General features: G+C 37.4%; 1 protein-coding gene and 1 pseudogene across 2 annotated transcripts; one reads left to right on the top strand and one right to left on the bottom strand.

Moving 5' to 3' along the window:
• Positions 1 to 19,399: 19,399 nt before the first annotated feature.
• On the bottom strand, positions 19,400 to 19,877 carry LOC149022206 (uncharacterized; annotated as a pseudogene).
• A 2,102-nt stretch (positions 19,878 to 21,979) lies between these two features.
• Positions 21,980 to 66,207, top strand: FPA (RNA binding protein). Of its 2 annotated transcripts, XM_089150375.1 has the most exons (7): positions 21,980 to 22,202; positions 22,313 to 22,643; positions 39,976 to 40,221; positions 40,629 to 40,772; positions 40,978 to 41,972; positions 49,449 to 50,882; positions 65,363 to 66,207. In XM_089150375.1, exons 2-6 carry the CDS (start codon positions 22,335 to 22,337, stop codon positions 50,866 to 50,868), a joined length of 3,114 nt encoding a protein of 1,037 aa, XP_089006501.1. In that variant the 5' UTR covers positions 21,980 to 22,202; positions 22,313 to 22,334; the 3' UTR covers positions 50,869 to 50,882; positions 65,363 to 66,207. The 2 variants fall into 2 exon arrangements, with proteins under 2 accessions (XP_089006501.1, XP_089006502.1); XM_089150376.1 differs by lacking the exon at positions 65,363 to 66,207 and having other exon boundaries at positions 49,449 to 53,351.
• The last annotated feature ends 5,882 nt before the right edge of the window (positions 66,208 to 72,089 follow it).

Raw genomic sequence — 72,089 nt, 5'->3', positions numbered from 1 at the left:
ATTAATCTAATTAGAATCACCAATCCTTATATATAGATTAACAGTGGAAATGAACCAATAAATTATCAGCAGACCAGAATGTAAGCAGCAGAAGCAATAAATCAATCTATATTAACCGAAACACATGCTATCAATTTAACAGACTAACATGGTTAACAGACTAACATGGCTAACAGGTTAACACTTGCTGAAATTATATAAAAATCAGATTATATAACCAGCAGTAACATCATCCGAATTATAATCAGCAATAGCAAAAGCATACACAGATTATATAATCAGAAAAAATGATTCAATAATTTAACCTGAAATTACCTATGAGATCATCATATAAACCAATTAAGCATAAAACTCATAGATAATAGCAATTAGTCTCCACAGAATCACAAGAAAAAGAAAATCACCTAACCGAAACATAGGCTGTCTCAAGCTAACAGGGTAACCTCAGCTCTGATGCCAATTTGATGTTCCCAGGTCTTATTTCATGTTCGCATTAGGTGATTAACATATATGAATTATCAATTGAATCAATAAGAAGAAACGCAACCTGTAAACCCTAACCTAGCCTAACCATTCGGTCGTGTGAATTACCAAGAAAATTGGAAGCAAGAAGAAGAAGAGACACAGAGATGATTACGGAGTTTGGCAATATGCCTACTCTCCGGGATTCAAGATTGAATCCAACTGCACTAAACCAAGGATGTTACAGACAAGAAGAAGAAAGGAGAAGTTCACGAATACACCTGGTACAGGCAACAAAATGCCCCCAAGCTACCATCGAGTGATCGCCCTTTCCCACTGATCAAAAGCCCTCAACAATCGTCATCAAGATCCAAAGGAACTCAGAGTTGCAGGGTGCTCGAACATGGCTGCCATGGAAAACCTCCAAGAGTTCTTCAAGAACCGTAGAACAGAACAGATCCCAAATGTGAAAACAATTGCACACACGCCTGAACCAACCCAGCCATCCTCATATACAAAGGGTATGAACCGAGATGCACCCAACCGGTTCAAATCATAACTTAAAGATACAATTACCAGATTACCCCCAACACTTTCTTTAATCATCATTCCAAATTTTGGGTTTATCTAGAATGTTAGATAAGTATCTACTTGTGTCATTGATCTAGCAGCTAAAATATGGTCGACAGGGCTAAAGATGTCATAACCTAGACTATGCTTTGTGGATTTTCTGGGAAGCATAGCGATTTCTAAAAACCATTTGACATCTGGGCTTAAATTAATATCCTCAGTTTTGGCATTAAGGATATCAATCTAATCTTGTAGTAATTCAATCTTAGTGGAATCTCGCTTAGTTTCTAATTCTATAATTCTAACATTTTTCTCTCTCTGTTCTACAAGGATTACAAAATTATCTAAACACTAGTTACATCTTTCTTCTAAACAAGTTCTACATTGATATCTAACATCTAAGCCAGGGTATAATTTGCATCCTAAACATCTACTATGGAAACTTCCTGCTCTATGTTTCCATGTATGTTTATCTTTTTCACAACTTGATTTCATCATAGCAATGTTTACTAATTGATGAAACAAATCTGGCATATCTTCTTCACAAGGATTTTCTATATCTTCACATGGTATATCTATTGAGACAATACTATATAGTGATTCATTATCTGACATTTCTTTATCCACAGCAATTAAGCATTCATTGGTATTTTCTACCACTACAGCTCTTTTGCTGGTACTATTTACTAACTTAGGGCAATCTTTACTGTGGATTATATCTTCTTGCATGTCTATCTGGATTTAAGAAAGGCTTCTTTCTCTTGGATCTTCTCATATACCAATCTTTCTTTGGTTTATAAACTCGGGGTTGCCAGGTTTGACCAAAGCGCCTTTCTTCTTCATCTTCTTTCATATATCTATCATATCTCCTTCTTCTAGTAAGTCTTTTGTGTTGTCTTCTGGATCTTCGTCTATCAATCTTGTTCTCCATATACTTGGGAGGTGAAGACATCTTTTCAAAATCCAAAGTTATCTTGCTGAAACTGTTGTTGGATTTGTATGAAAGTACACTCTTCCATAAGCTTGTTCATGATATGTGTTATTCTTATTGACACATTATCAACGAGGGGATCATCAGGTACTGGCTCCCAAGAATCTTTAATCTTTTGACCTAAAGGTCCTGGTAATTTTTGAAATAACTTATCCATGATGGCTTGGCTAAAAATATTTCCACTTTGACTGGCATAATAGTAATATTCTCTCAAGAATCTCTTTATGTATCTGTAGTCGTAGAGACTTAACTGTTCAAGACTTGCTAAAGCTCTGAGTTGTAGCTTAGTTTGCATATTGTTTGGGTTTTGTCCAGTACACATCATATGTACAAAACTAGTAAAATTATAGGGATTTGTTCCCAAATCTAACATAGTTTTAAAATTAATGGGGTATTCGACCAAATGTAAGGTTAAATCTTCCAAGGAGCAAACCTCCAAAGTCAAAGCTAAAGAAGGTGGTACATCCACTAAAAAGATACTTGGCAAAAACCAAGAAAAAGTTGAAGAATAAGCTTTTCGTGCAACAAAGCTGTGAAGCCACCTCATTTCTTTCAAAGGTAGGAGAAGATGCCACGCATATATTAGTTTCACTCTATGAGGAAGATGACGTCACTAGATATTTTGAAGGATAAAGTTGCAATATCAAAACACAATAATATCTGATGTGATGTAATACTTATCTCTAAAAGATTCCCCTCTAACGTGTGTTTGACACATCCCCTTTATGATGGCAACATAAAGGTACTTAGATAAAGGCAGGAGCCTGTTAGCCACAGGATATGAATTTGTATTTCACCTTTATGTAGCTTTAATTTGCTTTTCATTTCCTTCGCATTTAGAACTACTTTGTTCGCCTATATAAGCGAACCTATGTACATGTAATGAGCAGAATGAGTGTAAGCAATAAAAGACTTCTGTTAGAAAATTCAGAGTTCTCTGATGATTTTTCTTTGCATCCTCTAAGCTCTGAAGACCAACGGCATAAGACAAGGAGAAGGCTACTGCCTCCTTCAATAAGTTTCTTTCGTTAATTCTTAGGGATGGGCTTGGAGTAAGATATTAACTATAAGTTTGTTGTTATTTTCTTTTCTTTCTCTTCTTCGGACTGGATAACCGTAAAGCATGACTAAAGTCGTGCCTCTGCTGTCGGTGACGGCCAGTATTATATAATAATATCTGATGAATAGTTTGAGAAGATAACTATAGAATATGCATATGCTAAAAGCCCCGTGAAATACAAAGCTAGCAGGACTAGAATGGGATGTAACCCAATTAGTTCAACAAAAAGATAATAAGGTTATTATTCCCCAAGAAAATACCCTTTATAAGGATATGAGTGGTGATACACTCCTTAGACTTCATAATTATACAATAGATAATAGTATGAATCAAGTTGAAGATGATGTTGAGTCTAGCCTTAGAGAATAGTATGAATCAATCCGAAGCTATTTCTTGAAACTAGACTTGTGATTGACTTGTAGGAGAAAACCCAACTCAATTCGGATCTGTCTGGCCTTCCAAATCCACTCCTGAAGTTGTTGTCATGCCTTGGTCGACTGACAGTCAACCAGCAGTAATGGAATTCGAAATTTTACAAAATCACTTCCCATTTTGCCCCTACCTTTTTGGAACTCGTGAATGAGGACCTAGGCTAATCATTTGCACTCCAGAGCACGAAGTTGGACACTCTCTTGGGCTTTTCTTGGTGTTTGGGAAGATCTTTGACTCCAATCATTTGTATTGCATATCAATCATCAACTCAAGGTATGATTCCTTCTATTCTTTTTCTAATTTATTCATTTTCTACCAAATTATGATCTTTAGACCATGATTGAAGTGCTGCAACCTTGCAAACACTTAACCATGAGTCTTCCCCAATCAATCCCATGATTATCACCCCATTCTTGCTATGCTATGATTCAATTAGGATAGCCTACATTTCATTACCTTGATTCCTTTCATTTCAACCTTGTCTTGATTCAAAACTAATATGTAAATGCATGTTAGGTCTAGATTACTATGAATTCATGATTCTAACTTGATTATTACCATTCACTTAATTGATTCCCATTATTCTTTACAATTCCAATCAATTCCAATTCAATTTATGATCATAATGCTTCGATTTGGGAATTTCTAATTGGACCGTTGGATCGTCATGAAATTTAGTATGTAGTATCCTCATACTGTTATAAACATGCCCTCCAAATTTCGTGTTGATCGGAGCACCGGAAGGTCAGTTTCTGACCAAGTTTGCAATTCTGCCCAGTGGTTAACAAGTCTTGGTCGACTGCTTGGTCGACTGACAGTCGACTGCTTGGTCGACTGACAGTCGACCAAGCCAGTCAACCAAGATATGAGAACACCCCTGTACTTGTCCGAATAGATTCGTTTGACCTCCGATTCGACTGTTTTCTTCTCTGATGTTACTTGTATGTTGTCTAGGGTACCAGCACTGATTTCTAGGACTATTCTTGGTGATCATTGATTTTATTTACGACTCAATTAAGGTAAGGAAGGTCGTTAACTTAAGTATGTTAATTATGTAAACATGCTTATACTTTGAGAACTCAATGGTTATATTCCTATGTGTATTTCTTTATCATACATGACTTCTCTATGCATTCTTATCAATAGTAGTATGTCACATGTCATTTGGAATACCATGTTTAATTATACTTTATGATCTTATATATGATTAATCATGCTATGATATGCATTTATTTATATGATGAATCATTGATTAAGTATGACATGATGAGATTGAATTTGTGATTGATTACGTATGACTTGGGATTGAGAAGTGTCCGACACTTCTGTCCTTGGACATCGGAGGGAGTAGTATGGGATATTCTCCGAAGGTGTCCATCGACACTTTCCCGGGTTATTGGATGACATACATAGGATTGTCTAGGTGTATGGTTAGGATATTTCCTTGTCATATCAAACCCGAATCGGAAGGGTATTGAGACCGAACGACCCGTGGTAGAGTATGGTTGATGGGCGCTCAAGACCGGTATCCACTCCGTGAGAGGACTTAAACCATACTGCGGATACCCAAAAGGGGCCATTTATTGGTAGGGTTGCAAATGGATAGACCTGGGCTCACGGGCGCTCAAGACCGGTAACCAACCCGTGAGAGGACGTGAGAGCTTCCCGTTTACCATTTGTGGATGACCAATAGGGTTGATGAGTCCGTAGTCCGAGTTGGTTGGTGCCATAGGATACGCTGACTCTAGTGTAAAGGATACGGAACCGAGTTGGTCGGTGCCATAGGAAAAGTATCCGGATCTGACATGATACGACTGAGTAGATGACTTGCATTGGGCTAGGCTTCGCCGTGACATGCGCCAATACTTATATCAATGGTGATGTGAGAGAGTGGTGACTAAATCCCCAACCATGGTTTGATGAGGACCTTACCCAATTACCACGGCAGACCCAAGATATCTATATGATTGAGGGGGAGTGACAGACGACCCAAAGAAGTATGGTGCTATGGCTTAAAGCATGTCTACCTTAGAGACTAGCATACTTAGGATTAGAATCATATATCATCATTGTCTCATATCATATTGCATCATACCATGATTTGTATCGGATGGACTGTGTATTATGAAACGACTTGCCTTGCTGAGTTCTTTTGAACTCATTCCTTTCGTATAATTTGTTAGATTATCCTGCAGGTACAGAAGATCCTGATGGTGCACACTACGACCCGAGCTATGATCCTGCATACTACCCTTCGGGTGATGGCTACGATGAGAGTCAGGATTATTGTGCCGAGGAGGATTATGGTTCGTACCAGGGTTAGCCCCACTTTAGTGAGGGAGCGGCCGCACTTGGTTCACTTCATCCATACTTATGAAGAAACAATTATTAGGATTGAAGAAACCTTTGTGTAGTGCCCCATTTCCTTGGATGACTGTAAACTCATGAGTATATTGTCTTTAGCTTTTATGGATTTACTCTTAATACAGATTTGTAATTCAGTATAATTAATCACATTTCCGCTATTTTGAAGGGGTGACTTCTGATCCCTTCTTCCCCTTGAAGATTACTTTTATGAGAATTTGATACCTGATATTTCCACACTCTGATTGATTCTTTTATTATTATTCATTTGATTCTGTTTTTTGTTTACTTTAAACCTTGATTATATTGTTCATGAGTATGTTATCGTATATGTGGGAGGCATGGCCGCTCGATCTGGATCTTTGAGCTGTGGATCACATCCCGGGTATGCCAGATGGGATACCGGCTGGTGGATGTGACAGTTATATGCTCACAATAGATTTGTTCGTGATACAAGCCTGATTCAAGCTGGTGTGATATCCAGAGGTTATCTATAACAACTTTATCTTCTGGCCCAACTTCAAGTAAGTTCTTGAATTGGAATCTTGGGTCAATGGTGAACAAGTAGTTCTGGCCGAATTGACATCTTTTCGGGACATGTTTCTCCTTCAAATTTGGAGAACTGATCTTGACAATTTTCTTATCTTTAGTGGTCTATCCCACTGTATCTTTGATTGCTTCTTCAAGCATCTTATCTTTCGCCTTAGATGACGAATCTTTTTCTTTAGCTGGATTAGCCATCTAAATCATGATCAAAACAAAGGTCAGGATCATGTAAAGAAATCTGTTCATCTATTGCAATATTCTAACAACATGTTATTCTAGACAAATAATCTGCAATAAAATTATCAGTTCCTTTAACATGCTCAAACTTAATATTGAAACCTTTATTAACTATATGTCTCGAAACACGAGCCATCTTCTCTGAGAAATCTTATTTTCATTTAAATTTTTGTAAAATTTAACTATGGTTTCACAGTCGGTGCGAATCATAAACTTTTTGTTTTGTAAAAAGAACTCGAATGCTTCAAGTCCTTTAATAACTGATTCAACTTCAAAATCTATAGCAGCAAGGGTCTTATTTTTATGTATCCCTGATGCATATCTACATGAGTCCTTAGACCACTTAGTTAAAGATTGCCCTAAATTAGTAAATAGTACCAGCAAAAGAGTTGTAGTGGTAGAAAATACCAATGAATGCTTAATTGCTGTGGATAAAGAAATGTCAGATAATGAGTCAGTATATAGCTTATCATGAACAAGCCCTTGAAGTTGTAGGAAGACAAGTCGGAGTCATTAATTTGCTTTCCGACAAAGTAGTACAAGATTTGGTAAGATCTAGAAATATGAATCTTTTGCACCTAGGCATAATTGTTATAGGAGTAAAGGGTTTAACCAGAAAAGGTTTAGGAACTAAAGTACTGGTTGCCATTACAGATTTTGGTTGGAGAGATCCACAGAATGCCATCATAGCTGTCACTGAGATAGATATGAACAACAATATAGGATTGCTTTATATTGCCCCTGATTTTATGAAAGAAATCAAGGATGTTCATAACATTAAGATTAAAGTCCTAACTAAAGGATATGAAAATTATAAAGGAAATAATCTTCTAGTTTGTGTAGGATTTATGGGAAAATCTTCCCATAATTCTACTATAAATTTTAGAGTCAAGATTGATGATGTAATTCAAGGAATAGCATCTAGATATATTCAATTGCAGAAACCAAATCCGGCTCCCTCTCTCTCATATGGTATCAGAGCAGTTTCTTTCTTTAGGAGACTGTGTAGTATTTTTTTCGTATTTGATAAATGAAACAGACCCTTAGATTTACCATGTCAAGTTTACTGTTTTTAAGAATAGTTTTGAACTTACTTCAAAAGTTATATGATGGTTGGGATCCATACCATTGTGAAGATGACAGTGAAGATATCAGTATTGATTATAATAATGATCATACTGCAGAGGTTTATGATTATTTGGAATAAGATGTTCCAAATTTATTCATGTTTCTTTCATATGATAGATAGATTGGTTGTGTATAAACATCTGTCAAAACCAGATTGTTTGCGAGAAATTTATAATCAATATTGTAGATATATTGTTTATGATAGTTCTTCAGATCTGCATGTTTTGCCTATGCATATTAACGATATTATTTATGAGAAAGCTATATCTTTTTATGAAGATATTTATTCAGATTTTAAGAAAGTTATAAATAGGTATGCTAAAAACTTTACTTACAGTTTACCTATTCCAGATGCCCATATGGCAAGGTTTTACCAAAGACATTCTGATCTCTTTGATGACTGATCTAAAGAAATTAGAATATCTTGGTCTCGAGATAATTAATCCAATGGGTGTGAAAATCACTTCTTTGGACAGATATTAGATTACATTTTATTTTTGCTCTATGCATTTTAGACATAAATTGCATAACAATAAGCATGAAGATATGCCTGACCAGATTAACTGTTTGACTGATCTTCTGATAAGTCTTTGAGAAACTTGAAGAAAGATTGGGAAAGGGTTGAAAAGATCCTTAGAATTTTAGCTAATAATATAGGTGAAAAGGACTTAGTTTTAAAAGATATTGAGCATAAATTGAGCTCTAAAGATAATAATTCTTTGATTATGAGAAATTTAAATTACATTAATCAGAAGATTGAAGATTATAAGAATAAGATACCAAGGGTTGATTATTCCAAATTACCTTCGAAAGAAGAAATTAAGGAATTAATTGCCCAGCTGAAAATTAAGGAACCCAAAGATATAGAAAAGCAAACTTTGGCTAACTTGGAAAGTTTAGAAAGTGAAGCCAAAAAGATAAGTCTTCAGAGACAAAAAGAATCAGAAGACTTTAAGCAAAGGATTAGAATCATTGATTCTAAAATAGATCAGCTTGAAACTTTGACTAAAAGATTGTTTGGATTATGAGTGGAGAAACTCCTATGCCAAATAGAGATTAATACTACTGCTATTGAAAGATTGCAAGATTATACTGGCCAGCTTACTGCAGATAATGTGGGAATCACTAAATATACTGCAGCAGGAATACCAGACAGGATAATTATTGTCCAAAATAATATTATCCTAGAATTATTGAAGATAATCTCTGAAAAAATCTCAAAGATCCCTATTGTAGATTCTAGTAGAAATAGCCAGTTGCCTGCAAATTTAAGAAGCCAGTTAGACTCCCTTAATGCTTCTCTTAGAAACTTAAAGGTAGATGGAGAAAAAACAGCATTAAAAGGAGATTTTATAGATTACCGACCTACTAAAGGTTATAAGATAGGACTTAAGAAATGAGTCTCACCAGACCATTTACTGGAAATTCAGATACACTCGAGAGATCAACTTCTAGAAATAGGGGTTATAAATCCTCTAGGAGAAGATCCTTTGTTGGAAATATTCTCCATAGGGTGATTAGATCTCCTAATGACCATAATGTGTCCTTAGAAGAAGTAATAGATGTGGACCAAAATATAGATAATTTTAGAAATAGAAGGTTAGACTTATTACGTCCACAAGAGTTATATGCTCACAATAGATTTGTTCGTGATACAAGCCTGATTCAAGTTTATCATGAACAAGCCCTTGAAGTTGTAGGAAGACAAGTCGGAGTCATCAATTTGCTTTCCAACAAAGTAGTACAAGATTTGGTAAGATCTAGAAAGATGAATCTTTTGCACCTAGGCGTAATAGTTATAGGAGTGAAGGGTTTAACCAGAAAAGGTTTAGGAACTAAAGTACTGGTTGCCATTACAGATGATGGTTGGAGAGATCCACAGAATGCCATCATAGCTGTCACTGAGATAGATATGAACAACAATATAGGATTGTTTTATATTGCCCCTGATTTTATGAAAGAAATCAAGGATGTTCATAACATTAAGATTAAAGTCCTAACTAAAGGATATGAAGATTATAAAGGAAATAATCTTCTAGTTTGTGTAAGATTTATGGGAAAATCTTCCCATAATTCTACTATAAATTTTAGAGTCAAGATTGATGATGTAATTCAAGGAATAGCATCTAGATATATTCAATTGCAAAAAACAGTAATGGTTGACCCTACAAAGCTAGCAGGACTAGAATGGGATGTAACCCAATTAGTTCACCAAAAAGATAATAAGGTTATTATTCCCCAGGAAAATACCCTTATAAGGATATTAGTGGTGATACACTCCTTAGACTTCATAATTATACAATAGATAATAGTATGAATCAAGTTGAAGATGATGTTGAGTCTAGCCTTAGAGAAGAACTTGACCAAAGAATCTGATGATATCAGAGATTAGACTAATCTCAGACAAATAAGAGAAAGAGCTCTATTAAGGCAAGATACCAAAATGATAAAAGATGTTGAAAAGCTGTTATATTCCAAATACGGAATTAGTTTTGAAGAATTGGTACCTGAGAAAAAGGAGACAACGGTATAAAGATGTAAAGTATCTCCTCAAGACTCAGAAAGACTAGATAGATTCCTTAAAGATTCTGTGGAAACAATAGAAGAAAGATCCTATAATGATAAATCATGATCTATAGATGATTCCGAAGATCATATAACTCGATAGAATCAGCCCAGAATCAGGATGAACCAACCAGATTTTGATGATTTCCCTTCATAAATAAATTTTGAAACCATAAGGATGAATACACAAGGAAAACCTTTTGACCCTAATCAGCCTTATGGACCAGCTAATTCAGATATGAGATGGGGAGATAGGCCTCGTCTAAAAGTTGAACAAGTAGATTATCAGTTAGAAGGCATGGAAACAGGTGCTAGGATTAGACCTAGAGGGAAACCAATGCCTATAGAACACCCTGTACAGTTAGGAGTTGCTACACAAAATGGCAGACTCTTAAATTTAGGATTCCATGATCCTCAAATGTGGGACTCTATCCTTGAAGTTAACAAGGAGTAATCAATGAGTTCTTCAAAGAACAAAGGATATGGACCGTAGATGATATGTACAGATACCTTGAAACATTTCTTGGAGAAACAGTTAAAGCTAATTGGGAAAGATTCAAGGTCAAATACACCAATAATTTTAAAGCTATGTTAGATTTGGGAACAAATCCCTATAACTTTACTAGTTTTGTACATATGATGTGTACTGGACAAGACCCAAACAGTATGCAAACTAAGCTACAACTCAAAGCTTTAGCAAGTCTTGAACATTTAAGTCTCTATGACTACAGATACATAAAGAGATTCTTGAGAGAATATTACTATTATGCCAGTGAAAGTGGTAATATTTTTAGCCAAGCCATCATGGATAAGTTATTTCAAAAATTACCAGGACCTTTAGGTCAAAAGATTAAAGATTCTTGGGAGCCAGTGCCTAATGACCCCCTCGTTGATAATGTGTCAATAAGAATAACACATATCATGAACAAACTTATGGAAGAGTGTACTTTCATACAAATCCAACAACAGTTTCAGCAAGATAACTTTGGATTTTGTAAAGATGTCTTCATCTCCCAAGTATATGGAGAACAAGATATTGATAAACGAAGATCCAGAAGACAACACAAAAGACTTACTGGAAGAAGGAGATATGATAGATATATGAAAGAAGATGAAGAAGAAAGGCGCTTTGGTCAAACCTGGCAACCCCGAGTTTATAAACCAAAGAAAGATTAATATATGAGAAGATCCAAGAGAAAGAAGCCTTTCTTAAATCCAGATAGACATGCAAGAAAATATAATCCACAGAGGAGTTATAAGAATAGATTAGCTTGTTATAATTGTGAGTCCTTAGACCACTTAATTAAAGATTGCCCTAAATTAGTAAATAGTACCAGCAAAAGAGCTGTAGTGGTAGAAAATACCAATGAATGCTTAATTGCTGTGGATAAAGAAATGTCAAATAATGAGTCAGTATATAGTATTGTCTCAATAGATATACCATGTGAAGATATAGAAAATCCTTGTGAAGATATGCCAGATTTGTTTAATCAATTAGTAAACATTGCTATGATGAAATCAAGTTGTGAAAAAGATAACCATACATGGAAACATAGAGCAGGAAGTTTCCATATTAGATGTTCAGGATGCAAATTATACCCTGGCTTAGATGTTAGATATCAATGTAGAACTTGTTTAGAAGAAAGATGTAACAAGTGTTTAGATAATTCTGTAATCCTTGTAGAACAAAGAGAGAAAAATGTTAGAATTACAGAATTATAAACTAAGCGAGATTCCACTAAGATTGAATTACTACAAGATCAGATTGATATCCTTAATGCCAAAACCGAGGATATTAATTTAAGCCTAGATGTCAAATGGTTTTCAGAAATCGCTATGCTTCCCAGAAAATCTACAAAGCATAGTCTAGGTTATGACATCTTTAGCCCTGTCGACCATATTTTAGCTGCTAGATCAATGACACAAGTAGATACTTATCTAACATTCTAGATAAACCCAAAATTTGGAATGATGATTAAAGAAAGATCTTCCTTTGCTAGTCAAGGAATCACTGTTATTGGAGGCATTATTGATGCAGATTTTGATGATCCAATAAAGATATTCTTCTTTAATCATTCAGAATTAGATAGACCTATTACTGTAGGAGAAAAGATTGCCCAGTTCATTATTCTTCCAAACTATGAACCTGGCCCAGATGTACAGAGAAGAGGAGGATTCGGATCAACAAATGTAGATATCCCTTCTACCTCAAACCTGGAAGTTGAAATAGCCAGAACTGACCAAGTTCAGTTATGTCAACTAAAACCCGATTTAAAAGAGCTTGAAGTTGCGTGCCAATTAAAAGTTAGAAATAAAGTATACAACCTCAAAGGAATCATAGACACCGGATGTTCAGTTTCTACCATTAACACCAAATGGTTTACTGATCCATCAGATTTAGTTGAAATACCCCCCATAATTACAAGAGGAATAGATAATATAGGATATTTAGTAACTAAAAAGCTGAAAAATCCTCTCATTAGCTTTCAGACTAATTGTGGCCAAAGCCAATGGTTACAACTAGGAATAGTTCTTGTTAGAGATTCGCCATGGGATCTACTCATTGGCCTCAGTTTTATTTTAGCAATGGATGGTGCATTAACCATTAATAAACATTGTGTTCAGCTCACTAGACAGAGTGTCATCATACCCACTCTACCTTCCCATCAGAATTCGCAGCTAAACGTGTTGAAGGATAGTAACTGCAATTGCAAGATCCCTGGATCCTGTAAAATCGCAAATATAGATTGTGATGAAGAAATTGAATCTTGCTATCAACTTGATTCGTAATACATAGATTTTAGAAGATTAAACATTTCAGCTGATAACCAGATAAAACAAATTATAGAAAAGCTTGAAAAAGTTAAGGTTATACAAGTTATAAATCCCTTAGAACACTGGGAAAAAGATAAGCCTTATATTAAGCTTGAGATAAAAAAAACCCAGATCTTAGGATTGTCACAGGTACTCTAAGTATAATACCAAAGATGATGAAGAATTTGATTTACATATAAACGAACTCTTAAAGCTTGGACTAATCAGAAATTCTGATGGTCCTCATAGATCTGCTGCTTTTATTGTTAATAAAGAATCTGAGAAGAAAAGAGGTAAAAGCATAATGGTGATAAATTATAAGTGTCTTAATGATAATACAGTTGATGATGCTTATAATATTCCTAGAAAAGATTTCCTAGTAGCTCACATTGATAAAGCTAATATTTTTCAGTAAATTTGATTTAAAATCAGGTTTCCATCAGATTTTGGTTCACAAAGATTCCATTCCTTGGACTGCCTTTGTCACAAGCAGGGAACATTATGAATGGCTAGTTATGCCATTTGGTCTAAAAAACGCCCCTTCTGTATTTCAAAGAAGAATGGATCAAATTTTTCTTACCTTATAGAAAAATTGTAGTTGTCTATATAGATGATATTCTAGTGTACTCTCAGAATGAAAAAGACCATTTTCAACATTTGTTAACAGTGTTTAGATTATTTAATGATCATGGTCTAGTTATTTCCAGGAAGAAAATGGAAATAGGGAAACATGAAATTAAATTCTTAAGCTTGAATTTAGGTAAAGAATTTGTGTCATTACAAGACCACATTGCTAGGAAAGCCTTAGAATTTCCAGATACACTCGAAGGAGTTACCCATATAAAATCCTTTATTGGACTGGTTAACCAAGCCAGAGATTTCATTAAAGATTTAGGAAAGATGTTTGGACCCCTTTATGCAAAAACATCGCAAAAAGGAGAAAGAAGATTTAATCAGCAAGATATTGCCTTAGTTAAAAAGATTAAAGAGCTCATCTCAAAAGTACAACCTATGAGATACCCTAAAGAAGATTGGTTTCATGTCGTTGAAACTGACGGTTCTCAAGTAGGATGGGGAGCAATCCTCAAGATTAGACCCAATGAGTATTCTACCAAGAATATTAAAGTACTATGTAGATATGCATTAGGGATACATAAAAATAAGACCCTTGCTGCTATAGATTTTGAAGTTGAATCAGTTATTAAAGGACTTGAAGCATTCGAGTTCTTTTTACAAAACAAAAAGTTTATGATTCGCACCGACTGTGAAGCCATAGTTAAATTTTACAAAAATTTAAATGAAAATAAGATTTCTCAGAGAAGATGGCTCGTGTTTCGAGACATAGTAGTTAATAAAGGTTTCAATATTAAGTTTGAGCGTGTTAAAGGAACTGATAATTTTATTGCAGATTATTTGTCCAAAATAACATGTTGTTAGAATATTGCAATAGATGAACAGATTTCTTTACATGATCCTGACCTTTGTTCTGATCATGATTTAGATGGCTAGTCCAGCTAAAGAAAAAGATTCGTCATCTAAGGCGAAAGATAAGATGCTTGAAGAAGCAATCAAAGATACAGTGGGACAAACCACTAAAAATAAGAAAATTGTCAAGATCAGTTCTCCAAATTTAAGGAGAAACATGTTCCGAAAAGATGTCAATTCGGCCAGAACTACTTGTTCACCATTGACCCAAGATTCCAATTCAAGAACTTACTTAAAGTTGGGCCAGAAGATAAAGTTGTTATAGATAACCTCTGGATATCACACCATCAGGTGGTCCAGACTCCCGCAGATAAAAACAAAAGAGATTACTTTGCCACGGCAATGAACAGTTTGTGTTACCAGATGAACATGTCACAATCAAAATCCCAGACAAGATATCGCTACTATGTGGTGATGAAAGGGAAAATGCCTGGTGTTTATACATCATGGTCTGATGTGGCTATATGTATTAAAGATTTCAAAAATCCTTTATACCAAGGATTTGTAGATTTGGGATAGGCGTTCGACTGTGCCCGAAGGACAATTGGAGTTAACTTTTACAAAGATCTGAAGATTGAAAGAGCAGACCAAAAAGATTTCAAGGGAGCACTCGTTGCTTGTGATGAATGCTCCGTCACAAAGATGGAAATGCAAGACTTGGTCAAAGGTCTAGATATTAGCAAAGCCCAGTGCTCAAGGTTGGTAAAAGAAGTTAATTCCTTGAGAATCAAAAACCAAAAGCTTGAACGAGAAAATTTTGACACAATGACATGTCTTCTCAAGGCAAAGGATCTACTCCAGATGAATGAGGGCCAAATTTATAAGGCCTTTGAGCAGAAAAACCGAAAAATCCAAGAACCGGTCCAGCAGCTTGTCCAAAGTGATCCAGCCCAACAATTTGCCCAGGCTGAGATACAAGGATACTCAAAGATGGAAGCATACGTCAAGTCAATTGACATGATGCTCGAGCAGATGAAAAAGATAATGGTCGAAGTTGGTGGACCCTCATCTACTACAGAACAATGAATGCCATACAATTTAATGTAAGGTTAAATCTTCCAAGGAGCAAACCTCCAAAGTCAAAGCTAAAGAAGGTGGTACATCCACTAAAAATATACTTGGCAAAAACCAAGAAAAAGTTGAAGAATAAGCTTTTCGTGCAACAAAGCTGTGAAGCCACCTCATTTCTTTCAAAGGTAGGAGAAGATGCTACGCATATATTAGTTTCACTCTTTGAGGAAGATAACGTCACCAGATATTTTGAAGGATAAAGTTGCAATATCAAGACACGATAATATCTGATGTGATGTAATACTTATCTCTAAAAGATTCCCCTCTAACGTGTGTTTGACACGTCCCCTTTATGATGGCAACATAAAGGTACTTAGATAAAGGCAGGAGCCTGTTAGCCACAGGATATGAATTTGTATTTCACCTTTATGTAGCTTTAATTTGCTTTTCATTTCCTTCGCATTTAGAACTACTTTGTTTGCCTATATAAGCGAACCTATGTACATGTAATGAGCAGAATGAGTGTAACCAATAAAAGACTTCTGTTAGAAAATTCAGAGTTCTCTGATGATTTTTCTTCGCGTCCTCTAAGCTCTGAAGACCAACGGCATAAGACAAGGAGAAGGCTACTGCCTCCTTCAGTAAGTTTCTTACTTTAATTCTTAGGGATGGGCCTGGAGTAAGATATTAAATATGAGTTTGTTGTTATTTTCTTTTCTTTCTCTTCTTCGGACTGGATAACCGTAAAGCATGCCTACAGTCGTTCCACTGCTGTCGGTGACGGTCAGTATTATATAATAATCTCTGATTAATAGTTTGAGAAGATAACTATAGAATCTGCATATGCTAAAAGCCTCGTGAAATAGTCGGTGAGGCAGAGCACTGTATATCTATGGTGATGATTCTCTAACGGAAAAAAAAAATGAAGTAGAGTTAAAGGTGCCTATCCCCAAAACTGCTGAGGAAAAATCATCTGTCAACGCCTGTGTAAAGGCCTAGAGTCCATACTGATGGAAGGGCAGTATGAGTAAGTCTCGTATTTCTGGTTTAAGGATATAAGGTGGCAGAGAATTCAGATGATTAAACAATCAGTAGTGAGGGTGAGACAAGTGGATTCTTTAGAATTCAGGCATACTCCTTGAAAAAGAAAAGAAAAGGATGGATCGTACCGGCGATCAGTAAAATCCGGCTCCCTCTCTCTCATATCTTTGGAATTCAGGCATACTCCTATATATATACTAGTTAGAACATTTACGTGCAAATGCACATGGATTTTCCGCATTTCTCCTAATTAGATAGAAACTATATGAGTAGCGAATATTGTTGGGCCATAATTGAACGAATTAATGCTAAGGACATAAGTTCTTTTTAAAAATCGAATGAAACATGATTTGATGGCTTTATTCGGCATTAAAAAAAATATATTATCAAACCTTAGGGTTTTGTTCTTCTTTGTATTGAATTTAGTATTTTGGTTATTTGAAATTGATATCAATATTTTGTCATATGAACCCAAATCATTTTAGAAAATTGTTCGCTACCATGATTTTGTCAACTGATTCTTTTTGAAAAACTATTTAATTAACTTAATTCTTTAGTTAGATATCCTAAATATTAAAAATACAAAATTTCGTAACTTGAACATTTAGATTCATCTTGAATATTAGTAAGTCCAATCCTTGAACATCACCTCCAAACCTATCATTACACTTCCCCATAGCCATAGTTAAGGGCTTCATCGACTTAAAAATACACAAATGACACTTATAAAATATTTATTTTGGAGCAAATCAATCAAAAAAAAATTTAGTTTTTTATAAATCAAAATTTAGTAGAATGCTAACAATATATTCAAAGCCTACCAAAAGATAAATATTATACTTTACAATTCATTTAAAGGTGCGTAGTTTTATAATATTTAACCATACAATAGAGATGTCAAGAGAACAAAAGCTTCCACTTTTTCTTGTGAACCATATAACCAAGAGTTATAAAAAAGTAGAAAAATAAAAGAATGGGAAGCTAGAGAAAGAGAAAACATGAATTTTGAAATTATATGGATTATGATGAACATAATTAATTTCACTACGAAAATTTGATTAAAAAGGGCTTGGTGGATTCAATCCACCATCTTTGGAACACACTTATATTCCAAATGCTCTACCAATTTGAGCTAAAGAACATCAAGTTAAACATGTGATTTACAAGTCTTTTATCTATCCAAAGCTATATTGCTAGTGCATGAAAAATTGATATTTTCTTGTATTGTTGCAAGGTTCTAAAAAAAACATTAGATCATAATGAAAAATTGATATTTTCTTGTATTGTTGCAAGGTTCTAAAAAAAACATTAGATCATACTATACCGTGTTATTGTCAAATTGAAGTTCTATGCTTGCTATTTCTAGGTGCCGCCAAATTTGATGAGTTTCCAAGACAATTGATGAGATCCTAGTCAAGTTATAAGTAGAAGATCTAGTTCATACTCTTTATATCTCTATGTTATTCTCTTAATTTATTTTCCATAATTAGAAATTATATTCGCCTATTTTGATTTTACTTATTAATCTATACATTCATTTTTTTTTTTTTTTTTGAAACTATAAAATCTTACTTTTTATTCTTTTGATATAATAAAATCTCATTTGTTTGCAAGTTAGTAATTTGGCGATAGCCATACCCTCAAATTTGAAAGTTGGAAGGACAAGTTGCATTGAAACAGTTAACAACTATCATAAACCATTTGACCAAACTGCTCCACATGAACCATCCCAACCATATTGCTAAAACCTCTCTTATTTGAGTCAATCTTGACATGCGATTCTAGATCACAGATGTTTGTTCTAATCCTAATCATTGGGCATTAAATAGCCACCAATTCCTTTCAGTTGAAACCAATGTGAATGAAAAAGATTCATTACTCTTGAAGTTCAACCTCTAGTCTCAAACTTGAAACCTAAAAGTTGAAGACCCAATTGGGACAGAAGCTGCCTTTAGACAAATACTAATAAACATTAGTAGGTCAACCCACAACTAATTCAATACCGTAACATGAAACAATACACTAAGCTAGCTCTAAAGATAAATACAGATTTTGACTTATAGAGGAAACATATTGGAAAAAAATCTTTCCAATATAAGTACCCAAATAAGAATGAAAAGTAGCACAAAATAACCATAATGAACTCATTGTTATTGCATGATATAGAAATGGAACTTAATAAATAACATGATTGGAGTGTAACTAAACAGAAAAGTAAATGACATTGAGAATGCAAGTTCAAAAAATTTTAAGAGATAGATTGAGAGAGCGATCGAACAGTTTAATAATGAGAGAAATCGAGAGACAGATTGAGAGATCGATCGAGCAATTCAAAGTATTGAAACCGCCTCTAACAAAAAAAAAAAACCGAAGATTGTTACTCCGGTATACAACCACCCCGAGCTTATTATTATACGACAAAAAGAGGAGAAACAACAAAGATAAATAAATAGAAGAGATTGGTTTCGCCTGCCTCTTGAAGATACGAACTGGAATCCTGAGCTATATAGTTTACAATGCTGATCATGTTCATGTTTTACATGAAGAAAAACTATAGACATGAAATGTGAAGCTAATTTTCGAATCTCCTGTAACATTTACATGGTCAACCAATATAATTGTTAATATATCCAATTAAACTTGCAACAATTGTCTTTGAATAAAGTTGAAATAAGGCTCTACAGTGCCCAACGCTAGTTGCCAGAAAAACTCTCAATCATGAGAACACCGGGCATAATGGGTCTCTCAGGGAAATGTCCGGGGAAAAAGTTATCATTGATAGTTACATTCTTTATGGCGACAGCTGAGACCCCAGGATTGTATTCGATCACTCTATCTACCAGAAGAAACGGAAATCTGTGCGGCAAAATCTCGCGAATCTGGTTAATATCCATAACGGTTGGGAATGTAGGATATCTCTTTTCGATGATTATTTCCTTGTCTATATCCTCTGCGTCGTTTGCGGAGCAGCAAGTGATGAAGTTACTCCTGTGTTTGGATGCAACGGAGGAGGCAACACGAGATCTGGAAGTTGGCAACGGAGATTCGAGGCAAGAAGTTGGTTCCTTGAGAGAAAGCAGGTGGATGAGCTAAGAAGCCATGGTTGAGAGATCTCCGATTAAGACTCGAATTTGAAGATGACAAGGAACTGGAGAAGGCAGTAGCTTCCATGGCAGACGAAGAAACGGAGACAGAGATTCGACGACGATGGATCAGAGAAGAAGAGGCAATTAGTGAAGTGAAAGAGAGATTTGGATTTAGAGTGTTATTAACAATAGAGTAAGAGTAGTTGGGCGAATAGAACGAGGCATGAGATTTTTAGGTTGGAAGTTAGAAAACTCGCAAAATCAAAGCGGACATCGCAAAGCGTCTCTTCTCTTAGCACATCAGAGACTTTTCAAGTCTTAAAACCACACGCGCAGCCATGAGGCGAGCTTGTATCGGTTTTTCTTAATCCAACTACAACAGTCGAACTTAAGCTCTCCTCGCAACTCTTTGAAGAGGTTTAGCCGTTTGGTTTGGCGGCACTTCACCTTCAACTCTGTTGTTTGCTTCCGTTGGTTTTAAGAGTGAGAGATCGAGAGACAGATTAAGAGAAATCGATAGATAGATTGAGAGATCGATCGAGCAATTCAAAGTATTGAAACCACCTCTAACCAACCAACCAAAAAAAAAAAAAAAACCGAAGATTGTTACTCCGGTATACAACCACCCCGAGGTTATTATTATACGACAAAAAGAGGAGAAACAACAAAGATAAATAAATAGAAGAGATTGGTTTCCGCCTACCTCTTGAAGATACGAACTGGAATCCCTAAGAAATTGATCATTCTGATCTTCTGAGATCGATAACAACCCTTGTCATCAAACACTGCCTGAAAAGAGATCACCGAAATATATCAATTATCACTGAAAGAAGCCGAAGAATGAGAAGAAACCCTAAGTAACAGTTGAGCATTAGAACAACTCGTGAGGAGAAACGATTGAGAAAATTAAACTTTGCTGGAAATATTGAAGGAGAGCGAGAGACTGAGATTGAGAGAGGTAGAGATCGAGAGGGATTCAGAGTGAGTTCGAGAGGAGAGGGATATAGAGAGCGAGAGACCGAGATTGAGAGAGCTCGTGAGAGATAGTGGTGATTTAGAGAGAGATTCAGCGAGAGTTCGAGAGGCAGAGGGATAGAGCGACAGAGTTTGAGAGAGATTGAAAGAGGTCAAGAGAGAAATCTAGATTAAAATTAAGGATAAATTCATAATAATTCATGATTACAATATCCAAATTATCCTTGCAAAAATAACTAAAGACATAACAAATAGTACAACATTATTGGTATATATAAAAATTCTAAGGACAGAAAAGGACAGAAAAAGATTTGCGAAAAAGATAGAGTACATGCTTTTATTATAGTAGTATGATATATATATATATATATATATATATATATATATATATATATATATATATATATATATATATATATATATATATGTATGTATATGTAATGGTAGTGTATATTCTACGAAGAAGAAGAAGAAGCATAGATTTTACCTACGGTTTGCAAAATCCAAAATAAATGAACAAAAATAGAGCAAAAATTAAGTAATGGTAGTGTCTATTGTCTATTCTCATTTAATCAGCAAGAAGAAGAAGATAGATACCAAGGTTACAAAACACAAAAAGAAGAAGAAGCATAGATTCACTTGTGATTTGCTCCAACAAAAATCTAGTTATTTTCCTGCAAAACCCTACCATGAGAAGAGGATATCAGTGGAAGTAGAAGATGAAGACCAAGATCTACCTTCAACCGAAATAGTTGTGGAGATAACGTTGAAACGAGAATATGAAGAAATTTAGAAAAGTTCCTCTATTGTTTGAAAAATCTTAGAGAGCTCTTCATTCTCTTTCGAAAGTTAGAGAGTTCCGTCGTCGTGATTTTTGTGAATACACAAATGTTTAGCGCTTTTATAGTAGGGTGAAAATCTAGAAATTTAATCCCATACCCATAAATCTACAGATTCACATTTTTAGCGTAAAAAGATAAATATATAGATTTCATAAATCCAGAGTATAAATCTTGCATTCATGAATATGGATATTTCAAATATCTGGATTCATATAACCAAACAGGTCCTAATAGAATTTTGGATGGAATGTACGGAATATGAAATTTATAATTTTGACTTTTTCAGAGTGTGCAATCTGTAATTTAAGTCCACCGTAAACGCTTCTCTAAAACAAATTGTTTTTATTTGTTCGCATTCAATTCAAGCAGTCAAAAGTCCATAACCATGCCATCCCTGTGCGTGAAATTCGGAAAACCCTAACTATAAGTAGCCCCAATCTGGCCACCGTAGAGGGTGAGGTTTGATCTTTGAGGTTGCGATACCTCAAGGTTTCCTTTTGCCTTCTCAATCCGGGATCGAATACTTCTTAATCGGTTCGATCGTCTGAAGTCGTTTGTTTGATTATTTGATTGCTCTGGCTCCTGTACCTCCGGTAACCCGATTCATTCTTCTCACGTTAGATTCGCGATTTCTGTTTTTTTCCCTTCGCCTTCTTTGTTCAATTCGACATCTGCCTTAACTTTCTAGGGTTTCTGGTTTCAGAGGCTTTTTACGATTATTGACAATGCCGCCACCGAACAAATCGAACACGGGTGCCGATCAAAACCCTAGGTCGAGCCATGGGGGAAAGGAGACGGACGAAGAGGATGTTCCTTCTCATAATCTTTGGGTAGGAAACCTTGCCCTTGATACGAATGATACTGATTTGATGAATATCTTCGGCAAGTATGGTGCGCTCGATTGCGCGGCCTATGCATCTAGAAACTATGCGTTTGTCTACTTTAAGCATCTTGATGATGCGAAAGCCGCGAGGGATGCTCTACAGGGTTCTGTTGTTCGTGGCAATCGGATCAAGATTGAATTTGCGAAACCGGTTCGTTCTACCCTTTCATGTATTTTTAATGATTGTAACGTGATTTGGATCATTGGATGTTTAAATTTTTACATTCAGGGATTGTTATCTTGTAACTCAATTAAATATCGTTCTTGGTTGATGATACTTCTGGCATTTGGACGATTTTCTCAAACAAACGGTCTTTTTTTTTTGGGAGTCATTTCTAAAGATTAGTTGGTTCGATACCCTGTCTATTCGTGCAGTAACCATCGTCCGCCGGTTGCGTAAATATGCTACATTTCTTTCCTTTACCTAATGTATGTACAATCGTGATCAATCAAGTTTTTTTGTAAGCAGCAGCAGATTCTAGTGTGAGGGATTGGCAACTCATCACGTTCAGAAAGAAAGTAGGAAAAAAGAGAGTATCTCTTACCATAGGTCAAACAGTCTACTAATAGAATTTAAAGAGTACAATGGCTTAGTTTAACGAGGTCATTCAATTTTGCTTACTAAGGGGGAAAAAAAGTTGGAGGCATTCAATTTGCATTGTGCTGAAAGCCATTGGGGGTGTGCAGAGCTAAATCTAGTTTACGTCTATTTTTTTTGTTTCTTTTGCTTTTGGGAGATGAGGAAGTCGATTTGTATATGATCTAAATTAATCTCTGCAAATGTGGGTAGGTTTGATTAAGGCAACATATAAGAAGCTGAACTAGTCATTGTTTTACATCCTGATAATGATTCTCTGTTCAACAGAGGATGACTATTACTGCAGAAAACAAACTTTGAAACAATTCAGCTATGTTTTTGTTTTTGTGACTCCTTTAAATGACTTTAATAGATGGTGATTGGGCAGATTTCCAAACATATCCTTCCAAGGAAATATGAACTTGAATTCAGCAATTTGAATAGCCATTACTTTATAAACAGACAGGAAGTATCTAGGAACGCCCCCTTCAGTGGGAAGTAATTTAGGAACACCTCCTACAGTGGGAAAAGATAAATAAAAACTGTTCAAAATTGTTCTGATGGAAAGCAAAAACCTGTGCTCTGTCTAGCTTTAAATGAGTTTATCTAGCACACCCATGTTATCCTTCAGAAATCAGGTAATAACATAAAAGCATTTTTTCCGTGTGGTTGCTAAAAAATAGTGCATTCTACGCCTTTACCTTTGCTTTTTGATGAAGCTATGCAAATTGTTATTCAATTAAAATTGAATTTTGCTTTCCAAACCACTATATCTGTGCAGGTATAGCATTCTGTAGGTTTAATCTCAGATCTGAAGCAGTTAAAAGTGCAATTGCATGCCATATCAACCCAAATTAAGGAAATACATTGGCTTTGAGAAATTTTGAAGCACTTGGAAATTAAATTTCAATGAATTTCATTTTAGTTAAATTGTGAGGTTTTTCCCCTGTTTGATTGAGAGCTCTAGTATTAATGGAGAATCTTCACTTTGTTGCAAAACCCTTCATTATGCCCCAAAGTCGAGGTTGTTATCAGTTTGGGAGAATCCAATTCAACATTTAGGAATTTTAAATGTCATGTTGTCAGATTTATTGAGTTTTAAAAAAAATTCACCTGTAGGGCTAGACATGAGATATTCTTTAGGCAGAGGATGACATGGCTGTTATATGCTATAGGGATTGGAAGCCAAAATAACAATCTAGGGTGCCACTGTTTCCAAATGTATTTTCAATTAACTGATCCAACTACATTTGAACATGCTTAAGCACTTTGGGGTCCCACTGTTTCCGAATGTATTTTCAGTCTACTAATGCAAACACATGTGAACATGCTTAAGGAGAACTATTAGAAGTTTTGGGGTCACCTTTAATCGATTAGACACCAAAATGGTTACTTTGAGATGACAGTGAAATTAATCAGATTTCGAGCCCATTGCAGATTTAGAAGATACATTTTTCATCTTCCACCAGGGGTAAAATCTTGGTTGAAGAGAAAAATTATTGCAAACTTTGAATGCAGATCTGTCATCTCTGTTTATGAAGAACTATCTATGTCAGATGGATCTTCTGATATGCAGCGTATGAGTAAAGGTTTCTTAGATAAGTTTGTGTATTTTTTTGATGGTCACCAATTTTTACTTGGGTATACGGCAATTGACTAGGATTGTGGGGTTCAATCTTTTTTTTTCTTGGCCATACCAAGATTGACTGACGTGGTACTGGACAGATTTTCTAGGTTACTTTTAATTTAGCTTGCAAGTAAATATTGGTTTCATTAACCTTCAAAAAGAAATCCAAGTCACGATATTATTGTATTGCACCGTTAGGAGAAAAAGAAGTATCAGGGAATATAACTGGATGTCTTCCTTCGATCCATCTTTTCTCCGCTCTCCCTTTCTATGCAATATCTGTTGTACCTTAAAGCTATGTCACAGTAGAAAAACATGGTAAGGTAAGAGTTATCACCCTGCAGAACTTGAGATCTTGGGGAGACCAGAATGTTAGACAATATACAACCCATTTAAAATCGGGATATACATTGATTGAAGTCACTAATACCCCAGAAAGTCCTGCCCTCAAGGAACATGCAGCCTAAAAGCTATTAAACTGACATGTCACTCATCCATGTGATCAATCTTGCTATGAGGGACTATAAAGGATTGTGGCAAAAATCTCTGTTATGATGCTTGATGTAAGAGAAGGTTTTTCACCCAGTTTGTACTTCTTGCCAAATTGAAAGTTTAGTTTGTATACCTGGTTGATTTTGCATTGCTACTGCCCTAAGCAGCTGCGCTAGCTTACTCTATGCCATTATTGTGCTAGAATTCTAGGTGAATACTTGGTTCAGGTGCCTTCTGCCACAGGGGAAGCTTCTCAGAAATTTTGAAGGTTTCTTTTTTTTTTTTCTTTCTTCTCTATATAATTTTTTAAAACTGTTTTTATATGTGTGTGGGTAGTTTTCATGGAGAATATGTCTTGCCCTACTAGAGTTAGTCATGAGCAGGGTACCATCCGCGAATGTGCTTGATTTGCTTAATTTTGGATGAGGGTTGGTTGCAACTGCAAATTCTCATTGCATTTGATGGAAGCTCGAATTAAAACCCAAAAAAATTCAAATCTAATATTAATGTATAGATAAAGGTCCTTACAAGAAAGTTGTTTTGAAACAAGCGCAAACCTCTTTTATATTCATGGGAGGTCTATTTCTTTCCATTCCAGTTTCCTTTTTCTCCAAGGCACCGTTTGTTTGCAAAGGTGGGGTGGAAAAAATAAACATGTGGGCCCCATATGTAATGGGGTGGGGGAAAAGGAAAGGAAAGGAAGGAATTTTGTGGAAAAGTGTTAAATGTGGGTCCCACTTTGTTTTATTCGCAGTTTTTTGCAAAATCCAACCTATTTTGTGGGGTTTTGAAAAGGCATGGGGTGAAAAAATTAGCATGCCACTTTAGCAGAGAAGCTTCTTTAAATTAAAGAAGTTTGTCTGCCAACTTTCCCACCCTAGTTAACCAAACAAGCCACACTTTGGTATTTCATAAAGTTTGCTTTTTCAAACTTTTTCCCACCCTACCTTTATTCCAGCAAACAAACGGTGCCTAAGTGAATTAGATGTGTTTTATTCATGATGCTGGTTGTGCTTGTATCCAACTAGTGGATTGAAAAATGACATACTTGATATCATTGGGGAAATGTTGTTACAGATTTTCCCTTGTTAACAGCCGTAGACACAATCCTACATTGTTCAAAAGAAAACCAGGAGTGAGCAATACTGAGGATCAATGATGCATTTGTGGGAAAATTTTGTAATAGTCTTACTTCTTTGCTTCGTGGTGTATTTCCCAAAGTTGAATTTTTGTTTACGAGTAAATAATGGTATTCAAATAAGTTGAAAGTGTATCGTCAATTCGTCATCATGTCATTCTGAGAAGCTGTCAATTTCCATGTGAAATGACAACGTTACCTCTGTATAAATTACTTTTTGGGGAAGGCGAGGGGGAATAAGCAAGTTCCAACTTCTCAGTTCACCTACTTGGTGGTGACAAGATGCAACTATTACATAGTGGAGGGGTTTGGTCTGATGTCTGTAGGAGCAAAACCTGTATGGCTGTTAGATGGGACTTGAGAAGTATTTCAGAAAACGCATTCAGGAGTGTGGAATATTTATCCTTTTCACATTGGCAGGATAAATAATTGTAGCCATCACATGGTATCTTTTTGGTACTCTAGCTTCCAAATTTAGTGTGCAAGGAAGCAACTTCTTATCTTCCTTCGTGCATCGAGTTTCAGCCAGATTTACATAGCAAGTGAATGATCAACATTCAATCTATTCAAACTTATTGGTGAAAACCGGGAATAAATCTCTAATACTTGGTGGCCCATTTGATTGAAAGGTTGCTTATCCAGAGGTTACTTCACTGAAAAAAGGTTTTGGATTGTTCATATGAATACTTCGGGTGGTTCAGGTTGGGTAGACCATGTGACTATAATGAAAGGGCTTTTGCCTGAATTTCCATTCACAAAAGTATCCCTTGAGATCTCAATACAGGTGTGTTGCCAAGGTGCTCTCTTTGAGGTCTAAGATGACCAGGTCCAAATATCTAGATATAGCATTCTGCATGCTTACCAGTCAATCTTGTCTCATCTGTAACTTCTTGTCACTACAATCTGACATTTATCTCCTTGTGACATTTATAACCCTTTGCTATTTATGTATTTACATATATGAGATGGGCAGTTCAATCTCTTTAAAACTATTTACAAGATGACAATTAAATGGAAAATATGGTCTGATATCAATGGGACACTTGTCTAGGCATTAAGGCTACTGACTACAGCCATGGCTAATCTTTTTTGTGCCACAAGAACAAATTATAGCAAAGTCATTGCTGACGGGAGTGAGGGGTAGGGCTTTTGTCTTACATTTGTCTGCTTCGAGATTTAATAGCTATTCATCATATTTTTACTACATGGAGGAGTCACCGATTAGTTTTGTATGGTACCTTTTGCTCTTATGTTCAATTCCCCAACCATGATCCTGATATTGTATTTGGTCTAAGTGTTTGCAAATTACCTGATTTTTTTAAAAATTAAATTTTGGTTCTTTTTAGGGCTATTAACTTGATGGGATTTGGGGAATTAGATGAAAAAGTATGGATCTCCAAAGAAGTTTTAGTTTGACCTGAGGTCTCTTGACAATATAAGTTGGGTATTGAGAAAATTGTTTAACACTGGCTTTACTATTATGATATTAGGATTTAGGATGCTGAAATTATACTATTTTTACAAATGAACTTGCGGACATTGTTTTGGTATCTTCTGGAATTCTGGAATTGAGATCATCTTGGCCAATGATTCAGTGCCAACATACTGTGACATTTTAAACTACATCTTGAAAATTTTTTCCCACTGTAGTAGGGATGCAAGTTAACTAAAATTCCTGTTAGGAGTAGAGTACTGGAAACTGCACTAAAGGGTTTTTGTTGACACTAACTGTAAGATATAAATTGTTCAGCAGCAACAGGGATTCTGGACCATGATAAAAAATTCCATTAATAGTATTCATGGCCTGGATTTCACTTGCTCTTTACTATCGTACTTGATTTGAACCCTTTACCTTGTCTGCTCCACCCTTTTCCTCCATTGAATAGAATTAACAGACTAAAGCAAGGAAAGATTCAATGTCCAGATCTTTGCCTTTTGTTGGGTTTTAATATCCAGCCATTAGAGCCTAACATCATAAAATAAAACTCTTATCTAACCTATTGTGTCCATGCTTCATCTGTCATCCTTATTTGGGATTGTGAGCTGGTCCAAGGTTCTTTCTTGTGTGGTCAATTGAAATTAGTAGTACCCAATTGAATTGACCTGTGCATTAGGGTCAATTATCAACAGGAAAGGGAAGGTCTGTGGGTAAATTTTTAATGCAATATCTGGGGCTATGAGAGAAGTTCAGCAACTGGTTTTTGAGTCTATACAACATATTCAAGAGATAAAGACACATTTGAGACTTGTAATAGCAGAAAGTTTGATGGTAATCTTTTGGGGGGGGGGGTTTGATGCAGGATCAGAGGCCTAAGGTTGCTGCCTGGCAGCCCACGGCACTGTCAAGCAGCATCGTTCAACAGCAGGGGCATTTTGCATTTTGGGCAGTCCAAGTCGAGCCCAGCTAGGTCTAGTTACAGTCAATTTTATTTGGAATCCGATCCTAATTTTATTTTGTTATTTGGGACAGCTTAGGAGTAGTTAAGTTGAACCTGTTTTAAGGAGGAGTTCTATTTAAAATAGAAGTCCCTTTTGTTTTTGTTTTGAAGTTGAGTATTGTTAGGATTTGTCTAATAAAGTCTATAAATACACCACCTATTGCTGGTAACAAACAGTTTTGATGAACAAAATTATTGAACAGGAGTTACAGCAAGGGAGCATCTGCAGCAGCTTTATTGTTTAGTATTCTTTTGTTCCTCCTTCACCCATAGCCTCCTAAACTGGAAAGTGAACACCCCAACCCCTTTCTTTTTCCCCCTTCCATATTTCCCTCCCCCTTTCCTGCTGTCATCTTCTTCTTCCCGCAAACCCCTAAAATCCATATCTCCCAATTCCCTCCACCAAATTCCACCCCCTTGAAGGATCATCATCCCCTAACCTCTCATAGCACTCAACATCAAGTAGCAGCCCTAATCATTTGTAATTTGCCCAAAGCCCTAACCTAGGAATTTGAATCTAAAACTGAAAATAACCTGGATGAGATTTAAGTTCAAGCACCCCAACCCTATGACCTTTTGGCCGAACCCTGTATACCTACCATTTCAACCCTAAAGCCCCCTAAAACCCTAGAAAACCCTAGCTGCAGGGTTTAGAAACCCTAATTTGTCTTCTGGTCCCCTCTTAAATCCTGGATTTTGGCTCTCATCCTATTGAGGCTACATCAGGGGTGGTGGGTGGTGTGTCTTCATGCAGAATGGATCCATCAGCCGAGAACCCGGATCTGTTAGAAATTTGTTACCTTTGTAGAATTTTAACTGGAGGGATCTCTTGTAAGTAAAGTCAGTTAGGCAGGTTTCCTGACCTGTTTATTCTTGTTGATGTAGATCCATCACTAATTTAGGCTTATTTTCCTTGGAAGAAGCCTAGGGTTGGGTTTGATAGGTTATGTGCATTTCATGCCATGGTTTAAGTTGTATCGGGTATCCTTGAAGGGCACACATTAGGGGGTAAATAATTGGTACACCACACCAGTATGGGCTGATCTAATTTAATTAGTTTAATTCTGTTCTAAAGTTTGAACCTGTCTGATAGATGATTCAAACTAAGTTAGATTTAGTTTGGATCATTTCAAGTTAGGGTAAGACAGTCCGTTTATATTGTAATAAATAATTAGCTCCCTATCCCACTCTGATGCGAATAGGATTAGTTTGAATCATGTTAGTTTAGGGTATAAGAGTCCCCTTTTATGTCGTAGTTGGGTCCGTATCACACTTCCATGCAAATAGCTGGAGGTATCGTATGTCTTAGTTAGGATTTCCATTCCTTTTTAAGATAGAAGTTTGTAATTAAGTCTGTTACAACATTTAAATACCTCACATCATGGGAAGAATAGTCAGACTTATCACTTTTGCATCAGAAAAACTTGGCTGCTGCCTTCCTTCTTATAGATGAGGACAGGTTAGGGCTGACCGCCTGAATGGGTTTTCCATCCAAAATAGGTCTAATTGGTGGGAATAGGTGATGCATAATTAAAGACATATTTAAGGAAGAAAATGCCCATTGGGTTAGGCCCATTAAAGACCTAAAGCTATCACCTGAATTAGCCCATGGCTTTCATGGGCTAGGACTATTTTAGTGGGTTAAAGTTAGCCCACATATGTTAAAATTTCATAGTTTAGACCTGAGCTCAAGTCTAGTTCTTGAAAAGTCAGTAAAAGGGGCTGTGGTTTGAAAATAAAAGAACTCATTGTCAAAGGAGTTTTCCTTTGTCAAAGAGTTAGGTAGTAGTTAAGTTATTAATAGGTAGGTGGTGTTAGCTAGTGGTTGGATGTTACCATTAATGTTTGTCTCTTTCGAGTGCTATATAAAGAGACTTATGTAAGAGGTTAAGACGCAATTCATCAATTGAAATCATATTGCTTTGTTAGCATTCATTCTCTATGGAGAATCCTTGTGTTTGATCAAGGTAGGTTGGTGTTCGATCCAATCGATCCATCTTGCGGTGTGAAGCCTGGGTGTTACATTGTTATTTTCAATTCTTTCATATTGTCCCTTCAATTTCTTCATCATAGTTCTGCCCCTGTTTTGAAGATCTATTCAGCCCGTATTGTTATGCTATTATCCTTATAATACTACTCTAGTTTCAGTCCTCTTTCACATCTAAATTATGTTTCATCTTAAGTCTATCAAATCTGATGAAACTCATATAGATAAACTCAGTGTAGCAGAAATGAGGATGCTAAGATGGATGAGTGGCAAAACTAGGATGGATAAGATAAGAAGCGATCATATTAGAGTTGGTCTGGGAGTTGCTCCCATAAGTGATAAGCTTAGAGAAAGTCGTTTGAGGTGGCACGGCCACGTTCAACGGAGACCTATAAATGCTCCTGTTCGGAGAAGTGATATAATCCATATTGAAGGAACTAGAAGAGCTAGGGGTAGACCTAAGATAACCTTAGGAGAAGTGGTGAGAAATGATATGTATAGCTTAGGCCTTGTATCTAGCATGGCCTTGAACAGAACCGATTGGAGGGCAAGAATCCATGTAGCCGACCCCATTTAGTTGGGAAAAGGCTTATTGTTGTTGTTGTTGTTGTTGTTAAGTCTATCAAATCTGAACTTGATTCCCTATGAAATCCTATTTGGCTACTGTTTTAATCAATCAAATACAGTACTAATTAATAGGTTTCTTTACTTTTGGGCTCTGGGTGAAAAATGGGTTTTTTTTTTCAACAGCTATAGTTCTAAGTGATTGGATGTGATAGACAAGAATCAAATGTGGGGCTTGCTGTGGTTAAAATGTTGCATGAAATTGATGGTTGAGTGGACTTTTATATTGGATCTATTAGGATGGTTAGGTTTTTTGAAGCTGGGACTGAGATGGGCTCTACTGGTGTATATTAACTGCGGTAGGTTGTTGGGAATGTTGGGGCAGAGTGTCTTCAAAAATGAAAATAGGATGGGGTATGGTTATGGGGTTAGAGGGTTTAGAAGAAGAATCTTGGGGATAGGGATCAATACTTGATCAATGGAGGATTCAGTGACTGGCAGCAAGTATTCTCAGGTTGGAATGCTTGGAATTGAGTCTGCTCTTAAACAATGGGTGTGTGCACACTTCAAATTAAAAATGGAGAGGAGTTGAAAGAACCTCCTGGGCTATACTGTCAACGACTTGACTTGTCTAACTGATGTGAACAGCAAGAAGAGGGCCAACAAAGAGCGCAATAGGGCCCATGCACACCCCTCTAGGGATATTTTTGTCCTTTTTGGTCTTTTCCTTTTATATAATATTTAACTTTATTAAGCGTTTCAGTCGGGCTTCTAATCTGATTATAGAATCCCAGTTGAGTTTCTTAGTTGGAGTTAGATAATCTGGTAAGGAGTCTTAAGTTTAAGTCTGTTAGGTCTTATGAATTTGATTTTTATTTTGGAGTCTTGTAAAGGCTATAAATTCTCATGCCTACCACAGAGGAAATCAGTTTTGGCTTTTGATGAATAAAATGATTGATAGTTTACAGCCAAGGAGGTATTGGCAGGGTTCCTTTGAGGGAGACCTGCGTTTGTCTAGGTTTCTAATTTCGGACTTCTCAATTCAGTTCTGCAATTCCAGCATGCATCTTCAGCATTCAACCATGAAATCCGGTACGTAACTTCAGTCTTCAACCTGCAGAATTCAGCTCAGATCAGTCCTAAGTAAGTCCAGCACCCTTAACCCCCCACTGCTGCCCTTTTCCTGTTGTGCTTCTGCGCAAGGCAGAATTTCCAACCCAGGTCATCGCAAACACCCTAGGATGCTTCCCCTACCCTGCGCAGACTTCTAAACCTCTTCCCTGCCCTCCTCTGATCATTCCCTTAAAATTATGTCCCTATGACAACCCCTTTACCCTCCCCCAACCTCTTGGCCTCTCTGTCCCTTGGTGTAAACTAGAAAAGAAAGAAAGTACAGAAAAAAGAAAAGAAAGAAGGAAAAGAAAGAAAGAAAGAAAGAAAGAAAGAAAGAAAGAAAGAAAGAAGAAGAAGAAAAGAAAAGGAAAAAGAAGAAAAAGAAAGCAAAAAAAAAGAGAAAAAGTTTTTGAAAGATTTCAAAGATCCACCCTAGAATTTTCCCTTGATCAATTCCACAACTGTTTCCTTCTCACCTATAAGGTTTTGGAAAGATACCCAGCCTATTTAGATCCCTTAGATCATCAAAATTGTACCCAATTAGATATTTCCCTGACCTATCAAAATTACCCCACCCAAACCCAAAACCCTAGATTCGTCCAAGACTGGAAAGATCTGAAAATTCATACATCCCATCCTCCTTGGTTTCCATTACTAACGAATGTCACCAGTTTAAACTTGACTCACTGAAATCAGGGAGTCCCAACAGGCAGTACACTTCCAAGATCTTCAATTAAATCAGCCCAAAACTAGATTTTCGAACTAGGCTATAGGGAGTTTTTTCTGGTATTTCCAGTTGTTGGATTTAAATGTAATGTACACTGATAGGTATCCATGTCCCAAGGATGACATGGTCCGGAAATAGCTAAAATCTGATGGCTGGTTCTTGAGAGTCCTAAATTTAGCAGGAGTTTGAATCCTACTAGGACTTCTATCAGTAATGGACCTAGAGTACTTGGAAGGAGCTGTATTTTTTATTTTTATTTTTTTGGGGTTGGGGGATGTTGACCTAATCGGGAGGAAAGGTTCCTTTTAGTGTTGAGTCAACTCTAATGTTATATTGGTGCAGATCTGACTCGAAACTTTTGGTGTCTTAAGGGAATCTGGGGGAAAGAAAGAATGAAAAAAATAATGTGTATAGCTAAGAAGTGAAACCTCAAGCTTCAGTGTGGGGTTGGATGATGAAGAATTAGAGTCTTCTTGTCCTTTCTTAGGCATTTGGAACACCAAGAGGTTCTGGGATTTTAAACACCAACCTCATTGAGATCTAGATTTTCAAGCACCAGTTTCTTCTTCAGGTCTTCTCAGCTATGGAGACTCTTGCAGCCAATGTTGAGAACCGAGATTTACTTTTACCTAGTCTTTTTTATTCATCCATGATGGGGCGTATAAATGATGTGGCATAAAGGCTTACAAGTTATAACTTGCAATAAAAAAGGGAAAAGGACTTCTAAAAGTAGAAATAAGACAATGAAAAAGACTCCTTTGTGTGGTAGTTTGGAAAACCCTGAAAGACTCTAATTAACCCTGTAACATTCCTAACAGACTTTCGACCCTTGAAAACTAAATTGACTCAGATTAACCTAAAAGTGGACCCAAAATTAAACCCAAATCGCATACCTCTGTAGTACCACTGTTTTTGGTCATTAGTCAATAAACCAATGGATGGTAGCCTAAGCCCTGTATGACCATTCCTAGGCTTGGGAGAAACAATCCCTGAGGCTGGACCTGCATCATTCGCCAAGCTAATACTCTTACACAACGGAGAAGAAGAAAATAGGATTGGCATAGCCAAAGCAAGTGAACTCGAAAACTTTTTGGTGCTCCACTAATTTTACAATGAGGTATTTAAATTCCGGGATTAGGAAGAGTGGGTTAGGTTTGAACCGAATCTCAGTCAAGGAAACTGAAAACATGACACATGCCCCTTTGAAATTTGGGGAGGCTTTGGGAGCCCTAGTTACATTCTAATCAACTCATGACCTCTAAAGGAACCAAACTGAAAAATTTAGATTGAACCGGCATTGAACCACTCAACCTAAGTATCGAAGGATTAAAGAAGCTTAGTATAAGAGAATACTATAATACTGCCATCACCACCCACAGGTCCGTTACTAGAAAGCTGCTTCTTAGACTTCTTTGGGGTGGTAGCTCTTCAGATCTGAATCAAGTTCAAGTGAAATGACATGGTTATTGACTTGTCTATGTTAATCTTAATAGGCTGCGACCTAGAGTTGGCACAAAACTCCACCAGTTCAAATTAGGTGACATGATTAACATCCGTGTAGAATTCAGGAAGTTTCTGCTTGTATTAGCACAAAAGTCTACCCATTGGCTCAAAGCATTTAAGGGAATGTTGGTGCTTTGGATCTTCACCCTTCGTTGGTAATTGGCATTGAACACTATTGTTATATTTCCTATTATAAATACTGTTTGAGTGCTATGGGATGTAATTAGCAAGTAAAACAAGTAAATTATGCAAAGATGGTATGAATGCACATAATATTGAAGACATCTTTAATAAATAGTTAAAACAAAACTACCAAGTACAAACAATGGCTATTACAAGACACACAAGTACAATGAACTACATGTTGTTCACACTCTAGTCTTCCATGTCCCATCAATACAATATTGCAATTGATTGTCTTAGAATATGAACTATGACATGCTGGATTGAGTCCGCTTGTGGTCTGGTATCCAACGTGCATTGTCCTCCATTTGGTTGACATAATAATTCCATCTTATAGTTTTGACATGAAAGTATAATTTCTTCTTGGGACGGTCAAGATATCCACAATCTTCAAGATTTCTTTAAAATTTCAATGTGAAAATAGGTATGTTGAATATTTTGTATATCAGTCTTGCCTCAACCAGGTTGAGGTATCTGAAGCTCATCTGTTTTAGAACTTTGCCCCTGCAAGATGCTGTAAATTTGTTATGAAAGACTTGTCTGCTGAGCTGCCAGAATATATGCCCCTCAGTAATATTTTCTGCATGGCTGATCTTTCTTTGTGTATTGGACATTATTGAAATGAAGGAAGACATGTAGCATATACTAAGGTTGCTCAGTTGCAGCCACCCACTGATGTTGAGATCAAGTAGGTCTTGGATGACACATGTACGCTAATTTGATGTAGAGGATGTATAATTCTTTCCTTGTCAAATGCAAAGGTTGTAGAAGATATGAATGTGCTTGGACTCATGCAGATGCTTTTAAATGTCTAGACCTGTATTTATGATTATTTCTTTCTTTAACCCATTCGTTGGGGATGACTTATTTCAAGCTGGAGAGAGCTGATCCAGAACTAAGGACTTACTGGTGTGGGAAATTCATGACCCGGTTCCACTGGGAATGGCCTTAAGTTCCACTTCGTTGTTATTGATTTTTATTTTGAGGGTTTTATGTTGATCTCTGGTTTAACCAGTGGATTTATGGTTCAACTCAAATTATTTTATTTATTCTTTAATGAAAAATAAATCATGGGTCCACACCTTATCTCTCTATGATTTTAATAATGATATGGGACTTCTTGTAATTAGGGTGGATAGGGGGAGGTGGTTCCTAGCCTGTTTTTACTTGTTCTTTGTTTGGGTTTTATATATAAAGTATGGTTAACTTGCAGCCCTTGATTTTGGGTTCAAAATATTGGTTTTTTTGATGTGAGAAAAACTATGGTCTTGTGGTCATTCAAGATGCTGTATTGGTGGTGATCCATTAACACCTTGTGGTGGGAACCCCGGTTTGCAGATGCCTCTTGCCATTTTCTTTTTAGTATCAGTTTCATGAATAGGTTATTTGTTCTTGAATGTCAGTATATAGAATCAGTAGTATGTAGGATTAGAGTCTTCTGAATAGGTTATTTGTTCTTGAATGTCAGTATACAGAATCAGTAGTATGTAGGATTAGAGTCAGTAGTACATAGGATTCGAGTCTCCTTTCTTCTGGGTTTTCTTGTATTACATCATACATGAGTTCTGTTCTGTTTTCACGGATCATGTTTGATCAAATCTTCTTCTATAATCAAGTTTTGGTCCGGCTAGTCAAATGTTTCTATTCTAAGTTTGGCTATTATTATGTTGAGAGGTGTTTGATGAACTTTATATATGTTTATTTGTCAAGTCTAAGATCCATACCATTTATTGTCCACTTTTGGGTGTAATGAATCTCAAACCTGATTATCCAAAAAAATCAGTAGACTGATCAAACATGAGGTCTCCTTCTTACTCTAGGGACAGACCTTTCCTGCAAATCCAGCCGTTGGATCAGAGGCTGAAATGCTTGGCATTTCTAAATGCTATTTGAGTAGAACTTAGCCTGCATTTTCTGGTCATCTGAGTTTAATCTAATGCCTATGCAATTTCTGTTAAGTCTTGCAATTCAATCTGTGTCTTGATCCTGTTATGTTTGTTTCTGATTATGCAAAACCAAACTACATCACAGATGTGACGTCCTATTCAGAACTTTAAATAGGCTATTCTGGAATTTAAGCTCTCTTTAGTACGATTTGAATCAGTGTTTATTTGACATATGTACATAAATAAATGTGTCTGGCATGATGATCCTTTTTTCTCATTAAAATAGCTTGTTATAAGCATTAAATATCAAGGGTTGTCTATGGTTTATCACCATAAATTGTTAGTTTTTATTTGTGGGTACCACTAATGAACATGTGCAGAATTGCGACTTAAGTAGTGGTAAAATGTTATATCGACAAAATTTAGACAATTAAACCTCCACCCTGCTCCCACCTTCTCCTTTATCATATTCCGGTATCAAGACTAGCCCCAACCAATAAAGCTGAACCAGTTGACCAAAACTGAGGTGGATCAGCCAAAATCGGGTTGAATTCTGAAGCCAATCCAATATGAACTTATTGGATCATATCGTAAGTTGTAAACTGATAGTCTAAAACCAAATCGACCACGCCAAAGCCGATGCTAAAAGAACCTATAGTAGATCAAACCAATGCAGTCCAATAAGAAACCACAACTAACTTGAAATTCATTAAAAATTCAAATTTTCTTATGTTTCTGTGTATATTTATGCGGTTAAAACAAGAACCGACCCAAAACCTACCAATAATAGATAATATAGTATTCACTCAATTATATCATACCTATTTTTTGTTATGTAATCAATTGCGTCTAGTAGAAACCAAACAATTATAGTTTATTACTCATAACCTATTATCTTCATTGATTAATCATAAACAGGTCATAAGAATAAATATAAACTATGTCAAATACAGCCTAAGTGGCATGTATAGTGCTGTAAATTGGGTTGAGTCCACAGTGAATGTAGATAGTTTTGTTATTGGCCTGTAAATCTTTATTTTGAACACAGAGATTGCTTCATGAACTGGGTGATGAAGGTTTTATTCCTTCAGATGGAACTTTTGACCAACAAGGTCCTATTTACCAGTTGGCTTGACAAAGGCCTTTGGATTTAGATTCCTTGACCTAAAATTGGCCAAAGATTGATGGCCGTTAGTAATAATATACATACTTATGGAGATTTGGCTCAACTTTTGCCTTGTGTATTGTTATTAGTACCTTGGGTCTCAACTCATTCTGGGTATGGAAGCCTTTGGTAAGGCGCCGTTGCCTAGTGAGTTTTGTGGCCGGTCAACCTTTGGGTTATTACTGAGAGCTTTCCATTGAACAGCTACCATACCATCGGAAGAGGGTTCTTGAGACAAAAAAGCCCCTTAGGTTGCTCTGTAAGCTACCCAAACAGCGCCTGCCTGACCATGTAGAGAAAGCGGCGCTATGCTAGCTAGCCCCTACCATTAGATAATCTCCGTCTGTGCTGCCTCCATCTTTGTGCACACCTTTGCTATCGGTCTTGGATCTCTATTGTAACAAAAGCACAATACCTTTTGCACACCTTAACATTTTCCACCCAGCCCAGGCTTTCATACACATCCTAAGGTGCTATGCCGGTTTTTTATGTTACACTTACTTGAAGTTGAATCAGCAGTTGCATTGGATCCAGTTGATTGAGCTCCCCCCAGCATAAGCGAACCTTTTCGGAATAAGCAAGTCCTTCCGCCCTAGCTGATCGTAGATCACTCTCTCCTGATGGTTGAGATGCTGTATGAAGATTCTCTCCCGGTGCCACATCCAGTAGCCATGGACATGGAATAGATAGTCTTTGCATGTTAGCCCCATTATATAGGGGGTCAGAGACCAGCGTTTCTATCAAAAGGGCTGTACTTCTATAGACGTCTCTTTTCTTGGAGGGCACATTAGCACGCCCGTTTGTAGTTGGGGCAAACACCCTTTTCTTGCTGCTAGTGCAGTGCGGTAGCGCAGTAGTTTGATTGCTGCGTAAGTGCAGAGTTTTCTTTGCTGGGCGCCACTATCCCAGCCCGGATCCAGCCAGGTTCTATTAATCATGTCCCCTTCCCAACAGTTGTACCTTGTCTTGTGGTGTCTTTGGCTCTACGAAAGAAAGCCCGCTGGAGAAGTCTATCTCTTCCCATCCCGGGTTATACTCCGGTGCGTGCTTGTTTCTCCTTTCCTGAAGGCTTTTTGCCTCGCATGTCAGAAGAGGACAGAACTGCAAGGTGAGCCTCTTTTTCCCACCATTTGCGAGTGTTCAGGAATGTGAAATTTTGGGTGCTGATTCCTCAATGTGGCTTTAAGAGTACCTAGTATTTGGTGGCCAACAATTTTATGTTAATTGGAAGATGCCTATGTAATGGAAATCTCAGTTTGTTTTTGGCAGGTATGTCATTTTTGTACATCATTTGAGTGTCCCAATGAATGGACTGGTATAATATGCAGTGTCAAAAGCAGGTGGAGTGGAACCAATTTATGGCTTCCAGGGAAACAGCTGAGTGCTGGTGCTGCTGGTGAGGGGTGTTCTGGGTGTAAATTTAACATCATAGAGGTTCACTAAGTGGAGGTGCTAACTTCCATTAAAAAAATACGGTGATAAGAATGCTTTTTTGGTTGTGCGGTTTCTGTGTCTAGACATAGGGGTTTGAAGTGGCAGCAACAGATCATAGAAAGGTGGAAATTCCAACCTTGGTGATGCTTGTGCACATGTGCCAATTGGCCCCTGTGCAACCAAGAAGCATTCTGTTGCCCAAAGTTTATTTTGAAGACTTCGAAGTTCTGTTTAACCATTTTACAGCTATTCAGTTATTAGACCCCATAATACACATATAACTGGTTATGATAGGGTGTCTGGTTAATTTTTGTTCCTTGTGCAAGTTCAACTGTGTTATCTTGCTTTCGCAATGGTAGGAGAAGGGTTTATGCCTTTAAATTTCTTTTTCAAATAACTAGAAAAAGCACAAGGTTGACCTTCTTGTTAGGTTACAGACTGTAATAGCCTATCATTTGACTTGTGTTGCATATTGTAAAAGATTCAGTGATATTCAGCTCTCTTTAATTGATTTTGGCAGAGATCTTATAAAGTTGATTTTCTTGTTAGGTTACCGGCTGATGTGTGATGTGTTGCTTTACTTTGTCAATGTCATATTCTGCTCTCATCAATTGGTTGTGATCATGTCTTTATTGATTTTATTTTGCAGGCTAAGCCTGGCAAACATTTGTGGGTTGGTGGGATTAGTTCATCTGTTACCAAGGAGCAACTAGAAGATGAGTTTTTGAAGTACGGGAAAATTGAGGATTTCAAATTTCTTAGGGACCGAAATTCAGTGCTTATCGACTATGTTAGGTCAGAAGATGCTGTTGCAGCCTTGAAAAGTATGAATGGGAAACGCTTAGGTGGTGAACAAATACGTGTGGATTTCCTGAGGTCTCAACATTCTCGAAGAGTAAGTAGATTCAGATTCTTATATTTAATTTCAAGAGTTCTCATGAAGTGAACAACTGTGGATTCTTATGGTTATGTTTTGCATCCTCTGAAGGCCAATAGTTCTCCATCCAGTAGGTTATGTATGATCTCTTTTGACAAATGTGACTATAGATTACTTATTTCCATTTTTTGTGCTAATACCTTTTTTGTTCTGATGATGAATATCTTAAGATCGGATGGTTCAATAATCCTCCATCTTCTTGTCTGACATATGTTCTCACAAGCTGCTGATGACTTATACGCTCTCCGAGATTGCTCTTTGAATCTTGTGCCATCATATACATTCTATTTATTGTCCTGTCTGCTTCAGTAAAGGTCGTTCCTCTATTCCTGTTTGATTTTGATCTCTTTCTCTGGTATCTTTAGGACCATTGGTCTGACTTCCATGAATCAAGGGATGGATCTTTTAACAACAAAAGGAGCATGGGACCTCCGGAGGCAGTATGGTTGCCACCAGATGCCATGAGAAGTTTCTCCGACTCATCTCAGATTGGCCTTAAAAGAAATATGGTAGTCAATGATCATCTTCTCTGCTCCTGTGATTTGGATTAACTTGCTTCTGCTGCTTGTATTAAGTTATAGCTAAGAACTTTAGAGATGATGCATTAGTTGGCTGCCTGTATTAATATATGTGCAGTGTATTACCCTGATTACTGATGAATGTGCCTAGTGGGTTGACTACATGTTATATTCTCTGCTTCATGTTTGATTGCAGCCTTCACAACCGATGGGTGGTCGGAGAGGAGAAGGACAACCAAGCAATGTTTTGTGGATAGGATATCCACCATCACTTCAGATTGAGGAACAGTCGCTTCACAATGCCATGATCCTATTTGGAGAGATTGAAAGAATCAAAAGTTTTCCATCAAGGCATTATTCATTTGTTGAGTTTAGAAGTGTGGATGAAGCACGGCGTGCCAAAGAAGGCCTGCAAGGGCGTCTTTTTGGTGATCCTAGGATACAAATTTTATTTTCGAGCAGTGAATCCGCACCTGGTAAAGATAACACAGCATATTATCCAGGAATTAAAGGTCCTCGGCCAGATATGTTTTTCAATGAAGCTCCTTTTGGTGCTGGACCAATGGAAGCCTTTAGTAATCCTCGCTTGATGGGACCACATAATTTCACTGGAACCCTGCCTAATGGCGTGCCAGCTCCAAACATGCTGATGAGACCTTTTGGTCCCCAAGGTGGATTTGATCCACTTCATTCAGGTCCCGAGTTCAATGATCTGCCAGGACTTGCTCATAACTTCCCTGATGCTAATCCTAGTAATGCTATAGCTCAAAATTGGAGAAGGTTATCTCCATCTGCACCAGGCATGCTCCCTTCTCCTGCACCTGGTATGTGGCCACCTGTTAGGCCCTCACCTGGTTCCTGGGATGGATATGACTCTAATGCATTTCAGAGGGAACCCAAGAGGTCAAGAATTGATGGTACTCCTACAGTTGACGATGCTGCTTTCAGTGCTAGAAAGATGGATGGCCATGCAGTTGGGGGTGAGCCATCATTTGGATTTGGACCTCCGCTTGCAAGTAATCCAAATCAGGTCCGCCAGAGTCCTTCAGATGGAAGGGTTCCTAGTGGCGGGCCTTCTGGCCAAGTTTTTCATGATAGTGATCATTGTTGGCGTGGTGTTATCGCCAAAGGTGGAACTCCTGTTTGTAATGCTCGTTGTGTACCCATTGGAAAGGGGATAGACTCTCAGCTGTAAGAACTCTCTTCTCTGCACTGTTTTTTTTTTATATTCTTGTAGTAGAGAGAAGTAAAATGTACATATGATGGTCTGTGTTCACTATTTTGTTATGAATTAGTTGAATTAGTTTTGTTGGAATGCCATGATTTGGTCATGTTTGATACTATGCTGATGATAATGTTTCATAATGTAACATATGAGTTTACGGACCAGTTAAACATTTCATGTGCCTTTGCTGGCATTAGGATTTTATTTTTCTTCTATTGTCTTCAACACCTGAATTAATTGGTTTCTCGTACAGAATGCTTTTCCATTCTAGTTTTCCCCTTTGCATGAGTGTAAGTATCTGTTATTCTTTTTAGGCAAAATATTTCTTGCCTCTCTCTTGCTGAAGAAGACCTAGGTAATGTGCCTGTAACTTGTTATTGCTATACCAGGCCTGTTCAACAGACTTGTCTGTTTGTGAGACAAATTTGGATATTTTCTGGAGCTTTAGCTGTTAGTCTCTTACAACAAACATACTGAGGAATGAGAATTAAATAAGTGTGCATCTGGTAATGTTTTTGTCCCCTGTTTTCGGCCTATATCTGTGCTAGTGGAATATAAAAGTGAAATCTTTTGGTTGTGTACACTTGTCTGTCTTCATGTGCCCATAAAAAGCACTGGCTTCTTTTTTATGCTGTAAACACCAAAAACCTTATTTTTTAAAATCGGTTTTCAAAACAATTTTTTGGTAAAAAGCTGACTCGAAATAAAGCACTTCTTGTCGAAAAGTTATATCAGATGCTCTAACGAAAAGGAGAGAGGATCGACACCTCAAACTCTATCTTCTGCCTCTTCTTGAAAACAGTTTTGGAGTGTCTCAAAAACATTTTGTTTTGGCACAGTAACAGAAAAAAATTTTAAATGAAAAAATGTGTTTCAGAACAGAAGCACTATCAAACTTGACTTGAAACAGCAAAGTTCTCTAGAATGACAGTGGTGGCCTGACCAAGACTGGGGATTGCTATTGCTTGGTATTGTCATTTGCAACCAATGGCCACAAGTATGCTAGACAAGTTTATGACATAGTTAATCAGTTCAAAAGACTACTTTGGCCGTGGTTAGGTGTCTTAATTTTAGGTTTATTGGTTATTGATGTGATTGGCCTAATTTGTAAGTCCAGAAAGTTGATATATTCTTAGTGCACGGGTTGAAGTTGAGTATTGAGTTAGATTAGGACGTGTAATAGCTAGATAGGGTTTGTTTTGTTTTTGTTTCATTTTACTTAATAGTCTTTTCAGGTGAGTCCAAATCCTTTTATTTGTACACCTAAGAATTCTCTTCTAAGTCTTTCTCAGTTCGAAACTAGTTCTCGAGCAGCTCTAAAAGGTCTATATATTTAATACATCCTCCATCAATTAGAAATGATTTTCTTAAAGAACTGTTTGTTTTTTTCAAAGACTTGCGGTGCTGTTTAGTAATGCGTTCAGGATTGATATCGTAAATGTCATTTCTTCTTTTTCCTTCCTCTTAGGAACATCTTCTCCCATTCAAGCTGATGCTCAAGATCTTCAGCAAATCCAACTCCCATTCTTTTTTATTTTTTTATTTTTAAATCCTCTACCATTAATTCTTAGCTTTCCCTGCCATCCCTAGAAACAAAGCACAAAACCTAGAACCTTTACAAAACGTTTCAACTATAAAAAATTTGACTATCTTGGATCAGATCATCTTTACAGCCCTAGATAATCATATCTGGTCTGCATCCCATTCTGGTTTTTAGCAACTCTGGATTTTTTCTTTGTTTTCTTCTATTCAATCTGGAATCAATCCTTTATTTTCTTATATTTCAATTTGAAGAATATTCCCTTACACTTGACATAACTTTGCCATCAAACGCTAGGACCTACTATACCCCATCCCTAATTTGACTTGGCTGGTTGAGCATTCTTAAGGGTAGGGAGTTAATGAACAAAGGACTCTGAGAACAGGTTGGTATGGAGCTACAACAAGTATCTATATGGATCCTTGGGGGATTACCCTTCCAGGCAAGGTTATGAGTCCACCAGAAGATCACGATTTTCATTTAGTGAACTCTCTCATCACTTGGTCGACATTGGGATGGAACCACACTAGTGCATTCTTTATTCTCTCTTATGAAAGTTGCTAAAATTTTGCAAATCCCTTTAGTTTTATGATGGCTGAAGACAAATGGTCATACTCACGGCAGGGGAGGTTCAGCATTAAATCAGCATATTACATTTGTCATAGTGCTGTAGAAGCTTCTTTACCATTGTCATCCTTTCTGGATCCAAGTTGGAGGCATATCTGGACATTGCTGGTTGCTCGCAACCTTTCCTTTTGAAATGTGTCTAAGGTCTTGGCAGTAAGAAGCAGTGTGGAAGAACATGGAATCATTGACCACGTCATCTGCCCCTTGTGTGACAAAGAAGCTGAATCAATTCTACACACTTTACTCTATCGCTCACATTCTCTTCAATGTTGTGAACTTTCTGCTTTTCAGCTTAACAAAATGGAATTTAGAGGACGAGAGGCACAAAATTGCTTTATGTTCGATGGGATGCAACCAAATGCTGCATCTACTCTCTTGGTGGCAAACCATGCAATAGCTGAAAGTGTTCACTTTGGCAGACATGGTTTGGAACCTCAACCAGTCTCTCCAATTCCCAACTCTGCGATTTTCCCTAACCACCCAGTGCACCCACAGCATTTCACCATCAACTCGATGGGGCTTGGCATAAGAATTCCAATACAAGTCCTAGGGGTGTAACCATTTGGGAACCAGGGGGTCAATTTAGTGCTGCCAAGCGCAAAAGGAGTGATGGTTTTTCAGCATCTTCAATGGAAGCCGTGGCCTGTGACACGATGCTCATGGAGTGCCATCCCATTGGGTCCAGGTTGAACGGCAAGAAGTCTTCTTTAGACTGGACAATAGAAGCCATTGTCACACACGTTCTTATGCTTGTGCAGGATTTTATTTCAGTTCACTTCAGGCATACCAGCAGATTGGACAACTACCCTACGGATTTCCTTGCTGCAGGGGCTTCTGGATTAAAGCTTTCTAGAGTTTGGTGGATCTCCTCACTGTTTTCCATTGTACATTCTTCTGTTGTCAGGGAGAGAACTCTCTCCGCTGCTTTCTTCATCTAATAAAATTCAGTTCAGACCACCCAAAAAAAAAAAAAAAACTCAGCTGAAGTTACCAGTTCATAGTTATGATGTAGCCTAGATTGAGTAGGATCAACTAGGGGCCAGTCTTTCAGGTTCAAAGTCCAAAAGTTAAGGGTTTAGGGGTTTTAAGATTTTTAAGAATGAAAGTTATGGTGGTTAGAAAGAATCATGTATATAAACTTAGTGTAACAGAAATGAGGATGATAAGATGGATGAGTGGCAAAACTAGGAAGGATAAGATAAGGAATGATCATATTAGAGTTTGTCTAAGAGTTGTTCCTATCAGTGATAAGCTACAAGAAAGTTGTTTGAGGTGGCACGGTCATGTTCAATGGAGGCCTATAAATGCCCCTCTGCCTGGAGAAAGTTTGGGATTGTTGTAATTGTTAGATTGGTGTAGATATCAGTTTGAAATTTGTGTTTTTTATGGAGTACGAAAATTCACAAAAGGGGTTTATAACCTTACATTTTGGATGGTATTTTGATGTATACTCTTGATATGACCAAGGTTGACCCCCTATAATTGGGCCCAAAACATAGGCCCAAAGGGTCCAATATGGAGCTGGCTGAATACCCAAGTGGTATTTTGGTCATTTTTCGGCCTTTTTAGGGCTCAAGATGGGTCTGGTTGGAACTCTCTCTATCCAAGAGTTATGGATCTATTTTTTATTTTATTTATTTTTATTTATTTGGGTTAGTATTTTGTGAGTTATGAAAGAGTCCCTGTCCGTTGTAATTTCTTAATTTAAGTTTTGTTTGAATTGGTTAGGTTGTGTATAAGATAATACTCTTTAACAAAAAGGGATCTTTTAGGAGTTTATAATCTATGAGTTAGTTAAGGAATCTTTTCCTAAAGAGGACTCTACTAGATAAGGCAGTCTTTTATTCTAAGAAGTCGTCTTTTATTTAGGTGGTAGTTAAGTTGGTCTCTAGGTCTTAGTTGAGTTTGAGTTGAGTTCTTCTTTCTTGTAAAGGCAATAAATAGCCAAGTAGTCTCAGTAATTCTTCTGTTTTGGATTGAATAGAGTTTGACTTCTGTGGAACACAGGGTCATGGTTCTCTTTGGGAGGGCCATGGCGGATTTCAGAGAGTTTTTCAATCACAACCAGCAGTTATTCCTAATTCACAGCAGCCATTAGCCATATTCAGAAGTTTCCTACAAGTAAGTAACACCCTATCCCCATTCCGCTCTTCCTCCCTCTCATGCAAACCTTTCCCCGCCCTCCCCTGCCTTACGCAGCCCCATAAGGACTTTTCCACCCCCCCATTGCACCCTCTCTCTCCCCCTTCCCCATATGTTCCAGCAAGCACCCACCCCTCCCCTCCCCTCCCCTCCCTTTCTTCCCTCTGATAGCAGCAGACCCCCACCCCCTGTTAACCCCTCTTCTCCAGCTCCTTTAGCCTTCTTTTCCCTTCTGCTAGGATCACACCTAGCCCTAGGTTTTAGTTCTTTTGTTGTTTCCCCAATTCAGCCTAGTTTCCTTGGTCATAAAAAAAATTCTGCTTATCTTGTTCACCCTTGGAAAAAATTCTGCAGATTTTAAAATTCTGAAATCTGAGGCTGTTTAAAATTCTTATCCAAGATCAATAACACCAGTTCTGAAGTTGCAGAATAGCAAGAAAACCAATTCTGAAACTGCAGAACAGCAAGGAAGTTTTCCTTTCCTACCCAACTGAAATTCCCTCCAAACCCTAGTTTTAAGTTTTTGTTAAAAGTTCAGATCTGAATTTCCGTTACAGCAGGGTTTTCCAGACCTTTAGAATACCCAGAACACCCTGAATCATCACTCCTCTTTGCTTGAGTTCCTGGGCAGCCCTTAGATTTAGGGAAATTTCCAAAATACCCTTAGCCTTAAATCTGGGTTTACATCAAGTCATCAACTCTTGTTGAAGAAGGGGATGATAGGTATAGGTTATGGGATGGATTTTTAATGGTAAATTAGGGCTTGAAGTAGGTTTTAGCTGCTTGGTTAATAAAAACAAAAATAGAAAAGAAAAAGAAGGAGATTTAGGGTTGGGAATTTAGAAGGTTAGAACAGGAATTGGTGGGGATGGGAATGATTCAACTTATAGTTTAAAAGGGGACAATAGATTATATTGCTGATAGGAAGATTTGATCTTGTTAGAAATTTAAGCAACAAGAAGGAGAAGAAATCAGGACAGATAGAGAGAGGAGATGCTGTGTCATTGTATTTCAACTGAGCAATTACATCAATGTTTATAGCCACGTAGGTTGATATAATTTCAAACTCAAGCTAGGGCTCAGAATTAGAAATGAACTCAAAAATTGACTGCCTAAAAGGAAAGCCCCATCCCAATCCTTGATGTATTAGGTAACCTAAATTGGTTGTGAAATTGAAATTGTAAAGAAAATTCTAAAACATGATTCTAACTGAAATAAAGAAACGGGTCCTTTTTTTTACCTTTACCCATATTTTAGGCTCATCCAATTGGCCAATCACAAAGTATACCCAAGGATTCAAAGACCAAATGCACATATGGCCCACTCCTAGATTATTCTTGAGGAAAGAAGCCCAATTTGATGATGTTTATGCAGTAAGCAGATCCTGGTTATTTGCTTCTAGGTGGTGTCCTACCAGTCTGGAACTGCCTTAGTCTGTTCTTATGGTCTCACTGTAGTATATTCAGCTTCTGAAGATACTAAGTACGCAGGGCTGAAGAAACTAGATATTTTATGTCGCGAGCATACAAAATTAAAAATGTAGTAGCAAAGAAAAGTTTATACGGGAAGGTCATTTATCCGAGTCTTAATAAGCCTAATTTTTGTGGACTTTGGGCTTTCTGATTTTGGATTACTTGTTGTAGAAGGATTAATTGAAGGAATATTTAAGTTGCATGGAGTTAAATATTTTATTATTATTATTATTATTATTATTATTATTATTATTATTATTATTATTATTATTATTATTATTATTATTTTTGAGTTCTTAGAAGATTTAGGCTAAACTTGGCTTATGTTAAGCAGCTGCTATTTTAATGTTAAGTTGCTTTTATTGCATGTTCGATGGTTTGCAAATTTTTGATATTAAAGCATTTGAAGCTCCTAAAAAAAACTTGTCATTTTTGAGTCATGTAGTGGGTAGGAAGTAAATGCTTTACTGGGTCCTTGTAGCTTCTTATCTGGGACTAGAACAAAATTTAGAGTATCAAGCTTGGATATTGCACGTCTTTAATCTGTCAGGAGGAACTAAGGCATGGTTGTTTTGGCATGGTGTTTGATTGCCTTGGATGTGCATTTGGTAGCATCCCCTTAACTATAAATTTTTTGAGCAAATTGCATTGGCATCCCAAAATGGAGGCCTTAAAGCACTGACACCCCAATTGATGTTTAAAAAGCACAGGTACACCAAAAATTGGATTTTCATTAGATATATTTGTCAAATTTATCACTAAAATCACTGAAATCACTTTTAATTTATAAACATATTTCTATAATAAACAGTGTCTGAAAGGTTTTCAGTGACAAGTTAGACAAATATATCCAATGAAAATCCAATTTTGGGGTCTTTGTGCTTTTTAAACATAAAGTGGGGTGTCAGTGCTTTGAGGCTTCCATTTTGGGGTGCCAATGCAATTTGCTCAATTTTTTTTGATGTGCATGAGAGGTACTGTTGTTGATTGATGATATTTATCTTTCCCCCTTTTTTTTTTGGGTTGGGTTGGGGGTGAGGTTAGGATGCAGTGGACAAAAATTGAAACTGAACCAATTATTTTTCGGTGTTTTAAGTTTCCAAACCTAGATTTGGTTTATTCATTCTGATTCTACTGTTTATGTTGTTTTTTTTTTGTTATGGCTCTTATTATATGTTTTGTAAGTATCAGTTTGGTGAAAACCAAGTCTTTTAGGGTGAAGAAAATATAAGATGTGGATTTCATATTGAACCATCACAAATATATTGAGCTGGAAACTAGAGAAAAGCTTACAAAATGCATTCAATCATAAATTATTTTTTTTTGGTTGGGGGGAGGGGGGAGGGATCAACAGCAATGGTGCCCTCTGTTTTCTAAATGGTGTATGCTGTTCAACCAGATTAATGATGCAGATCAATGGTTTATTGGTTCAAAACCAAAGTGGACCGTTTATGAACTGATCCTAGTAGTTTAATATACATGATGGTTTGGTTGATTTGAAAGAGTCATATTTTTTTCCTAATATAACTTTGTATGGACCTTAGATGTTTGGTTGATTCAAGGGATCGTCCTGTTTTTATTTTTAATATTACTTTCTATAGACCTAAATGTTTGCTTCATTAGTTTAAACACTAATACAGGCATTTGCTTGTGGTTTGCAGCCCTGATATTGTGAATTGCTCTGCAAGAACAGGATTGGATATGCTCACGAAACACTATGCAGAAGCTAGCGGTTTTGACATTGTTTTCTTCCTACCAGATAGTGAGGATGACTTTGCTTCCTACACTGAATTTCTTCGTTACCTTGGTGCAAAGAACCGTGCTGGTGTTGCTAAGCTTGATGATGGGACCACATTATTTTTAGTCCCGCCCTCAGATTTTTTGGTAAAAGTGCTGGGTGTCTCAGGCCCTGAGCGTCTGTATGGTGTGGTTCTCAAGTTACCTCAACAAGTACCAAGTAATCCATCCTCACAACCAGCACAGCAGCCCACTTTTCCTCCATCGCAGTATATTGATAGGCAGCAATTTCCACCTCAAACTGATTACGGTTCGATTCATCAAGAGGACCAAATTTTGGCCATCGATTATAATAGGGTATTCCATGAAGATTCAGTACCTCAACCACCAAAACAGCTCTTGCCTTCTGATGAGCCCCATGCAATGCAGTCTGCTTCTCGAGACAATGCAAGTAATCCTTCTGTGGCTCCCCAAGGAGTATCTCTGACTCCTGAGCTCATTGCCACACTTGCTGCTTTACTTCCTAACAATAGTTTGCAGTCTTCAAATTCAAGCAATGCTCAGTTACCTCTCGCTCCTTCAAGGTCCTCATTGCCTGCTTTGACACCTGATAAAGGAGTACCACCACAGGGATGGAGACAAGATCATCAAGCATCTGCTGGTGCTCATCATCCTGTGAAGGAAGAACAAGCAAGCTACGCATCCCAGCCATTGGGTCATCAATTTAATTCTCAGGGACAACTTTTGTCTCACTTTCCTGGATACGCGAATGTATCAAATGGAGCTGACCCCTCTACACAATCCATCCTTGGTAGTGTGCAGATTCAGGATCCTTCTCTCAACATGACTCAACAGGGTGCCACATCTAGACCTTTAAATAGCTTTCCTATTCCTTCCCAAGCCGGGCACTATACAATTCCTCATCAGGGCACCCAACAATATCAAGTTGATGCTTCTCAAATGGCTCAGAAAGGTTATGAGACGGTACCTGGTACAGATAGTTCTGGAGTATTCCGTCCTCAAGTCTTTCTGCAGCCTAGGCCCCCTGTCATGTCATCTGCTCAGGTTCAGGGATCAAACTTAGGTCAAACTCAGATCATGCAATCAGTGACTGATAAGGGAAACCCAGAGTTCCCTAATCAGGTGCAGCAGTTGCAGTCTGCTCTATCCAGCAGTGGCCAAGGCACATCAGAAGGTGAAGCTGATAAAAATCAAAGATATCAGTCAACCTTACAATTTGCTGCTAGCCTTCTCCTTCAGATACAGCAACAGCAGCAGCAGCAGCAGCAACAGCAACAGCAGACAACTACTCAGGGGCTGCAAGGATCTGGGAATCAGCAGTAAGGTCTTAGTGTCAGGTAATACACATGTTAATTTGATTTTTTATTTTTATAGTTCTTTTTATATCTCACTGATTTATGTGTCTTAGTGGTGAATTATCTCAATCTGAATAATACTTGTTTATGGGTGGTATTACAGCTGTGCATTTACTTGCATTACTTTTAGTAGGCTTGCACCATGTTCCTAATTCTGTTTTCTTAAATACACTTCTACTGAAAACGTGCAGATGTGGCTATGTATGGCTTGTATAGTATCCAAAATTTATTTCTATTTCTCTTTAAGATTAAAGATGCTAATGTTTGCTGATTTTAAAGTTAAATTACTGCAATTATTCTCCAGTACAATTTTGTAAGGATCTGCAAACAGCCCTTGCAAAAGCAGGGTAGAATTGCATATATTATGACCTTCCCCAGACACTACAGTGCCTGGAACCTTGTGCAATGGTCTACCCTCTCTGTAATTGTGGACGGTTATATTGCAGTTGGATGATATTGGTTGAGGATATGTTTGTTAGAATTTGGGATCCAAAATTTTGAGAAACAGAAACTGATAATGACTGTTCTGGGATTAAAATATTTGTTGTGATTACTTGTTGACATTCTAGGGTAAATTTATTTCTGAAAATATTAGTTCTTTTGGAGGAATATATTTAACTGGCATACAACATTCTGTAGTGAATCAGTTTAGTTATGCTATGTATTTTTTTTTACTTAATTTTGATGCTTTATTGTAGAAATAAGTTTGAAGAATGCTCTCTTCTTGTTGAGAAATGTCTGGGTTCTGGCGTCTGTGGGCTTCTGAGAATGTGCAATTTGGTTTTGGATTCTAACCTCTATGCACAAAACTGAAGTGGTCATACGGCAAACTTCTAATGGGGATTACATGTTATCAACTAATGAGTTAGTTTGTGTTGTCATATTTGACAATATTTTTGTTTTCACTAAAACCAAAATAATGATAGAAACATATCCTCTGGGCCCTTGTAAATGTTGTATATGTGATACATGCATGTTTAGACCGCTGGGTTTCAGGTGTTGCTTCCAGTGGAGGCTGATCATTCTGTTTGACGTGCCAGCTATGCACTGGAGATCTTACTGATATTCTGCTCTCCCTTGCATGTGGAAGTGAACCTGATTCTGTCTTGATGCATTTTAGGATCTTCTGATTGGCACTTAACCATCCCATCTAGTGTTTTTTTAATAGAGCTGTTGTTTGCCTTCACCAACTAGGGGTCCAAAGAAGATACATGTCTTTGACATTTGAGGGGATTGAGGGTGCTTTATGAAGACCTTGGTGGAACTTTGAGTTGTAGTAGTTCCTTTCCTGGGCTTTCCTGGCAATGTCTTCCTGCTAAGTGCTAAGTAAGCACATCAGGAAACCATTCCTCGTTCTTGGGTTCCATTTATGTAGTGAAAACCTTTGATTGGTCTTCTTGTGGATCCAGTCAAGCAAAAAACACTCAGATCACAAGCACTATTCACAGAACATTAAATAAATTGAGGTTTATCTGGTAAACGATTTGAAATGAGGAAGGGGGTGGCAGAGTAACAAATGTTTAGAGCTCCAAAAACTAAGTTAAAAGTTCAGTCTGTGGGTGGAGGGTTACTCTTGATACTAAAGCACTTAAGTGGGGAAGAATAGAATAGCATCAATAATTCTAGGGGTGTTGTGCAACACATCTGCTTCAAGCTCTGATGGAATAAAAGCACAGAATTAGAAAACAAAAAACTGGCCTCTTCTAATCCATCGACCTCACCTGATTGTCCAACCAAAGTGCAATCCCGGTTGAGATAATTTTCCAGGCTGTGCTGATTTCAATCAGCATCCATCCAGAACAGAAAATAAAATTAGGAAATTCTGCAACCTGAACCTGGTAATGGAGAGAATCAGATCAAACCTGAATTGTAATTCTCAACATGTGGACTGATTGGAAGCAGGGACCCAGGAGATGAATTGCCTCTGGGTAAGGGCCCTGTGTCTTGAATCTCAAAATCAGCTCGTCCTTAGTCTGATGGGACCACTAAGGAAGAAAAAGCTCAGAAACCAAGGCTTATAGTAGGAGAATAGGAAAGCTGGGATGGATCTGAGATTGGGGAAGAGTGAAGAAAATCAAGGATGAGGATGGATGCTGATGTGAACAAGGTTGAACCCCCACTATAGTTGGGCCCAATATCCAGACCTCGAAGGCCCAATCCAAAAGTTTGGACTAAATGGGGTCTGGTTGGAACCCCTTCAATCCAAGGGTCATGGATCTCTCTCTCTCTGTATATGTATGTATGTTTTATGTATGTATGTGTGTATATATATGTATACACATAACTTAGTATATTGTGAGTTATTTAGACAAATTATCAGTGGCACAATGTGATTTATCCTCTAATATTAATGTCACCACAAAAGAAATAAAAATATCAATAGAACCCCTAGTAGTCCCTACCAATAGAATATTAAAAAAAAAACAAAAGCACATACCCAGTGACGTGAAGTATCTATCATACATTTTTAATTACAAACCAATTGTTTGTACTTAGAAGAAAATAAAAATGTAAAAAGCATTTATCCTAAAATAGGGGTTAGTATGATTTTATTCTTTTGAGTTGATTTTGTCAAATAATACCAATAATTTTGTCCGAATCAGAATTGAAAAATAAGATTCTTATAAAACATAACTATGTACATTCTAGCAATGATTTTTGTCAATCTCTTTGTGAGTTGATTTCATCATTGGAGTCTGAGGCATCAACTTTTATTAATAGTTAATATGGTTAAAAATACATTTGAGAAATTTACGCATGGGTCCCTTTAGTGAGGCCTAAGCTATTGTTGAGTACATTTAGTGCGATGGGTCCCAAACCAACTAACACTGTTTTAGAGGTGTTAAATTTGTTCGTGAATGACTAAAATACTCCCTTCACCCACACCTAGCCCCCCACACTCCCCATGCCTACAACTAACTACCCCCACACCCCCTCCACACATGGCCAACCCGCCGGTAATCACCCACCATCAGCCCCACCCCTCCGGAAATCACCCACCATTGGCCCCACCCTGCTGGAAATCACCTGCAACAAAAATTTATTTTAAAAAAACATGCTACTGAACTTTGTCGATGTATTCCAGAAGTAAAACATAGGGATTTGCAGTGATCGATTTTTCCGAATCAAATTATATTGAAACTGAAAAGGTTGCAATTTTTTTTTAATCTATAAAGGCAAACAATGAGCAAAAATGAATTTGTATACAAACATGCAAAGATCAAACTTTCCTGGTTTGAGAATGAAGAAGTATCCAGGAAATGAAAAATCGCTAGAACAAACGCTCATTTTGCCCTATAAAATCCACCGCGGGTGATTTGAATACAAGGTGGGTCCCAAAAATCCAGATCCAAGGACCCCCCCCCCCATAATTGGGTCCCAAAATTCCAGATCTAAATGGTCAATCCAAGCTGGCCGAATGCCCTCAAGGGTATTTTGGTCATTTTCTAGTTCCTTTATAGGGCTCCATATGGATCTGGATAGAATCCCCTTTATCCAAGAGTCATGTATCCATTTTCAGTTTCTTATTTGAATCAACAATTTAAGAGTTATATTTCATTGTAAGTTGAGTTAATTGTGGATAAGATAAAATTCTTTATCCAAAGAGGTTCTTATCTTTAAGGAGTTTTTTTTTTTTGCTTAAGAGTCTTATTTAATTGTCCCAAGTTAAGTATTAGTACAACATTCCAACCCTAGGGTTATGGTTTCTTAGTAATTTGATTCCTTTTGAGTGTAGTGGTCTAGAGTTGGGATCCTTATCTTTTAGGATTCCCAACCCCAGTCAGAGTATTTTATTTTCAGGCTATAAATATCCTATTCATGCAATGCAACTTTTAGTTTGGATTATTGAATGAAAAGTTATTAAGGACCGGGGTTCCTGTTGTGAGTGGGCCTCTGTGGGTTTTGGAAAGTTTCTTCAATATTCAGCATCTTCATTCAAGTTTCAGCATTTTCTTCATCTATTTCAAGCTTGGGACAGTCCAAGAACTCTCAAAATTCTAGCCTTCAAGCGACCTTCTTCTCCCGTCAAGTTAGTACAACCCCAACCCCTTCCCTACCCTTAGCCACCCCTCTAAACCCTAAGGCCATGACCCAATGCCCTTATCACCCTTTTCTAATTTTCTACAATTTTCGGATTTTTTCCTAGACCTAAAATTCAAAGTTAGATTTACGGCAATCTAACCATTAGATCTGTCCCAACTCCAAAACCTTAGGAACATTATCCCCCTAACCCTAGTGACCTTCCCTCCCAGTTTGAGCCTGGTCAGACCATCTAAACCCTAAATTCCATAAAGTCTGAAAGTTCTGCACTCATTTTCTTCCATAGAAGATTTCTGCAGAATTTTAAAAGCTTCTAAAACCCTTAGTTTAATTCTGCACTTCATTTTCTTCCGTAGAAGAGTTCTGCAGAATTTTAAAAGCTTCTAAAACTTTAGGTTTAGATCATCCAGACCTCCTAAATCCTCCAGCCATTGAACCCTAGTTCTGAATCTGTAGAACCAGCAAAGATGAGTCCCCATCTACTCCAGCCGAACCAAACCCTAATTTCTGATTTCTGATAAAAACCAGAATACTTTTCACACTATGACTAAGTTTGTGAGTGTGAAAATACCCTTTGAAACCCTAGAATTCTCACTCTTCTTCACTGGAATTTTCAGGACAGTCATAAATCTAGGGAAATTACAACATTACCTAGATCTTAGTTTACATCAACGGGTTTCCAAAATCTTCACTGATTGACACAATCAAAAAGGAATCACTGCAGAAAATTCCTATGATTACATGCTTTTGTTCTTTTGTAGAAGGCAAGGCCGATACTTGGGTGGATACCCAAGGTTAGGTTTGAGCATTTGGTGAGGATGATGGTTGACGGCGACATCAAGTTGGCCAAGAGAGAGAAGGTGCTCATGGACGCTGGGTATATGGATGCAGAGCTACAACCCTGATTAAGCGTCAACATCCATATCGTTCTTTCTCTTTAGAGCCATTATAGGACTTATAGTTTAGAAAAGGTGATTGTCATTGGAAAATTGGGTATATGGCATTTATGGATGGCATATGGGAGGTGAAATTTGTAAGGAGACGAGAGACAAAAGGGTTCTCATTGCTTGTCATGTTTTACTTGAATTGGAGTACTTGTCGACATTTTCTCCGGCTTGGGCAGATTGAAAGGAGATACCGCAAGTAGACGTAATAACAGTGGACGTTCCAAGGGTGTAGAAGGAAGATGTGAAGATTGAGGTGGAGGAAAATAGGGGTTTGATGGTGGCGGTGGTGGGTGATTTCAAGCAAGTTGAAGGTGGGATGGTGGTTTTTTTTAAAAATAATTTGTGGTGTATGATTTCTGACAGGGTGGGGCTGGTGGTGGGTAATTTCCAACAGGGTAGCTGATTAAGGAGGCGAGGGGGGGGTTGGGTGTCAGCTGGGTAGATCGGGGGGGGGGGGGGCTAGCTATGGGTGGAGGTGTGTTTTTGTCATTTCATAAACAAACTTAACACCTCTCAAATGGTGTTAGTTGGTTTGAGACCTAGATGTAAATTCTAAATAATTTTGTGTCCTTCACATTTCTCTTGAAAACATATTATTTTGGACTTCTACTTAGATGTTCCAAATTAGGTTTATCGATTTATAAAAGTTGCGCTTAGGTGCAAGAATGACTTGAATTGGTTTTCAATTATTATTTGTAGTATGAGGCTAGTATGCGTATTCACACTCCCAATAAGTTGTTAAGCTTCTTTTGTGTTTTGATAATTGAAAAACGCTTAGAATAGTTTAATTGGAATTTTGATCATAAATTACCCTAGCTTAAAAGTAATGATTTGTTACTTAAGACTTATGACCTTTAAACTGTCTCCAGTTTAATTGGAATTTTGATTCTAAAATCAGATTAGGATTCTGATTCTAAGTGAAACTTATGGCCTTTAAACTGTCTCCAGTTTAATTGGATTTTTGATTCTAAAATCACATTAGGATTTTGATTCTAAGTGAACAATTATTTACATAAATATTTGTAGTAAAAATGTAAGATGTAACAAACAACTTAGTTTGTTTTTATGGTAACATATTAAAAATAAAAAACTAATGAATCATTTATTTTTACTAAATGACGACAAAAGAAATAAAAGAATATATAAAAAGAAATGGATGCATGGGATTGGAATGATTCAGGTTCAAAATCATGGTTAGGAGTAAGACCCAAGGCCAAAATTAGGGTCAAGATCATGGCCAAAATCAGGGTTAGAATTAGGGCGAAACTTCAGGGACATGTCAGGCGAAACAAACAATAATCCAAGACCCACCACCCTTGGTGCTGATTTGGGGCTACGATATTTTGGCCCTGAAAACAACCCCCCCCCCCCGAAAAAAAAAAAAAAAAAAAGGGGGCCAAAATCTTGAGCCCTGCCCATGTTCAGGCTCAATGCAGGTCAGGGTCAGTAGGGTCAAACTTGCACCCCTAGCTAAATTAGAATACATGAAGTTTCAAATCTGTGGGAGTTCGTAAAATATTTATCTTGAAATTGGCTGTTAGATTGGGGTCAAAGTAGGATGCAAGGTCACTAGGGTTGGGGGAATAAGTGCCTAATGTTTTGGAACAGATTAAATGGTTAGATTGGTCTACATCTTCTCTTGTACTTTGGGTATATTGAGAAGTCCAAAAATTCATGAAAGTAGGGGGTAGGGCAAGTGATAAGCAAGCGTTATGTGTGATGTAGGTTACTTGGGGGAGCCTTGTGGAGATTTTGATCGAGTGACAGTGAAGTTTTGAAGCTGTCAATTCAGACACAGCAATGCACTCTGCTTGACTTCACCTAGATTCTTAGTGAGTACTCAACTTCTGAACCCTCGCTAAACAAAATATGTATAAACCAATAGTTGCAGCAGCAAATACCCATAGAAAGCACTCACTGCTTTAGAGAAAATGTCAAATAACCTGATCTGTCTATGCTTCCCTCTAAGGAGTATAAATATGGCTAAACAACCTTACAACTCATAATAGGTTTAGGAAAAGAAAAAAAACTCTGAAGAAATAGAGCTTGTAATTTAGATGCTTAAAATTAAAGTAAAACATAACGAGAGACTATTCTGCTCTTATAATTTATGTTGGGCAGGATTTATGTGATTAAATAAATTATTTAAGGGTAGTTTTGATTTGGACCCCGTGAGGTTTGACCCAAATTATTTTTAATAGAAATAATAATAAGAAGGATATACTGTCATTTTTATGACCGAAAGGCCCTTATGCCTATGTAGGGGCTGGGAGGATGCCACATTTTCATAAATCAATCTTACAGTGTACAAAGCAAATGTGGAGGTATGAGTGTAAGGACCAACTGCTTTTTTAGTTTTTTTATTAAAAGATTATGAGGCTTTTGATATTCTAAATTTACAAATCTAGACCATCCTGCCGTTCGATGAAACCCATTCCACGCCAAAAAGCAAGCTCAAAGGGAGATCTAAAATTACCTGATCGTTTCCACAAATTCCAGAAAACACGAGTAGGTGAAATGTAGGAAAACCCATCCATTATCTCTTCTGGGTTCCTTTGTTTTGGATTCATTATCTTCATCGGAAAGATCAAAGCTTCTTCACATTAGGGTATCTGTATAAGAGAAATCCCTAACTAGTAAACGGTTGGTAAGAGAGAGAGACGGTACAATTGTTGGCCTTTAAGGGTTGATGAGGCTTTTTCTTTTTCTGTTTGGTTATCTACTTGTTATCTTCTTTACCCAAGTCATTTTATATCCCTAACTAGATGCAGAAAAGGAAGAGGGTGCTGGGAAGGAAACCATGTTTTAGTTTTTCTCTTTACAAGGCCGCATAAACCCAATGCTGCAATTCTGTAAGAAGTTAGCTTCCAAGGTACTCAAATTAACCCGGAAAAAGGAAAGTTCTCGTTACCCAATGCTGCAATTTTCTCTCTGTTAGTGGGTTCGTGGAACTAACTGAGGAAAAGGAAGCTGTCATATCCCTTTCAAGTGTTTCATCTATGACGATCAGATAGCTTGGTCAATAGAAGTAGCGAAGGGGTCTGGTTTATGGATAAAAAACCTCTCAGAATCATTTATTCCATTTTGTTTGCATTACCAACAATCAGTTTAATGTTTCTCTGCTTTAGTGACCACATATGTTCTTCACCAAAGGAACAAAAAGTACTCTGTTCTGACGTAAAATTAAGTTCTAGGAATCGATTTATTCTCTTAGGATTTTGATTCAGAAACATATGTATGGCTTCTGAGTTTGACAGCAGCTCACATGCTTGATCAGATTCGGAGTTTAGTGAAGAAATTTGAAGCTGAGGATGTTCAACTCACTGGTCTTGGATGGTAGCTTACTCTTGCCAACCCCTAAGAATTTGGCTCTGGAATGTCTTCTTCTCAAATAGGGGAAAGCCCCCGCGCTAACATACAAAACTGGTCACAGAAAAGGGAGTGGTTTTGCTGCTGGAGAAGGCATTGGCACTTGGAAGCCGGTTGCAGAGATGTCAGGAAAGTTGTTGTGAATTTAGAAAGATAAAAATACAACATATACACTCATATCCCCACGTTTTCGTTGTATACCGTTGGATCAATTTATAGATAATCTCATACCTCTTTTCAAGATTCTGGGTAAGTTAAAGAAAGGAAATCAAAAGTGTATGGGGATACCAAAGGGGAGGCAAATGCAAAATGTCATTTTTTTTGGGGATTAAAAATGACTTGAGTCAAACCTCAGGGGATCCAACTGAAATTACCCATTATTTAATTATTTTCCTACTTGGCATAGCTACTCAATTTTTAGGTCCACAAAATTGGCCCATGACCTCATAAACCTATGGAACGAAATCCTTGCGCCCACATCTATCAATCCTAGGTTGGTTCTAAAGGAATATAGTCCAATTTGGTGTTGGATTTGTATCAACTGCCAAACTAGCCATTTGATTGAACTTAGATTCTCACTGCACTCCCATTAACGCTAATTTTGGAAGTGAGTCAAATTTGACTTCCGTTGTGGCTTCATTTTAATATATTCTCTTATTTCCCCTTCTTCCCCTACTCCAATAAATCATAGATGCATATCTTGAATTGATTTTGATTTCAAGCTTAGAATATGTAGCTGTTTCAAGATATATCAGTTATGTACACCAAAACCATGCCTGAGGAGACTAGTTGTTGAGCTTACATACCCATACCAAACTCCCCCTAGCAACAAAACTTTTGGGGGGGGGGGGGGGTTCACCATTAAGGAAAGCATTCTTAACATTTAGTTGGCACAAGGGCCAATGATGAATTGGGAAATCAAAATGCAAAATAGAAGCAAGTTTGGCAAACAAGTGAGTATCTTGACAATACTTGCCCAACAACCAAGAACTGACTTCACTAGAGGTCAGGGAACAAGATCATAAGATTGATTGCCTCTGAACAACTCTTACTTCATAGTGGTCCTCTATCAAGGACTAAACAATGCCTATGCAATTGACTGAAGAACTGCACAGCCAGAAATACTAGAGTAAAACTGTAAAATTAGGATACAAATATACTTAATAATTAAAAATGGGGTATCAGGTGCAGCACTGGACACCCTTATGATGAACATCAGGAACGTTAGGGCCGGAAGAGGAATACTTCTCAGGATCTATGGACATAGAGGATGAGCTAGGTGGTGGAGATACCAGGGGTTTTTGATCATTTGGAGGGCGTAAAAAATATACATGCTGATTTGTTGTTGTAGGAGATGGTTAAGCTTGGTGGTGGCAGTGTTGCAATTGGAGCTTGTGGAACAGAATGGTTCACAATGTGGAGTGGAAGATCATCATCTAATTCAAAATGAGCTAGGATTTTTGCAGATGTGAACTTAAGAAAATGATGAATCAATGGTTAAAAGACAAAAAGGTTGTACCCAGTGCACTAGGTTCCTGTATTTTATGGAGTGGTTATATCTAGGGCTTGAACTTGTGACATAGCATTTAACAAGTGAGCACTTAGATAATGTGCCAAACACTACCTTTGGTATGGGAGTGAGCATGAAAGTTACATTTGAGAACACTGGGATCTGACTTGGACAAATTTGCATGATGATCACGAGTGTAGCATAGGGATCAGAAGGAAATTGTAATTAATGAGGAATATCACATGGTAAAACTGAAGAAAGCTTGTGATTGATAAAGTAGCACCATTTTGTTGACGGGTGTTCGAAGAGGGGGGGGATTGATGCATGATACCGTGAGTAGTCATAAGCTGAGAAAAGGGGGACACAAAGATATGCTCTCTTGCATTTCACTCATTCACTCCTCAAATTTCGAGGTTGAGCAGGGAGCATCTAGGACAGTTTCTGTTGATTCTTCTTTTGTTCTAAAAAAATGTGGACTTTTTTTTTTTTGGGGGGGGGGGGGGGGGATGTGGACTTTAATGATGATTGAAGTTAGTTTCGTATGTCCTGAACCTCCAACTGAGTTACCAGTCCTCTATGTTAATTGATGACTTGTGGTTTTCTCTAGGAATATTTGTTAATAATAATTGTTGCCTTCTTAACTTGAATATTGTTTTTCCATCAAACTTCTAATTTTCACTGACATGCATCCTTGCATTGATGGCAATTTGTCTCTGCCTAGTGTAATCTGACTCACAGTTCATGCATGTTGGTTTTTCTTTACTTTGTTATTACTAGATAACACCCTTTGGGCTTATTGCCATTGTCAAAATCAATGTAATAATGAATCATCATTATTTTAAGTTGATTTTTCTTCTCAATATGTATATGTTTGGATTCTGGTGTGTTTTCTTATTATACTAATTTTCCTAGACTAATCTTGTGATGTGATATTCAGGGTTCTTGAATAATTTTTGTTTTATTATGATATGATTGCTTATGCATTAAAAGTTCATCTAATTTAGTCTGTGCTGCATCATCTGAAAATTTAATGAAGTATGACAGTGTTAGAGCTCCTTAATATAAAACTACTCTGAAAACTATGAGTTAAACTAACTCAGAGCAAGTTTCTGAGAGGTTAGGGGTTTGACTCATCTGTCTAGACCCATTTATATATCAGAATTGTTGGTTTACGGCTTTTTTATGGGATGCAGTATAGTAGCATTGCAGAATGGTGCTCCTTGGGGTTGGGTTTTGTTGTGCTGGGCAAGAGGTAGTCTGAGGATACTGATGTAGATTGTAGATGGAAATGGATAATGAATGGTTCACCATTAGCCATACTTTCACCAGAACCATGCCATGAGATTGTATTATTTTCTAATAGTTCATTATATTTTTATATGGCAGATCTAGTTAGGATTGGTGCATACAAGTCTGGATTCCTTGTTATATTATATTTTCCTAGTTCAGCTCTTTTTTGTTTAATCCCCGTAAGTATTTAGGAATTTTATCTTATTTAAATTGAAGAAATTGTGTAGACTGCAATAGAATTAGGCATTCATTTTGCTTCCATGGCCTAGGCTGCTTTCTGGCTGTCATTCCTTCCGCCTTGTGCTGCTTGGTTCACAGTTGAAATCTCCTCCTATAAATTCCCCTTATTTCTACCTTTTTTCCCCCTTTCCTTCTGAACTTCCTTCCTTCCTTAGTTTTCTTTTCATTCTTACTCTCACAACAATAAGAAGCGGCCTTTCTTCCTTTACTCTCACTAATACGGTAATTACACCTTTGTTCTGTGTGGCTCAGGCCCAAGTTTGGGCATAATATAAGATCTGTGGGCAATACTGGAAATTCCCAGAATCTTGGTACCTTGCTGAGATGTCAATCACATTTCTTATCTTGAGGCAAACAGACCAGACTGAGGGCTATAAAAGGGCATTGTCTCAACAAGGCTTAGGCCTCAAACTCGAAATCTGGCCTCTCACTGATTTGTAAGGGAAAAATTCCTGAGTGAGGGTTTTGGTGCTTTTTTGTACTCTAATTTATGGTTGGGGTGGTTTTTCAGTTTCTTTTCTCTGGTGCAGAGGAGCTGGTTTTATTTTTTTATTTTTCGTTTTTGGGGGTGGGGGTTGGATGTGATGGGAGTCTCACATCAATGGAAGATTAGAGCTTGGAGATTCAAGACTGAAGCTTCAATATTTAGGAGGAGCTTTATTGTACGTCAAGGATACATACTCTCGAAGTAAAATATACTACCAAATAATTATCTTTTCTTCATAAAAGCTATACCAATACTTGTCCGTTGACCATGTAATTGTATTACGTGAAACAATAGTTATCTAGGTGGGACACAACCAAGGCAATGTGGAGAGGGTCCTTAATCAAGGTGACTTAACAACAAGGTGACCAAGGAAGCTTAGTAGAAACACACATCACCATGTCTGACGCCTAATGGTTAAATGGTTCCAGTTTGATAGTTAAAAATTTCTTGAGTTTGTGTGCGCGTCTACTTCAATTATATGCTTGATATTACGTGAAATAGTCTGCTGATTAAATCTACCTAATCCCAAGGCTTCTCACATGCATCAAACCCTATAATGAGTCTCATTTTCGGTCCTCTCTTCTCCATTCCTCTACCCCCTAGTGGTATGCTCCTCTAGTAGTTGGTAGTAAAAAGCAAATGAGGATTGCACGGCTATCAGTTGCAGAAATAACCTTAGAATCCTTACTGGTTTCCAAAATCCAAATCATTAATCTATTCTTTTGTCAAGTACCTGTTAAGTGATACATCTACCATCTGTTGTTAACAAGTCTCTTCTGTGCAATCTTATGGTGGTTTGCATTATGTTGGAGCTTGGAGGAAAAACTGAAATTACTTACAGAATTTACCTTGGCTATATAACAAACATGGCAAGTGAGGAATCACCGAAAGTTGAACATGTTCCTTCCTACACCCTACCTACCACTCTCTGGTTAAGAAACCCGTTGGCAACATAATTCATTATACTTGTGTTTTCGCTAAGTAATCTAAGCTAGTCAATTGACCATAGATGAATATACAAAATGAAGCTAGCTCTAGCTTTTTATGATTTTCTTAAATCCTTTTGGCAAGAGCATAGTGAATCTTGTTGACCAGGGCTTTTAACTTTATGCATCGTTTTTTACTATCCTATATTCCTGCAGCACGTCATGTTCTTCCTAGAACTTGTCTGCACACGCAAGTTCATGAAATTTTAAATGATAAAAAATTGAGAACGGTCTCAGCTGAGCGTGTTTTGATACCTATTCCAGTGTTGAATAGATTGAATAGATGATGAATTTTAATCCCTTGATATTCTGGGGAGAATCTGAAAACTTGTTTTGCCTTCCGTTGTCAAGTGGAGTGACATCTGCCATGTGAGAAACAAATGGAGCAAAACTTATTTGTTAGTCAGGTATTGGTTCAGTCTAGAGAGTAACTACCAATCTTAGAGAAAGTTTAGCAAACACTTTCTTTAATTCCCCAGAGTTTTCACCATTGGAGTATGTGTTAAAAGACAACGAAAGCATATATCTCAAAATTTCTTCTGCACATAGAGCTGCTTTTAGATAAGAAGGATTATTGAATTTGAACTTGGAACTTTGAAAATCTTCTCCACTATCTGAGACGTTTGTTGACTTGGCTTGGATAGCTTATTTACTGAATGAGGATGGGCACTCCATAGCCAATATTGCATTAGGGTTATGATTCTTGTCTGGTACATCCAGGATTTGGTCTTGTCTTTTTCCCCCTCTCATATGACTTGGATGGTCAGTTACTTTATTTAGTACAAACGGGTGTGTCTGCAGTCCAGTTAAGCATGCCAAACCATGTTGTAGCCTCAAAAGTATCGCTTCAAATACGAACTCACGAATTCACCGCTGGACAACAGCCAAGTACAGGGTTAGTCTTTACATGTCAAGGAATTAGACCAACCACCCTTGAAATTGAGTCTGGTCTGGCTCAGAGTAAGGTAAATCTAAATCTTATGGAGAAGGCAATTTTTCCTAAATCGATTAAACCGTTATGGTTGCTTTGGCTATTTTAAGTTGAGTTCCGTGGGATTCCATACGGGTCAATTGTTGTGAGAACATCTCCTTGGCTTTGAAAATCTTTAGCACCCACCTAACTTTGCCACTATGTTCTCAGCTTCCCAACTGGTTTGAGTTTATATGTTATTAGGTCCATTTTCCGCTTCCTCCATATGGTTGATCGTTTATACACAAAACTGCGCTGCTTGCCTTGCTACCAAAACCAGAGAATCGTACTCAGTAAATAAAATATTTGGTTTGTTGTATTGGGGTGTTAAAATCCAGAAACCCTCAGGAAAAAAAAAAAAAAAAAAAAGACTCATTCTACTGCCATTTTATCACGTTCGTCTCTTCAACGTTGCGTAGTCTTAAAAGATAATTGAGTAGTATTATAGTTTGGAACACAGATCACTAAGAAGAAAACCCTTTTGCTTATTCGTTTGGAATGGCATTTTAGTCTCCGAGAAGAAAATGGCTGCCGAAACAATAGTGGCGTGTTATTAGCTCTATCAACTATGAATACTACTTATTCGTTCTCTAATATTCCGTAACATTCGAATATTTTGTAGGTTGGCGTGATGCTCTGGGCACCTTAGTGTTTATCTTATCATCTGAGCCTGGAAATCAAATTGATTAATTGATCGGGGGCGTCTCTGGGCGATAACGACGTTTTGCAATAGGTCATGTCACTCCCAAGTACGGTTATCGACTTCAATTTTATTTTCTGAAAAGCAATGGAATTAGATGGAGTCTTTTCTTAGTCTTCAAGGACGCACTAAAACCACCGTTATCGTTTCTTGTGTTCTGTATTAGTCTCCGCTTCTTTTGGGCTTTTTCTTTTGGTTGTGTACACTTTAAATTTAATAGAATAATTCAGTAACCATAGTGTCGCATTGTTGTTCTATGGCAATTCCAGAGTTCAATGTGTCGTCGTTCCCTCTGATCCGTTTAAATATTAACCTTACCGTGGTACTGGCGGCTATAAAAGGACCATCAATGATTTATGGATTTACGGATAAATCGATTTGGAATTGAGAAATCGTTGGAGAAAAATATTGTTGTTGATTATTTGTCTAGGTTATCTCCTCGAGTGGAGCTGTTGACAGTTTTGCATATGATAGATATTTGATGTTTTGGACATTTTTGTTTTAGTCGAATGACACTTGTAATTGCTCTTTCAATCAATGGAAGACAAAAAGAAGAATGAAGTAAAAGATGAGGAACAGTAAGATAAATGGGCAATAATTGGGTCCTCGGGTTATTAAAAAAGGTCTCTTAATGTTTGAGTTTTCTTTTTGTCAGCTAGGGAAGTTATCCAAAAAGATTATGGTCGTCTTAAATTAAAAGTTCTAATGATCAATGCCTCTTTAGGTGATAAGTTTGATTCACCATGGTATATGTAACAGCCCTTCTCAGTTTTCCCAATCCAAATATATATTAAAGGCTTCCTTGTACTGAGCCGGAAAAAAAGAAAAAAAAAAAAAGAAAAAGAAAAAAAGGGAAATAAGAGAAAAAAGCTTTGTTTTTTCGTTTGGAAACGTAAGACTTTTAAGATTTCTGAATTGACTTTGTTTTTTGAATGGAAACGTAAGACCCTTAAGATTTCTGAATTAGTTTAACACTGTCCTGATGGTCTCATACGATCATTATAAGTAATGATGACCTAAGGTTCTTTGAGCAAGATGTTCTGCCCCACAGGCAATGGTTGAACGGAGAAAATCCTTGCAAGTTGCAGAAAGTGTGAAGGACGAAGAAGACGATTGTGATTTGACATACCTTCCCTTGTGTTGTGATCTACCCATTTTATATTTGCTAGGCATGTGTCAAGCAGTTAAGCCAGATCATCTTGGCTTCATAGCATGAGATGATTCTCTACTCATTCAACAATCTGTTGATTTCTTTGGCCTTATAACTGGGTTGTCTATGTAATGTTTCCAAAAATCCGCTTAGCCTTGAGATTCCTGGGGAATGACTTGCAAAACAAAGTTAGACGTGGCCCGACCCTGGCTAAGTCAATAGTTGGAACACTATAAAGTTCTGGTGAGTTGCAGAGCTTAATTGAGAGATAGAATGGAAGAAGAACAATTGAGTTACCTAGTAAGAGCGTAGGCTACTTGTTTATATAAGTTTTACCTCTGATTCTCGATCGTTGGATGAGTTCATGATCCTTCTTGGTGGCCGAACCCGACTGTAATGGCCGAACCCGATCGTGATGACTGAACCCGACCATGAGGTTGGACCGTCTCCGACCGGAGTAAAAAACTGAACCGAAGATGAACCTGGTCTAATAATATTTTATCCACAACCCTATGAATGAATTTCTTTAGGCCAATCTTAACTATGGAAATTTTTACTTAGAGGGTTTTGATTGGCTCACCAAAAGTCAACGGATCGAGGATGATCACTATTACCCTGATCTTAGTGCTCTGATAGCTAATCAAGACAATATAACATATGAATGATCAGGTAGCCAACCTTGTAGCTACTTAATCAGACAATTAATGAAATAGCTGCTTAGGAGAGGATATAGTTGATCAGCTTCGGTGCCTTGTTTTAAATGCAAAGGACCATCAAGCCAATCATTTTGAGAGGTGGGATCGAATTTCGGTCGAAATTTCGGATCTTACGGCCGAAATTTCGGGTTGATGATTCTAAGCTTTTTCGCTTCAAATGTCTGTCGTCTCATTTGCTCTGAGCCACTTTGATTTTGACACGTATCTCTTATATTTATTTATTATTATTATTTTTGGTAGAAAAACACTTTTTATATATAGAGGATAAGGATATTACATATGCCGCCGGACGACCTCTCCATTGAGAAGTCAGGTTCCTAACCATCGTATCTTACATTTATCGCACATGAAACATGTGGAGGGTCTAATCCGAAAAGCACAATCCAATGCTCCTTATCCTTTCCAATTGGTGGGTACCATGTGGACCCCTTCATTAATGCTGATCTAGGATGTGATGGGTTTGTTGATCTCATCCGTTCATCCCAATGTTTATCTTGTTTGTTGATTAAAAAATGTTTGAATAATCTTCCCTCTACTTTTAGTACTGAAAACTCAACCGATTCATCTTGTTTACTTGCTTCCTTGTTGTCTACGTGCTTTGCCGCAAGTGTTTTCTGCATTCAACTCCCAAGCTTAATCATGGAAACTCTATTCGTCATCTTTTCAGTCGTTCTTAGGTTTTCCAGTCTTTTGCCATAACTGTAAGTCTCCATTGCCATTGTCTGTACTCCTCGTCGCATTATTGTTTCAGTTTTCTAGAGTGTTGTTGTTTGCGTGTGTCGATGATCTCTGTGTTTTTTTGTTCTTATTTCTTGAATTCATGGTGTCGTTCTTGTGTTCTACTATCTTCCTTTCCCCTTCCACCTAGTTTCTAGTTGCTGTTATCTTTGTCATAGAAATCTCTTAGGATTCCAGTGAGTTTGAAACTCTCAGTGCCGGTAGGAGAAATATGACCGGAGATGCGATTCCAAAACTGAAATTAAGGAGTACACCAGATAGAGGTTTGCTATGGATAGAAAAGAGTAGTTGCTTGGGCTTTTGGTTAATTGGTTATTGGGGGTGGTGTGCAATGGAAAATATTAGGGGTGTCAATTTATAGCCCGAACTGTTAAAATCGAACCGCACCGGCCTGTTATAGCCCGAACCGGCCCAAACTGAACCTTAATGGGCTGTAATTGGGCTGAGGATAGTGGAGCATGCACCAACCCGAAACCGAACCGCAACCCGTTATAACCTGTTTTACAACCCGTATTTTGCCGTAATGCCTCATATTTTGCCTGATTGGGCTGAGGCCGTAATGCCTCATATTTTGCCTTTGTGCTTGATCTAGAAACAGTTGGTTGCTTTTTAGAAGACCATGAGATAACTTGACTTCTAGATATGTATAGAGAGCTAATGTCGACCTAGGTGTATCAGGGCCCTTGGCCCAATCAATGTCTATATAAGCAATTAACTGTCATTGGTGGGTTTTTGGTGAACATGATCACCCAATTTGTGTTTCACATAGCGTAATATACATCTTGTTACCTACAAATGTGCATCAATGGAACTTTGCAAAAATTGACAAACATGATTAACTGAAAGAGATGTTTGGCTAAGTAATACTGTAATAGTTAGATATTGTAGGGCTCCCACTAGTTATCTGTACTCTATGGGGTTTAGGAAAAGGGTACCATCTTTGGCAAAGAACCTAGAAGCTAACAATGTGGTGCAGGGCTTGGGTCCATCCATACCAGTTGAGGCTAAGAGATCCAATGCATATTTGGTTTGTGAGAGAACAATGCCACTGGGATCCCATTTTGCTTCAATCTCCAAAAAATAATGTAAGTTCCTAAGATCGGTCATAGCAAATTCCATACTTAGCTTCGTGATCACTGTTTGAATTTGTGCTTCACTGGATCCTGTCAATATGATGTCAACCGCATATAATAATAATAATAAAATCATATCAATATTGCTATTGCAAATAAACATAGATTGATCGGCAACATTTTGTTTAAATTGATGTTGAAGAAGACAATTCTTGAAATGTTGAAACCATGCCTTTTGAGGTTGTTTCAAACCATATAGTGCCCTTTATAGATGACAGACTTAGGTGGATTTGGTTGATGAAACAAATCCTTGAAGTTGACATCTTCAGTTAATGACCCATTCAAAAAGGTATTCTTAACATATATGTCACATCCACCTAGCCGGTACCCTATTTGTAATACCCGAGTGTGTGATCCACAGCCCTGAAGATTAAGTTTAGGAACAATCATATCCACTTAGCACAATAACATAATCAAAAGCAAGAACGAATCATTGTATTCAAATAATTTAATAATAAAAGTCAAGAAAGGATCCCAGAAGGATCACAAAAGAATATATCAGAGGGTAGAAATAACAAGATGCCAATCAAAAGAAACTGTAGAGTATAGCGGAAATATACCCCACACACAAACGCAAAGGTAGATCAAAATCTAAAACAAAGTTTAGGCTAATACAAATAAAAGTAAAGGTCTAGAATAAATCTAATCAACATCTTCTGTCGGCTATTCTTCTTCTTCAATTTTCATTTTCTTCACTGTCGGGTCATGCTCTTGTAGCTTCAGGTCAGTATTTAACTCACGATCCCATCGGGGAACAAGATGATGCCGGTTGCCATCAATAGGAACCATCAGAGCAGTCCAAAGTTGTGAGTTGGTTGCCCCACTGGTCATAACCTTCTCTAGAGACTTCCGGAGCTGCACCATATAAGGAAGGGTCCTCCATACCATAGCACGGGTTCTCTTCCGATCCTGCAAAAGCATCTAAAAACAAGTCCCCTGAAGGATAAGCTCAAAAAGAACTTAGCAAATATCCAATCACAATAAGTATCTTCACACACAATCAAAGGCAAACATAAGTGCAATGATATGAAACAATAATGCAAGTTTACTTCTAACTCTATATGTATGCTGGTCTCTATTGGCAGACATGCTTTAAGTCATAGCACCATACTCCTCTGGGTGGGTCTCAAATCACTCTCCCTCAGCCTTCTCGGCATCTTGGGTTCTCCATTTGGTAAATGGGTCCTGAAACATTCCCGGGCATACCTTGGTTGGGGTTTAAGTCAACACTCTCTCACATAACCATTTTGCCTGAGTACTAGCGCGTGTATAGGGTTAATCTTAGCCCAATGCAAGTCATCTACTCAGTCACATCTACTTAGGGTTAGATACGTCCATTCCTCGCTTCCCGCGATCCAGTACCTTTCCCACTAGAGTCATTGTCCCCTTCCCGGCTACGTAGACTCTTAACCCTATTGGTCATCCACACATAGTAAAGGGGAAGCTCTCGTGTCCTCTCATGCTTCCGCAATCTCGAGCGCCCACGAGCCCAAGTCTACTACATGCAACATTACCAATGAATGGCCCCCACAATGTGATTCATGTCCTCTCACAGGTTGGTTACCGGTCTTGAGTGCCCACAAATCCCCATTGCTGCCATAGGTCACTTGGTCTCAATTCCCCTTCCGATGGGGTCAGATATGACAGGGGTTTCATAGCCAAACACTTTTAGACCAATCCTAGGCATGTCAACCAGTAGTCAGGGAAAGCGCCAAAAGGGCACCATAGGAAAGCATCTCATACCACCTCCACTGGAGTCCAGAGATAGATTGCCAAAAGGGCATTCACATCATATCATGATTCCATACATATCACACCATAGTCCAAAACACATTCAACATCATTCATGATTCATTCCAATATGTAAATCACAATATGAACATGCTATTGTAATTACAAAAGTAACATGATGTAAAGAAAGTAAAACAACAGTAGTTAAATCATACATTCGAATCATAATCAAACAAGGTATGTAAATATGCATATTGTGAGTGAAATACTCACCTTGTATTCCGAAATTATAATATTCAAGTAAGAGATCAGAGAACAACTCCAAAATCACCTAAACAAGCTTGAGAAAACATATATAGGTCATAAGAAGTAAATCCAAGAGATATGAGTCGAAATAGAGAAAAATTGGAGTTGCTAACTTAGTGGGTCGATTGCTGGGTAGCTTGGCCCAGTCGACCCAGTGAACAGTACGCGACAACAAACCCTATATCGGTCATAACTTCTTTGTTTGAAGTTCGATTACTCCAAAATTCGAAGGGGAGTTCCCCAAAAACATATTAAGACTATCTAGGAAGGTCTAAGCATCAAACATGGTCAAAAGATACAGTCCTAATTTGATTCAAACTAGGGTTTTCAGAGAAAACAGTCCGTGGATTCTACGAAGAGGCTAAAGAGAATGAGGATTCACTCTAGGAAAAAAAAAGAACAGTATTTCAAAATCAAGAAAGGTATTGGAAAGGATCAAAAAAGAAAAAAAGAAAATCAAGGTTCTCAAATGGAATACCCTTTCTTGAAGGTTACTCAAAAATTTCTTTAACAATAAACCCAGGGTAGATTCACAAAGTAGAAAGGGAAAATGGATTTACCCCCAAATTATGGGGATTGAAGGAAAGGTTGTAACAATGGTTTGAGACCTTTCCCACAATCATAAAGATAGGTAGAAAATTAAGGAGAGGGTAACTTATGATCTCATGCCAGATCAAATACATGGAACATCACCATATGGCTTCAAGGGAGAACATAGAGTGAATGGGGATTCACTCTAAGACTATGAGGATCAGAGAATAGGCCATTACAGTAGTGTAATACCATCCTTACAAACAAAACAATTAGAAGAATTAGAAGAGAGAGTAGATCTAGAGAGAAACAAATCAATTACTAACCTTAAAGAAGAAGATTTG

Source organism: Hakea prostrata, chromosome 3 (genome assembly GCF_041222555.1).
Source record: "Hakea prostrata isolate BN-2017 chromosome 3, UWA_Hpros_2, whole genome shotgun sequence".
NCBI classification, from domain to species: Eukaryota; Viridiplantae; Streptophyta; class Magnoliopsida; order Proteales; family Proteaceae; genus Hakea; species Hakea prostrata.
This window is presented reverse-complemented; position numbering and strand designations above follow the sequence as displayed.

Bases quoted from the DNA above. Each gene is read 5' to 3' on its own strand.
- FPA (XM_089150375.1), top strand. From the start codon at position 22,335: ATGCCGCCACCGAACAAATCGAACACGGGTGCCGATCAAAACCCTAGG. The intron at 22,644-39,975 runs GTTCGTTCTACC...TTTATTTTGCAG, and splicing joins AGATTGAATTTGCGAAACCG to GCTAAGCCTGGCAAACATTT. The intron at 40,222-40,628 runs GTAAGTAGATTC...TGGTATCTTTAG, and splicing joins GGTCTCAACATTCTCGAAGA to GACCATTGGTCTGACTTCCA.